This window comes from Hyperoodon ampullatus (assembly GCF_949752795.1).
Source record: "Hyperoodon ampullatus genome assembly, chromosome: 10".
In the NCBI taxonomy this organism is placed as follows: Eukaryota; Metazoa; Chordata; class Mammalia; order Artiodactyla; family Ziphiidae; genus Hyperoodon; species Hyperoodon ampullatus.
The window spans coordinates 99916974-99986023 of record NC_136923.1 but is presented as its reverse complement, the minus strand read 5'-3'; the positions used below and the strand labels follow the sequence as shown (position 1 = coordinate 99986023).

Sequence of the window (69050 nt, the reverse complement as noted above, 5' to 3'; positions counted from 1 at the left end):
CATAAAGATCCCCCTTGGCACCTTTTTGTAACCACACCTACCTTCCTCCCTGCCCTACGCCATCCCCTGGCAACCTATGATGTATCCTCCATTTCTAAATCATTGTCATTTCAAAAACGTCACCTAAATGGAATCATACACAAAGCACTTCTCCTGTTTTAAGAGTAGCTGTTCTCCCCTGCACAGCGCTCTATGCTTGATCCTATTTTTAGAGACTCTCAGTATCAGACACTTCTGAACCATGGAATGGTAAAGGGATTTTGCCAATTATTGTGCTTCTTGAGAGTTAAGGCATCTAAAACATGGAAATAATGCTGATTTAGAAGAAGTAAATTTCTGACTTCAGGGTAAATTATTTGCTAACTCCTTATTGAACCTTATAAAAATTAGAAAATAAAAATAAAATGTGTATTTAATTTCATGCCTCTTGAGAACAAAATTAAAACTCATTTCTTAGTATAAGCCCATCAAGGATAAGCATAGCTGTGGGAGTGGGCTCCTAAATTTATTTTGCTTTTTATCAAATCCACTTCATGAGATTTCCTCTGGATATTTTCTATTGGCGTTCCTGTTTATCCTTTTTTGTCTAACCTAGTTTTGAAGTGGGTTAAAAAATTAAAAATGGAAGAAACTGATGAAAATAAAGGAGGGGAAAAGATTAGACAGTCTTTTGGAGTAAAATACTAAATATTACTGTGTGTTAATCATATGAAGTTTTGGAAATGCCTCTGGCATGCTAAGCCCAGAGGCTGTGCGATATGAAATAACGCGCTGGGTATTGGCATTGGCAGCGACTAGGCAGCGACTTTACAGTCCTGGACTGACCCTTCTTGGACTGAATCCTGCTTGTGCTTCTTAGAGCTGCTTCCAGTGTAGCTCCATCACTTGGAGAACATGCAGTGATTTACCGCGAGAGCTGCTACAGAGAGCAGCTCCTGAGACAGAGCCAACCAATCAGAACTCAGGATGCTCCATCACCAGGCTAGGCCCACCTCCAGAAAACTGGACTTAGCTATGCAAAAAGACAGGAGCAAGAGTTTTTGGATGAGTGCAGCTGCTCTGTGTCTGACTGTTGCCCAAGCTTTGGACAGGTGTAGTATAATGGTTCTCATGGTGGGGTCACCACACCAGACCACTTGAATTAGAAACTCCAGCGGGGACCCAGCAATCTGTGTTTTGAGAAGCCTCAGGTGATTACCACTCATGCTCAAGGCTGAGAACCACTGCTTTCATGTAATGTCTGTCACACATGCCTCAAACTTCTGACAATGACAGTCAACTCTACAGTTCTTTCATCTAAGTCTCAGGGCTCAAGTCAAATGCCGAACAGTCAGGAACTGGTAAGGTCAACCAGAGGGTTAAGCATTTCTAAGGGTTTTTAAGATAAGGGTGTGTGCGTATCTCTCTCTGTGTGTGTGTGTGTGTGTGTGTGTGTGTGTGTGTGTGTGTTGCAGTAGATTGGGAGAACTGGGGCAGTGGAGAAAGGATAACCCACCTTGCATGAACAGACTGGTTCATGGACTGCACCAAAGAAACTTTGGAATTTGTAATCAGATGGCTGGAAGTTTGTGGTCTTGGTCAAAGCAGGCCTGGGGCCTTGCTGTTTAGAGCGATGCTTTGTCAGGTTAGTTGTGTGGCTACTGTATTTCAAGCTTAACTTGGACAGACAGGCCTGCCAGGCACAAATTTCTCAAGCAGATGATGTTCGGGAAGGCATAAATTATCCATGGCAAGACCGCGAGGACAGATGACCCTTAGCAGAAATGGCAAGCCAGGTCCGCAGGACCTCTAATACAGCTGGCTAGCCCTAGGGACCCAGCCTCTCTGAAGAGGAACAGACAGCACAGATGAGCCATCAAATAAACTCGCCAGGCTGGAAGAGATGTGACGCTTTCATTCTCCCCACAAAGAAACGAAAGTTTAAAAGATGAAAATATTCCTAAAGGAATCACGATAATGGAAGAAGAAACCCTTGAGACATAATAGCAAAAATGGCCAACATCTCAAATTCTCCTGACTTCCTGTCTCCCTTCTTTTGGCCTCTCTCGTAAGTGAAAGATGAGTTTTGCTAGATAAGGTAGCCGTTGGAATTAGTTTTATTCATCGGCGGCAGGGAGAATAAAGGAAGAGCCTGCAGGAATATGGGCTCCAGCAACAAGTAATCATGATTACAAAATCAAATTCCCCATCTCATCTCTGATATGCCTGTATGTAACCCTAGAGCTGGGCTTCAGTGTTATAAATCCAGCATACAAGACATGGAGCAGATAGAGCCCCTTGTGTATCGAAAAGCTCTGGCCAGCAAGAGCGATATATGATAGCAAATGTCTCCCCACTGCTTTTTCAATAAAATTCACCCAGAGCTCCAGGAAGAGTTGGGAATGTAATTCAGCTTCAATAAATCAAGACTAAAATTAAGATGGCCAGATATGTAGCAGCCTCCTCAGGTGTATGGAGAATTTCAAATTTAGTGCCCTGGTAATGGGTAGGAGCAGGTTATCTCATTACGGAGAGAAAGAAGAAATATCGCTCTCTGGAGCTAAAAAGCGAAATGCTCAAATCCACAAGACCACCATATCTCTGCCAAAGCTAGATTAATATTAAAGTTTGTGTAACATCTGACTTTCTTTTTTTTTTAAAGGAATGAAGTCTAATGATAGAAAAAACATACCTAAATGAAAAAGCTGTACTTCCCCATCATTCTAATTTGGCTCCTTGTCAAGAGCTGTGTATTTTATCTCTCGGTGTGATGGACGTGTACCTGATTGCAATAGAGTTCTATTCTTTCCTAACAATATCTCTGCTTAAATTTTTATCAACACTTCTTGAAGCGATTCTGGGAGGACTTTTAGCAGGGCTCTCACACGACGCGCCAGCAGTGGGTGACCTGCCCATTCCTTCCACTCCTACCTTCCTGCCTTGGTCCCTGCGGTAAACCTAATGTGCCCGTTACAGACTGTGGTGACTAGAGATTCAGGTTTAACTTGGGGGAGCCAATGGGGGACCTATATGCTTAACAGGGAGTAAAAATGAGCATGCCCACACATCTGTTAAAAACCTCCATGCAGTAATGTTATGCTGAATCTGGATGGGGATGGAGGAGAGTTGAAGTTAGGTCGCTTTTTCTACCATCTTGTGACGGAACTCCACAACTCACTTTATGACATCTTGGATGCTTTGGGTATAAGTGGGCTGAAAGACAAACAGCCTTTTTTTTTTTTTAATATTTATTTATTTGGCTGTGCCAGGTCTTAGTTGCGGAATGCATGCGGGACCTAGTTCCCTGACCAGGGATCGAGCCCACACCCCTTGCACTGGAAGCATGCAGTCTTAACCACTGGGCCACCAGGGAAGTCCCACAAATGGCCTTTTGATATTGCCTCCAGTTCTATTATTTCTATTTGGTTTACTTATTGATTTTTATTTTGGGGGCAGCGCCATGGCTTGTGGGATCTTAGTTCCCCAACCAGGGATTGAACCCAGACCTTCCACCGCAGTGTCCTGACCACTGGACCCTGGGAAATTCCCCTCTATTTGGTTTAAAACCATTATTTATTGTAATTAGTGGAAAATTTGTGGATCCTCGACTGAAGAATGATCCTTCCCTACTTGGAATTTTTGACCTGTTCTTGAAAGTTGCACAGGGCCTAGGGAGACAGGGCCAGTATCTAGTCAAGGCCGTCAACTCAAATCCCAGTGCATAAAATGGTGATGGGTGATGTCCTCCAGTTCTGCAGTTGTACAGTTCCCATTCACTCCAGTCGTGGTCTAACTGGGTGGTCAGCATGTGGGTTAGTCTCTGCCTCTGCCCTACCTCCTAAAGTAACGAGATAATGTGAAGGTTGTAAAGTGTCTGGTACAGAGCGCAGACACAGTAGACACTCAGTAAATGGTATCTGATTATTTTTATTTACTTTCAAAGAATGCTGAGCAGCTGGCTGCCTCCCCAAGGATGCTTTACCTGCTGTTTCAGGAATCTGTTTACAGACCATTGGATTGGAAACTCTATGAGGCCTAGTCGACTGTTGACACACAGTAGGTGCTAAAGAAATATTTGAGGGTTATTTTTTTAAAAATTGAAGTGTAGTTGATTTACCATGTTGTGTTAGATTCCGGTGTACAACAAAGTGATTGTTATACATATATATTTATTCTTTTTCATTATAGGTTATTACAAGATATTGAATGTAGAGGATTAAATTTATTAACTTTTTAAAAATTTATTTTATTTTTGGCTGTATTGGGTCTTCATTGCTGTGTGTGGGCTTTCTCTAGTTGTGGCGAGTGGGTTTCTCACTGCGGTGGCTTCTCTTGTTGCAGAGCACGGGCTCTAGGCACGCAGGCTCCAGTAGTTGTGGCTCGCGGGCTCTAGAGCGCAGGTTCAGTAGTTGTGGCACATGGGCCTAGTTGCTCTGCAGCATGTGGGATATTCCCAGACCAGGGCTCAAACCCGTGTCCCCTGCATTGGCAGGCGGATTCTTAACCACTGCACCACCAGGGAAGCCCTAGAGGGACTGTTGAATGATGAGTGCTCTAGGCTTCTGGGAATTACAGAAAGGAAATGGTGGAAAGGGGCATCTACTTTTCAGAAGGAATGGCATACACCTTATTTTAGAGGAGTTTCGTTGATCTTTTAGGGGAAAAAAAATTAGTATGCTCCCTTTTTTCAATGGCTTGAAAGATGTGAGGACCAGAGATTTTTAAGCTGGTGAGTAACACAGTGGATTCATGTTTTACCAAAATCACAAGATGGGTACTCCCCTGGCGGTCCAGTGGGTAAGACTCTGTGCTCCCAATGCTGGGGGCCCAGGTTCGATCCCTGATCAGGGAACTAGATCCTGCATGCTGCAACTAAGACTGGTGCAGCCAAAGTAAATAAACAAATAAATATTAAAACTACAAGATGCTCTGCCTAGTTATCTTATCTGCCCTTGTTGAGCAGGTGCCTCAGAGATAGCCGGTGGGAAGAGGCTTATGGGTTAGTTAAGAATTTGACTTTATAAAATTGTGGGTTATGATTCTACAATCTTCCATAGCAGTTTGTCCTTCACTGATCACTTTCTGTGTGCCAGGCACTGTGCTAGGTAAGTTTTATACCTTCTTATTGCAAATTAAATGAGATCAGTCATCTTCACCTGTTTCATAAGAGGAATTTAACATGCACTGACTTATCCAAGGTCTTGTAATTAATACACGGTGAGGCTAATGTATTTGACTCAGAAAGAAAGAAAGAGAGAGAGAGAGAGAGAGGGAGGGAGGGAGAGAGAAAGGAAGGAAGGAAGGAAGGAAGCAAGCAAGCAAGCAAGCAAGCAAGCTGCTTTAGGACTTCCTTTGCGGTCCAGTGGTTAAGACTCTGCGCTTCCAATGCAGGGGCGTGGGCTGGATCCCTGGTTGGGGAACTAAGATCCCACATGCCACGTGGTGCAGCCAAGAACAACAACAAAAGCCTGCTTTATTAAGCTATAATTCACATATCACAAAAGTTACCCATTTAAAGTGTACGAGTCAGGCATTTTTAGTATATCCAGAATTGTGGAAACATCTAATTTATTCTCAAAGTTATGTACACTTTTGTTTTATCCAATGCCTAGGGCAGCTTTTTCTAAGGTTGGCAAAAACGAATTTCACAGGTTGGTTAAGCAGAAGTTGCCAGGCACACTGGTGCTTACAGACTGAGTCTGAGCCAGACACTCGACCGAATCCCAACCCCTGGATACTGGCTGTGACCCGGGGAAGTTCCTTAACCAACCTGTGCCTCAGTTTCATTATCTGGCAAAAGGGGATAAGAATTCAAGGAGTGAATTCACTTAAAACACTTAGAGTGGTGTGGAACACATACCGAACGCTCAGTAAGTGTTAGCTGTTAGCGCTGGTATGAAAAGTGCATTAACAGATCCTCCTCACTCAGTATTGCAGGATCCTAAAATAGCTTGTGAACCTTGAAAACTGTGATCAGTGAAAAGTATTTATTCTATGGTATTCGAATTCTTTGCAAACTGATGATCCATGGAATGTCAACAATTTACTCACAAAAATTCTTTTACAACTGGATTCTTTAGCATTCAGAAAGTATTTTCCCATTTAAACACTACTTACCGTGATAGAGATAGCTAGCTGCCTACATAGCTGTATCCCTTTCTTCCTTCTTCCTCATTCACAGCACAGGTTTTGTTCTGGCTGGCACTGTGTGTGCTAAAGGACTACACTTCTGGCCTTTCTCCCAGCTGGGATGGCCAAAGACATGTAAATAGATTTTGCTGAATAGGGCTTCCCGGAAAGGTCCTTCAAGTGGACTGACTCAGTTGGAAGAGGAGTCTTTTTGCCCTTCCTCTTGGCCTCCTTCCTTAGGTCTTAATCATGGACTTGAAGTCTAGAGCCAATAGCCATCTTGGACCATGAGTTGAACCTGAGAAAGAAAACTACTTGTTCAGTATAAAGAAGCAGCTAGATGCCTAATACCAACTGTGGACTGTCTTCTTTCACATAAGAAACAACCCAGTTTAATGTTATTTGGTTTTTCTGCTATACACCTGTACCTAATTGCAATTCACACTTACACTTTTCTTGGTTAGCTCAAAATGGACTTAATACTACATTCTTTCAACACACATCGAGCATTTACTGTTACGTGTCAGTTATTGTTTGGAGAGCTGAGAAAAGACAGTCTCTGCTCCCAAGGAATTAAACATCTGGTGGAAGAGACTAGTGATCAAAAATAGCACAATGACGTCAGTGCCAGATGGGAGGCAGGGGGAGGTGGGTTGGTCAGCATGGACTTGACTTCCAGGACATGACAAAGTTGAATACTGAAGAGGTCATCGAGTGAGAAAGAAAGGGCACTTCAGGTAGAGAAGTACCTGACGGAAATGACCCAGGACACCCCACAGCCCTTCTAAGGGGAAATGAATTGTTTAGATTTAGACGCTGAGAACATCTAACCTTATCTAACCTTTGCCTACGGGAGCCAGGATTTTCTCTTTCTGCCACCTCTGCATCTTCCAAGATCATCCTGGCACGTAGTAGGTGATAACCTATTGAAGCAATGATATGCTCTGCAATGAAGAACTGACTAGCAGATATAAGATTCACAAGGGGGACTTCCCTGGTGGTCCAGTGGTTGGGACATGGCGCTTTCACTGCCGTGGGCCCAGGTTCAATCCCCGGTCAGGGAACTAAGATCCAGCAAGCCACGGGGCGCGGCCAAAAAAAAGACTCACCAGGTGGAAGTGGGAAGAGGATACATCTGGCAAAGAGGTATCCGGTATCCTCTGTGCCCGCTTCCTCACAGCTGACATACACTGAAGGAAAAGAGTGAAATGCTTGGGACGGGAGGACTGGCTAGCCCATCTCTTGCCTATCCTGTCTATCCTGCTTACCTCCCCGGTCCAGGGGAGACCAGAGAAGTGTTAGAGGAAGGAGTAATTTGCAGCAGTGGAATTTAAGGTGGAAGCCTTACAGCAGACCCAGCTGGGGCAGCGGCCTGCATGAGAAGTCAGACTGGGCCTGCCTCTGTGGCACACGTACCAACTCCCAAGGGGAACTTGAGCCCTTTAGTCTCTGAACATGCAAATCCAAGTCCACAGTTTCTAATATAAAGGCTACTTTGTAAAAATTAAAAATGCTCCCAATAGCAATGAATTGTGGAATCCAATCCTGTAAAAATTGTCTTGATCTATTACAATATACTCAATACTCTTGGCCTATTAAATCTCTTGACTCAGTAACGTGAAGAACAGAAGCGGGAGTGGGGGGCCTCTTACAAAGAGAAGCCTTTACTGACAGCCATGGGCTGGATGTTAGGCTTTTTCACGTATGTTTGTCTCCACAAATCCTCAACATTTAGTTATCTTCACTTTTACATTTTATTTTTATGTTTAGAGATTAAGAAAATATGGTTAACTGATTTGCTTTAGGTCATGCATTCAGCTAGTATGTGATCAAAGCAGGACTGGGCCAAAGGGATAGACACTTCCCAAGTCTCTGCTCTTTGCACTTGAGCTTTGAATTGTACTCTACTGAGACTCAGAGTCAGCACCAAAATGTCACATAGCGTTGACAGTGAAGCGCTCAAAGACAATTTTTCCTATTATTTGTAAACATAAGCTCTTTAGCTCTCAATCATTGATTATTTATTAACTCAGCCTCTAACAGTTATAAACTGTATAGGTTTGTTTTAATACAGTATGAGTCTTCATTCTTTACACAGAGTGTCAACAGCAGCCTTTCTATGTTGGTTTTTAGTTTAGAAAAGTCTAGTAGTTACCAAGTCCAAAATTAGTGGGATAGTGGGAATTTCCCATTGCTTTTCAGCTACTGCATATTCCAATGAGCCCAAAGACAACAAAAGAACCATTAATTCGAGGGAACGTATTTTATTCCACTTCCCTCCAGGGCAGTGCAGTAGTTTCACCTCAATGAATACTGACTACAGGAAAGAAACAAACAAAAAATGACTTTTTCAACCACGTTTACTGGCTCACATAAATATTTGAAAACAAATCCATCTGTCTTCCCTTTTTGTCTCCTTGGCACAATTTACCCTAGTTCTTAAAAAACAAACTACTATAAATATTCAGAAGGGGAAAATTAATTTATAAGATGAAAGAGGTCAATAAATAGCCAAATATGTCAACCATCGGAATGACTATTTTTTTTAAGATTAAGCCACTGATTTGCAACTTTTATTAAAATAAATTTCATCTCTAAAAACAAGATAATTGATACCTTGATCTCAACTCAAGTTTTGACAGCACTTGAAGTTTTACATTAAAAAAACTGCAAAATTTCTACGAAAGAACAAATAAAATGTTGGGACACAAGTTTATACTTGAAAAATTCTACCAACTTCAATGAATAAAGAATGGCTGTCTATCAATTCATGTCAGCCCTCTGGTCCAGAATACACTTTCCATTTAAAATATCTTAATCACTCTTCTGTACAGCGCAGATGGCTCCTAGTGGGAATTAGTATATAGTCTGTTCTTGATGAAGACAACACTAGACAGATGTTGCCTGATGCCTGGATAATGCTGAATGTGACAAAACCAGCGAGACACGTTAAGATATTTCTCCTTTTCTTGAACTGTCAGGTCAACCTAAGTAGAGATTAAAAACACACACACAACACAGACATTACATAAGTGCAACTATTAATACCATTTGAGTAGGAGATAGAAATTGGGGAAAAAAAACCCCACAGTTCTCAAAGCCAACATATTCAGATAGGAGTGAACCATTTCAGCCACTTGGACGAGCCCACCATTTGTTTAATGATTTCATGTTCAGTTCAAAACCAGATGTGCTTAGGGGCGAAATCTGAAGTTTTCAACAAATGAAAAATTTACATTAACACAGGATCTGGAGGACTAAAGTTTGTTTTTTTACTTTATTGTAAAGGAAAATAGAAGAAAGCAAGAGAATAGCTTCTGAGAGACTAAGACATGGTTCTTTCTCCAATATTTTTCGCAAACCTAAAATAAGAAAGGTTTATTGGCATCTAACATACTTAAACAAGGGAATACAATATAAACTCAAATACATATATATATATATATATATATATATATATTTTTTTTTTTTTGTAGATGGCTGGTGTATATGTATGTGTAGACAACTGCTTCTTTCTACTAAACTCTGGGGAAAAATTTTACTGAAGACAATGACTCATTTAATGTTAGGGGATTATTGCTTAATACAAGAAGGAAGGGCTATTTCTGGGGTGTATGTCTCAGATGAACAACAGACCTTCTGAATTCTGTTTGCAATAAAGCTGCACTCGATCTTTAGAGGATGTAGCAGTTCACAGAATTTACTGTCAAGCTACAAGGATGCCCAGAGATTTGGTTACGGAAAGATGCAATCAAAACAGAGGGTGCCTATCATTTCACTGGGCTCAGATCCCACAGTAGGTGACTTGAGGCCTTTTCTTTGAGCCAAATCTTGGATTAGAATCATGAAGAGGTGTCAGGTAAGGAGAAGCCAGTAGGACGGCCACGGACCAGGTAAGATTAGTGTAGTTCCTTCCCCTGTTGCTAATTCATTTGTTTAGCATATTGCAAGTCTCCATAAAACTGACAAGGAATGTTCACGCACACCAGAAATCTCAGTCTCCCTCAGGTACTTCAAACCCATTAGCAGTCTGCTTGTTGGAAGGCGCTTTTAGCGATGGATGCCCTATGGCTGTTCAGAATTTAGCATATACTTGTGCCTACAGGCAAACACTCTGCTAAGTCACCAGGTCAACAACACTGAAGGACAAATCACTCTGGTATCTAATAATTATTACAGAACAGAAAATATTATTAGCAATAAAATTAAAAGGTAGACATATAGCATTTTCTCAATAAGTGTTTAATTGAACTTGTATTTTCATTTCACATTTACTAGAATGCAGTCTGAAAAGAGAAAGTGATAGAAGTCATCCTACCTTCCTTTTTTCCTTTATGACATTAGGATACAATTGTATCCACATCTGATCTGTTAACATCTTTGGTGTCAAATGTCTATCTCTGTTGGACCAGTTTACTAGCAGGGGGTCTCACTGCTACTGTCATGTAAAATTTAAGTTTGTGGTCTAAATCCTACACAGCAAGCTGCTACAGCAAATTACAAAAATATACTCATCTTGTTTAAGGGGGTGGAGGGTTGCATCCAGTTATCAGAAACATGTGACTATAACTGTTCACCCATAACATCGTTAGGCCATGGCAAGCAGATTAAAAAATTAACACATTAGTCAAGAAAATTGGTCAAGAAAGTATTTTTTTTAGTGTAAAAGTTACTTTTTATTAAAAGAGAATTCATGGTTTCACATGTAAAGAATTATATTATTCCTAACTATCTTGTGCTGTACATAGAAGGCACTTAAACAACCATTGTGGAATAAACCGAGTATCAGTCCATATTTCAAAAGGTAAAACACATTTTGTAAAAGAGCTAACTTTTTGTTCTTTTTCTAAATCTTTACCATAGGTAAACTTCACCACTGACTTCTAAAGAAAATACAAGATTTTTTAAAAGTTCAACGACTAGTAAACATAGCTGCAACTCTAACAGGAAATGGGGGTGAGTTTCCTTCCTTCCTTCCTCCTTCCTTCATACATAAATACATACATACATATTTACGTACGTAAATAAAATTCAAAACCAACTTCAACAAACCTCTTTACTGACAGTTAAAGCAAAAAGTAGCAAGTATTACTCCAACTTGATTTCATGTCAGCTGTTGAAATACATGATGAATCCAATCTGACTGCTCACAAATTTGACTAATTTCAGAGCTCTTTCATTTTAAAAAGTCTCTACTCAGCTGTTTTGTGAGATGTTATTTTTCAGAATGAATTAAAATGCACCAAGAAAGCATTTCCAAACAATAAAGTACTGATGCTTGTTTGATCTGTGTCAAGTTGTTCACTCAGATTTTGACCCAGGGACAAAGGGCAGTGTCTATTTACTATTTACACTTCAGAACAGCATTTGGTATCACCGGGACTAGCATATGCTGCCACCAGGCCTATCACTGAAGATTATAACAACAGCAACAAACTACAACACATGGCAAAATCGATATTCTCCAACTTAAAAATTTCACTTTTTTGGTCTCTAGTGTAAGGATTACAACAGACCCACAGCACAAAATAACTGTTATTCCAGGAACTTCTAAAGTTTCTTCTAACATTTCCTAATTTATTCCAATAATTTTTAACTAGATGATCTATTTTAGACAATGTAAATTTGTTCATTTTCCCTCAGAACATTTTGCTAGAAATGCAGCACTTTTTCAGAAGGATCAGGTTATGCTTAACCTTCTGGTTTAAACTTTGGAGCTTGCCCCTTGAGTCTGAGAAAATTATGACTGACCTCGCTTTGTCACCGCCACCACTGTTTTGGTAGACATTCTATTTCTGAACGTACTGTAAACAGAAACAAACAAACAGAAAGATTTTACCCTCACCAAACTTACACTTTTTTAGAACTTCTGGGATGGGATCCCCATCAAATATTTTACTTAAAACTAGTTTTCCATCATTCCTTTCTAATTGACTATTTTTTTCTTCTTTTTTTTTTTACAACAGGAAACACAATGCGATTGTTCTAGTTACCATTTCCTGCTTCTTACTGGTCAGAATGCCAGTGAGTCTACAGTGATGCTTGGCTCTTCTACCTAATCATTCCTTCTTATTTATACTGGCACTCTACAACCAGTCTGAACTTTAAAGCCAAACAGATAACATTATTAGTCACTAACTTTCCATGAAGACATGTAAGAAACTCTTTGAGTGACCCATTCCAGACCAGGGTGAAATGTTGGTTTGCTACCTTTCCAACTGGCACCATGCTGCCTCTGGGACATTCTTTATGGCCGGCATTCCTGGACTGTGCTGCAGCTCTTTTTACTTTTCCTTTCTTTCTAAAAGAATGACAGCTCCACTGGTGCTCCGAACTTGGAAACAAATGTATCTCATTGATAACAATCTTATAGTCAAGCAGCACATAACTTTACAAAGGATTTTAATAATCTTGAGTAACAGCCTGTTCATAGGGACTGCTATCTACTGAAGAAATCACTTTAAGAAAGCAATGAGTCACCCGGGTGATAATAAACGGCCACAGTAACTGGCAGTTTAACAAAGGAAGAACAATGTAATATTCCTCAGAGGGAATTAAGATGGACCAGATCTCAGAGTAATCAGCCACCGATGAAGTCGGGCTCACACTGAAACAAAACACAGCAGGACTATCTGATGCCATGAAGGTTCCCTGACTGCTGTTTTGTATACTGCGCTGACTGTGCTGACTACATATTAAGTATTTAATAACGTGAAGAAGTAAATGAAGGAACGTATGAGGGCAAAAATAAATGCACTGCCACGGCAAACAAAGCGCCAGAACTGTCTGAGGAACACAAGCAGGAAGCCGACCTGAACCTCCCATCTACTCTGCCTGAACTTAACACCTAGTAATCACTTTTTTTCTCACTTGGGTATATTTACACCTCACTCAACAGGAATGTCATTTAACACCACATTTCGTCTGTGAGGCCGGTTCCTTGAGAAGGTGTTTACTTCTCTGACATAATCTGCCTGCATGTGGACCAGGGTGGGAGAGCTGCTTTGGTTATGGACTCATTTTATGAACCCAAAGGGACGGTGAACAGTGATTTACGTATCATTTCACTCAATTTTGTTTTGAAAACAATAAGCGTGAGATACTCAATCATAATACTGTAATCACTAAATATAAAAAGGATATACATGTCAAAATAGGGAATAGAAATAGGCAGAGATCATTGAATATTGTTAACAGAAGCCTAGTTTTTTTTAAGTTTTATTTTATTTACTTTTTTTGGCTGAGCTGCGTGGCTTATGGGATCTTAGTTCCCTGACCAGGGATTGAACCCAGGCCACGGCAGTGAAAGCCTGGAATCCTAACCACTAGGCCACCAGGGAACTCCCTGGATGTCTAGTTTTCACACGCAGCATTGAATGAAACTCTTCTAACCTGCTTGAAAACCATACGCCCTTGTGGGCACCTAGACTCACAGTGAAACAGCTTGGCAGCCAGTGCTACAAGTGCTGTGCATTAGGACCCTGTCCACTCTGCTGGCAAAGAAATTCCACATAAGCTCCCTCCTTCTCAGAGTATCTCCTTTCCCTATCGCATGACCTGTATAAGCCAGAGAGGGAAGGAGGTAAATATACACGTTGGTTTGCAAGACTTACACTTCCTTGTCATCTTTTTTTTTTTTTAATTAGAGGGGAGAAATGCTCATCTCCTTAATGACAGCTTGTGTGTGATTTCTCCGATATAGCTCAGCCGGGAGATAGGACTGAAGGCACGTATTTGGACTGACCAAGAGTTGGGGATTTGAGTTACACAAAGGGGATCTAGGCTGGATGGGGAAGAAAGTGTACAAGTTTGGAAAGAGGGAAGGAATTGAGTTACTTCGGGTAACGATGGAACTAGGGAGTAAGATTAAGAGCTAGGGTAAGAGATGGCACAGAAGGTGCAGTACTGAAATCGAGGCGTAGAGCTGGAGCAGAAAGGGGACGGTGGGGTCCAGGTGAGGATGACAAGCGAGTACAAAGGGTGGCAAGAGAAGGAGCCCCAAAGAAAAACAGGAACAAGAACAGGAATCAAGCAGGTCAAGGAACAGGAAGCTCCTATGTGTGATGGATCCATGAAAGGAATATTTGCATAAGGTACCTTGTATAAAAATAATTCCTTTCACTTTCATGTGATAAGTTGAAAATTCAAATTTGATTTAAATTCAAGACAAAACAAATCATTCTGAACATCACAGACAAAAACACCAATAACTATTCAAATACTCACAATAAAGCGATGAAGTCCATAGTATAAGAGAATATCTGCTAATGTGAAGTTATATCCTGTAAGGTAGACTTTATCTTCAAGATATGAATTAAGATCCTAGGGAAAAAAAATTTAAAAATATTAATTTAAAAAACAGTAATAATAAAGTTAACTATACATTTGACTTGAAACATTTAGAAGGCTGTTAGAAAACACAATACTGACATTTAATTTAATAAATTTAATCTTTGACAGTAATAGATTTGAATTCATTCAAAATCACAAATCACATAACAATCAACTCATTTTTAAAAATAAGGTAAATATTATTAGTCTTATTTTAAAGAAATAAGAAAACATTAGAAAATGATATTCACAGCCATCTCTGATCATTTCAAAGGCTCCAATTTTTTTTGGGGGGGAAGCATTTTGTAAATCATGCTCATGTTGCATTTATTTTTTCCATTAAAATATAAAAAGCTCCTCAACAATTCCTATTTTTTAAAAAAATTTATTTATTTTATTTATTTATTCTTGGCTGCTTTGGGTCTTCATTGCTTCGCGCGGGCTTTCTCTAGTTGCAGTGCGCGGGCTTCTCATTGAGGTTGCGGAGCACGGGCTCTAGGTGCGCTGGCTTCAGTAGTTGTGGCACACGGGCTAAGTAGTTGTGGCTCACGGGCTCTAGAGCACAGGATCAGTAGTTGTGGCGCACGGGCTTAGTTGCTCTGTGGCATGTGGGATCTTCCCGGACCAGGGCTCGAACCTGTGTCCCCTGCATTGGCAGGTGGATTCTTAACCACTGTGCCACCAGGGAAGCCCAACAATTCTTATGTTTTAAGAGAATTATAATTTATTATAATTATAATAACTATAATATTATTATAATTATTAATTACAATAAGTATAATTACTATCAATTATATTAATTAACATATAAATACTATTAATTATAATATTGATCATATAGATTATTAATTAATTATTAATTATATTAATGTTATTAATAATTATTATAATTATGGTTGCACTTTAATATATGTATATTTTTAACTTTTAATTGAGGTAAATACATGTAACACGTAAAATTAATCAAATTTTAATTTACCACCATAACCATTTTTAGGTGCATAATGCAGTAAGTGTTAAGGGTATTCACACTGTGGTGCAATCAATTTTCAGAATTTTTTCATCTCAGAAAACTAAAGCTCTGTACTTATTAAACAACTCCCCCTTTCCCTCATCCCCCAGGCCCTGGCAATCACCATTCTGCTTTCTGTTTCTATGAATTTGACTATTTTATATGTTGTATATAAGTAGAATCATATACTATTTGTCCTTTTGTGACTGCCTTATTTCACTGAGCATGATATCCTCAAGGTTCATCCATGTTGTAAAATGTGTCAGAGTTTCCTTAAGGCTGAATAACATTCCACTGTATGTACAGACCACATTTTATTCATCCATTCATCTGTCAGCAGACACTTGGGTTGATTCCACCTAACTGCTACTGTGAATAACACTGGCATGAACATGGGTGTACAAATATCTCTTTGAGACCTAGTGCGAATTCTTTTGGGTATATTTCCATAAGTGGAATTATTGGATCATACGGTAAATATGATAATTTTATTTTAACTCCTTTGATGAATCACCATACTGTTTTTCATAGCAGCTGCACCATTTTACAGTCTCACCAACAGTGTACAAGTTTTCCAATTTCTGCACATCCTCACCAATACTTGCTATTTTGGTGTTTATTTTTGGTAGTAGTCAACCTAATGGATATGAGGTGGTATCTCACTGTGGTTTTGATTTACATTTCCCTAATGATTAGTGATGTTGAGCATCTTTTCATATGCTTGTTAGCTTCGTATAGCTTCTCTGGAGAAATGTCTACCTGAGTCCTTTGTTCATTTTTAACTGGGTTCTTAGTTTTTTGTTGTTGTTGAGTTGTAGTTCTTTATATATTCTGGATATTACCAGATATATGATTTGCAAATATTTTTCTCCCATTCCATGGGTTGCCTTTTCACTCTGTTGATTGTGTCTACTGATGCAAAGAAGCCTCACATTTTGATGAAAGCCAATTTATCTATTTTTACTTTTGATGCCTGTGCTTTTGGTGTTATACCCAAGAAATCGGTGCCAAATCAAATGACCTGAAGCCTTCCCCCTAGGTTTCCTTTTAAGAGTTCTACAGTTTTTGGTCTTATGTTTAGGACTTTGATCTACTTTGAGTTAATTTTTAAATATTGTGTAAGGTAAGAGTCCAGTTTCATTCTTTTGCAGTTGGATATCTAGTTTTTCTAACACCTTAAAGACTCCAATTTTAAACACCATTTAAAGCTACAGAAAGTTCTCTGTCATTTGTTCCTTAGACAATGACCATCAATTTTTAAAAGGTTAAGCACTGAACTACTTAAACAGCTGGGAGGCACTTTTGAAGGAAAGAAAAATTTAAGTACATGTTAAAAAATTAAATAAAAAATTTAAAGGATCCTAATCTAAATCAGAAGTGTTGTCTGATAGACCAGGATAAATAAAATCAATTAGTTTCCTGAGAAAAGAAAAAAATCTAGACAAAAGAAAATATATTATATACATATTTTTGGTCCCTCTTGAAATTAACATGTAGTTTAACAGCACAGGAATTTACATTAAATTACATTCACATGAAAGGAGACAAAAGATTCATCTCACTGTCAGAGAAAGATTTATAAATATCAGATATTCTCGCAGGCTCCTCTAAAGACTAGTTATAAAACACTGCCCCAGAGGTCAACAGCATTCATTCTAGAAAAATTTCTTAAGCTGTAGAGACAGAAGTCTGTTTTGATTCTCAAATCATATGCCAAATGCTTGGCACATAGTGGTTCAGTAATCAGTAAATGTTTGCTGAATTGAATCTGATCTCTTGGAGTTTGCCCACACCTTCACTTAAAGACAGTAATTTTCAAAATGGTATATGAATATGGGACTGTTAGGGGTGGTACAGATGATGACATAAAGGAACACAGACATAAAAAGGGAAGCAAGGGCTTCCCTGGTGGCGCAGTGGTTGAGGGTCCACCTGCCGATACAGGGGACATGGGTTCGTGCCCCGGTCTGGGAAGATCCCACATGCCGTGGAGCGGCTGGGCCCGTGAGCCATGGCCGCTGAGCCTGCGCATCCAGAGCCTGTGCTCCGCAACGGGAGAGGCCACAACAGTGAGAGGCCCGCGTACCGCAAAAAAAAAAAAAAGGGAAGCAAATGCATAAGAATCAAAATAAAATTGGGTAGAGAGGGTAAAATACACTGGTATATTACAGGCTACCACTTAAATTCTATAGTAATCTGCTTAATGGAGATGGTTTTTCTTCAAATGTCTTCAAATGAAACAAGTTTGATAAAGCATAAGAACAAAATAAATATATCTACAATTAATGTTAAGAAGCATTTTTAACAAGGTCTGAAACAATAATTCAACACTGCTTTGTATAGTATATATATTCTTAAAATAGAATCCATATCTATATTTTAGTTATAAAGACTCTTTTAAGGTTATACTCTAGTTATAAAGACTTTGAAATGGAGATTCAAAAACTATGAATAGGTAAGATCTTTCTGATTAGTGATATAAATCAAAAGTTTCAGAAATTAAATTCTGATTTTTCAGAAATTCAGAAATTTTTCAGAAATTGAATTCTGAAATTCAGAACAGAATTTCACACATTCAAAATATTCAGGGAACAGAACTAATATCTGATGTTCATTACATTTTTTTTAAACAAGTCTTTCTGATGCCATTGCCAAACTTTAAAAAATATTTCCCTCTACAGAGTTCCACGTGATTTTTCTTTTTCCTCTTAACTACCTATTATTAAACCTTCTAATAATATTGAAAAAGCAGTATAATAAACAACTATATATCCTCCATCTAGATCCAAATGTTAGTGTATCATAATGCCTGCTTTCTGAAATTACACCTTAATTATGAGCCATTGTGGTTTTAACTCTGAAAAGGAACGTTAGCAAGTAAATGAAATCCTTTCACAATATCCTTAGTAGCAAAATTTTAAAAAATAAGTAATAAAAACAGAAATAGCCCAGTATAAAAACAGGCAAAGAATACATGCAAGCAAATTTTTAAAAATAATGAAGATGCTCATAAGCATTATGAAAAAAATGCCACGGCATTAACAAATGTCAAGGAAAAAAGTGCAAAGTAAACAAAGAGATCACTTTTTGGTTTGCTCTGGTTATGAAATTGGGGTGGTAAAGAAGGAAGAGGGGTAACATCCAGGGCAGCAAGGGTTTTGTGGAAGAAGCCACTGTCAATACACTTTTCTGGAAGGCGGAGGAGCAACATAGCCTTAAAGACATATACAGCTTTGGCCCAACCATTTCCCTTGTAGGGATTTGCCTAAGGAAACCAATGGGAATGCGTGAAAATATTCAGCAACAATCCAACACTACATGAGGACAGACTAAATCCTGGCACAGCTATATGATGGAGTACTAACAGGTTATCAGAGACCGTATAAGCGAGTGTTTACGGACTTGAAAAGATGATGCCAACATACTGTCAGTGAACAAAAAACCAACTTACAGTGTCCAAGAGTGGCCCGTTTTTAAAATACAACACACATATATATGAGAAAAGAAAAAGCATGTGAAGAACACAAAAGGGAGTCAATAATTCAATATCTGAGGACCAATATAAGTGCTGTTAACAGTTCTCGCTTGATGGTGGGACCACAAATGTTTGAAATTTCTCTTATTTGCTTACTTAAATTTCTTAAAGTTCTACAACGGATACTGCCTTTAAAATAAAAACGCTATCATGAAATAGCAAAAAGCAAAGTAAAACAGTAAACAACCCTTTCTCATCTGGCCCCAAATCACACATACATCTGTCTCCCCCACTGGTCTGAGTTCTGTAAGGGCAGGGGCTGTGCCTAGTGGGTCACTGTATCATCAGCCCCTGGGACCGTATCCTGCTCGTCACTGTAGGGACAGATGAGCACACGGTGGCAGAGCAAGGGCGACAACCCAAATCACCCAGTGCCTTGTACATTTCAAAGATGGTCCTATCGCCAGCTGGATTCTCCCAGTTGAGATTTCAGATAATAATACTGATATATCCCAGACACAATGCCTTATACGTCTAAGCTCCTAACACCAAATCTCTGAATACAACTTTTGAACTTACACACCCAATTTCAACGAAATATTTCAGAATTAAATACTTTACTACTCATGCTTTCTTTTGGAAAACTGTAAGAGAGAGTTTTATTTACTTTTTATTTGCCTGAAAGCTCCCATTCACTTAGAGGGAAGACAGGCTTGCTTCCCTTTGGGAATGCTGCCACTCGTGGATATTAAAAAAGAGTAGGTGATCAGGACCGACCTATAAAGGAAAGAGACCTGAAATTTATTTTCTACCAGTTCTATCGATGGTATCTGTCAGGAATACAGTTTAAACCATTTCTCCCAGAATGATAAATGAAAAACTTTCAGTACCATAAGATCTTCTTGTACAACTTATATTACCAATTTATATTATAATTGGAATAAAATTAGGAAACAGAAGGGATTCCTACAATGACATGTGGTTGTCTGGGTGATCTCTAAGGTTCCTTCAAATTTTAAGCTTAAAGAAAAGAAAAGAAAACAAAACAAAAACCTAAAACAACACTTTATTTTTATATAATTAACAAAAATAATTTTATTTATAAAGATATTTTATTCTTAGTGATTCTGGAGCCATATTTGGTTTATATTTTATACCAATAGATTCTTTAATTCTAACTTGACCTCTTTAGAAAGAAAATACAAATCCCAAAACAATCAGTCTCAAAGGCGGGAAATGTGGGCTTTCCCAGATCAAATGGACAGAGTTTTACAAACTACAACTCCCAAAACTTTGATTCCCCCTTGGCTTTAAGAAAGTACTTTACTGCTTAGGGAATCAGGACTGCAGAGTGGGGGAAATGAGTATCAAGCCATCACATTAAAAAATCATACAAAGCTATTATTATTGACTATGATTAGTGCTGCAAAGGAAAAGCACAGGGTGCTGTGTTAGGAAAGAAAAGCATTTAGAACAAGGAAGTGCATCTGTCTGAGAGAGAGTAGCCAAGGACGAGCTGAGGAAGGGGTATCTGAGCTGAGGTCTGAGCTGAGGGGCTGGCAGAAGCTGCTCCAGGCAAAGGTAATAACAGGTACAAACTAACACGAGGCAGGAGGAAACAAGTAAAGAAAGCCAACAACTTCAGTTACTGAATCTCAGGGAACAGACATCCTGTTATTAAGAGTTCACACATTTCAGCCTATAAAGAGACGTGGCGATACCTTCAGAACAGTGCGGATGTCCTCTTTATTGGAGTGTCCATCTACTTGAGTTACCCTGTATTCTAACCACTGTTGAACCACTGCTTTTTCCTCTGCGGTGCTCCCCAGCAAATATTCCTTGTTGGCCTGCTGGACTAGGTGAGCTGCTATGGTAGTCAATCCCGTTAGACTTGGACCATTGTTCGTCTGAAGAACTGGAATCTTAAAAAGAAAAAAAATTCTTCAGATAAATTTTAAAAACAAATACCATCACGAGTGTAAGTTCTAAGTAATTGCTAAATCCCAAACTGTCTTTTCAAATACCCTCAAGATATTAAATTACCTAAAAATGAGTCAGGAAAATAAGAGTTACATAATTTACATTTGATAATAGATGCCTGATGCTATGAAACTGGTAATAACATTGCAAAAATTAGTAATGATGCTTCTGTATAATTTATAACTACATATGTACAAAAAGAGAAAATGGAAATCCTAATAATACCACATTAATTTGATCAAGATTACCCATACCTTATTTAGCAAGGTGAATGAACATGCTTAAATAAACCCAACTTCTGTAACAACAAAAGTAAGAAACAGTTATAGTGAACACTGAATTCATGTTGATACAGCTAGAACCACCAAATGAGTTCTATCCTGGTTTAAGTGATATGTGATCTAATATAAATAGTTATCTCATTAACTAGGTGTGGACTGTGATGGTGATTTCCTTGCCATGGATTGCATATTCATCAATTTTGGAGTCATTTAGAGTGACGTCACTGATTATAAAAGTCTAATAATAAAGTATGGGCTTCAGGTAATCACCTGAAAAACAAGCCTACTTTCTAAGTTTCCCCTACTGTAACAGCAATCCGAAGGCTCAGATTATAAGAAATTGCTAATTAATTTAAATGTTCTTTTTTTTTTTTTTTTTTTTTTTTTTTTTTTTGTGGTACGCGGGCCTCTCACTGTTGTGGCCTCTCCCGTTGCGGAGCACAGGCTCCGGATGCGCAGGCTCAGCAGCCATGGCTCACGGGCCCAGCCGCTCCGCGGCATATGGGATCCTCCCAGACCGGGGCACGAACCCGTATCCCCTGCATCGGCAGGCGGACTCTCAACCACTGCGCCACCAGGGAGGCCCCCAATTTAAATGTTCTTGATGCGCAACTAAGCAAAGCATTTTGAGAAATTTAAAAGAAAATGGAAAGTATCACCAATGGGGAGACTGATCAATTATAAACAACAAGTATACAATCTAAATGACCTCAGGAAACCAAAAGAGAATATTTCCCCTGGAAGACGGCTGCTCTTTTCAGCCATCTGTTCAGTTCAAATAGTATACTGAACTCGGATAGCGATTTTCACTGTTCAGGGCCCTTTCACACTAACATCTAGGTAAATATGACCATGTGATGTATACAGGGAGATTAACATTTTATGGATACAAAGGTTACCTCCTAAATGGTAAAGGAAGCAACCAGAGGTAGTCTCAGCTTTCCACTTCCTCACCGGCTACTTTCCATTCATTACTTAGCTCCTTGAACTCTGACTTTTGCCTTCACCCTCAAATGAAACCATTACTTCTAAGATCACCAATAACCTCCTTTAAAAAAACGCATTAAAAGAAAACAATAGCAACTCACTGGGGATGCTGCCAATGTTCCATTCCCTGACTGTGTTTGTGTGCATTTTATGGCAGGTAACTCACTGAGATGCATGTGCTTTTAGGTAGGGGAAGGGAGGGAGGGAGGGAGGGAGGAAGGAAGGAGGGGAGGAAGGGAGGGAGGGAGGGAAGAAGGGGGAGAGAGAGAGGGTGGGGGGAGGAGGGGAGGGAGGGAAGGAGGGAGGGAGGAGGGAGGGAGGGAGGGAGGAGGGAGGAAGGGAGGAGGGAGGAAGGGAGGAAGGGAGGAGGGAGGAAGGGAGGGAGGGAGGGAAGAAGGGGGAGAGAGAGAGAGAGTGGGGGGGAGGAGGGGAGGGAGGGAGGAGGGAGGGAGGGAGGAAAGAAAGACAGGAAGGAAGGGAGGGAGAAAAAAAGAGAGAGGGAGAGGGAGAAAGGGAGAAAAGAGAGATAGAAAGAGGAAAGAAAAGGACTCACAACTGCTGACTGTGGGGGTAAAATGACAGTTCTAGAAAATGATTTGGAAAAATGAATTATCCACAATTCCATCACAGGAGCTCAAAAAATTTCCGGTTACTTTCTCATCTAATCATTATATCTTCTAAGACAGGTAAGTAATTTCCTCCTCAGTTTACAGATAAAGAACCAAGGTCACCAGGTTTGTAACGGCAGAGTCAGGGTTTCAATAAAGTACATTTGGCTGGAAAGTTCATTCTCTTCCCTTTACACAGCCTAAGTAGACAAACCTCATGCAGCTGCAATCACAGGACACATACCACTTCACATTCATCTTAAGGTTCCATGGTCTTCAAAGTGATCACTTTCAGTGGCTACATAAATAATATTCCAATGTGCTGATGTACATAATTTAATAAGCATTCTCCTAGAGCTGGATTGTTTAAAAATTTTTATTATCGATAATATTGCAGCGGATGCCTTATTGCTGGCTATTGCTGTCAGTTGTCTTCCCCCCAAAATGAATAAATCTTACCATATATCCTCATCACTTTCCCCAAACACATTAATGAAAACCTTCAATAGCTGTCCTCTGCTTAAAAAAAAAAAAAAGAAAGAAAGAAAGAAACAAAAAGGAAAACAAAGGTTTAATTAAAATAAAATAAGAAACCACACTCTGAGCTCCACAGTCCTCACAACTGGGCCTTGAACTACAACTCTGGGTTTACTTTGCATTGCATCATCCACAGTATTGCTCTACTTGTTACTCCCAATTACCCAATCTTTCGTAATTTACTGGTCTTACACACTTTAAACACCAGCTTTTCATGTAGTTTACAAACTCATTTTTAGAGTCAGAATTAACTTTCTCTTGCACACTCCTCAACAACGCTTTCCTCCATTTAGCAGCTCTTCTGTTCTGATTAACATGAGCTGTCGATGACTACTTCTCATACTGGATCATAAGCTCCCTGAAGGCAAGACTCATGTTTGGCAACGTTCCCTAAAAAACAGAAACCAAACCAGGGAGTAGCGGCAGAAGCGGAGGAATCAGCAGGAGTACAGAGGCAAAAGCACAAGCTGGCCACTCGGCCACTCTGGCTCCAATGCCTACTCTGCACCCATCAGTGGGCTGGTCTCAGGCAAGTCACGTTATCCTTTCCAGACTTCAATCTAACTTACGTGTAAAAACTACAATACGACTGCTCTGGAGACAAGATTTTAAGATGGACCAAATGAAGAACAGAAAAAGTCACAACAAAAACCAAGTATCATCTAGAAAAAAATCTCAAAGGGGCAAAAAACGTATATAATCCAAAGTTGTCTTCCTACCTTTTCCTCTGATACATTGATTCCTCCACCGCAACCACCCACCTAATAAAACACAAACGTCCTTCAAAGCCCTCAGAAATCTGAGTCCTTACACCCCACCAGGCAATCTCCAACCGCGGAACTTTCCCCCTTCATCTCTGCACGCTGCACACTGAACTTGACCTCACGAGGCCTCAGAAAAACCGAATCTCCCAGATTGCGCCAGGACCCACTACGTGATCTCTCATACGTCTACGCTGCAATGCAGCACTTTTCAGCACTGTAACTAACACAGCTGCAACGTTTGTCCACCCAGCTAAAAACCAAGGTTCCTGAGGGGAGGGGCACGTCCGCCTCCGTATCCCCCGGCCTAGCACTGTGTACTCGGCACCCCGTTTGCTCTCCGCAGTCGCTGCGTAATTCTGAATGAAAGGTACTGTTACAGCAAAGTCACTGAACGCACACGCGGGGCCTCCAGCTCGGTCTACCCGAGGGCTCTCTGAGGACCCCCTTGCTTTCCCAGAATGGGATAATGATGACAATTTCGCAGGAGGAGAAGTTCAGGCCAAGCCCTAGAGAAGCAGGTGCCCCCTCCTCCCTCCGGGAGTTAGGACCGCAGGAGGAGAGCCGGAGGCGCAGACACTTTGGGGGAGAGACGCGCGGCATCCTCGCTCCGCCGCCTCCGCCCGCCGGCCCGGTCCCACCCCGGCTCAGCAGGCCGCGCTCCCGTCCACCTCTCCCCCTCCGCGCTGCCTCAGCTTCTCACCTGGCGCTCGCCGTGAGCGCTGTACTTGTTCCCTTTACTCAGCCCTAGCCACTTCTCCAGCAGCGTCAACTCAGCGGCCGCCGCCATCTTCCGGCCGAGCTCTCGGCAGAGGCGGGTCAGCAAGGGTTTCCTGCATTGGCTGAGAGGGACGTCCTACTCTCACAAACGTCACCGGCTACTGGCTAAACGGAGGGGGGCGTGGAAGGTGCGCCTGTGCGCAGAGGCGGGGCTAAGTGAGGGGCGGGGCCGAAGGCGGGTCGCGGGTGGTGTGACAGGTGGAGAAGGAACTAGCAAACCTCAGCGCTCCAGCTCAGGGGTAGCAGTAGAATTCTGAATTTAAAGATTATCAAAGAACACTGGGTATGTTAGATAGTGTCAAGTAATTTGTATAGCCCATTCAGCCATTACTAGTTTTAATGATCTTTATTTGCAATACCAAAAGATATAATAGCGATATAATTTATGTGTATATATTTATGTGTTTTATGTATAGTTATGTTTAATTTATGTGTGATAGTGATACAATTTATGTAGCTTTTGGTATATAAATAAACAATGCACAAAACGCTTTCTCCCTAAGATATTCTAACATCTACAAAGTAGAAAATGCGTAGTATATGTTGAACTTAGAATATTTCCAAAAGTTTTATGAAAAATAATTTCCACATTGAAGAGTGAAAAAACAACGTATTAGTCTGAGAGAAATGGAAAGGAAACACAAGGTAGTTCATCACTAAGTCAGAGATATAGTTTAGTGGGGAATGCTGTCACTGTGTGACACCTTCCCTACCCTAAAATACTTAAAGAGTTAATTATGGCAGCAGACATAAATGTAAAGAAAAGAAAATTTGGCCAAGTCGACATAAACAAAAGACAAAGGATATTCCAGTATAAGTGGATTATTGTGCATTAATTATCTGTTTATTTTCCTTATACAGAGAGTTGAATAACTATTTTACTCCTTCCAAAAAGGCCAGTCCTCCGAGAGAATTCACTGATCTATTTACACGTTTTGCTTGCAATAAAATATTTAAAAACATCTGGACAGTTATCTAATTCCAATGGGCATTATATTTAAGATAAGCCTTGACCTAAATCACCTAACCTGAGATTTGATTTGAATTCCAGTATAAAGTATCAGAAAGGACATGCACCCAATGGTAAAAGTGATAACTCTGGGAGAGTAAGATTGGATATGTGGGTGGAATATCACTTTTTAATTTATGCACTTCGATTTGAAATATTATAGATAGATTTTGTAATTTAAAAGAAAGTTGTTTGTTTTAAAGTAGTTATAAGTTTCTTCCCTTCAAGTCCTGAAGGTTTTTACATTGTTATTTATTTTTTGAATGGGTGAGAAGTTCACGCGGTTTGAAATTCAAGGGCACAAAACAGTATACAATGAGAAGACTCTCTCCATCCCTCACCCACAGCCTGGGGGTGGTTGCTTTAGACAGGGCATCAGTGAAGACCTCTGAGGAGGGGAAAACTGAACAGGAACCTAACAGAGAACTCGCCAGCCATGCAAAAACCCCAGGGAAGAGTGTCTCAAGGCAGAAGGAATAGCCAGTGTGAAAGCCTAGAAGCAGGATTGAACTCGGCATTTTCAAGATGAGGCTTGAAATTATGACCATCAGACTCTCCACGATCCCATTCTGTGTCCTACTGGTAACCCCTGCAGTGAGTTTGGAGTGGATTTTTCAAGACCTTTTATTGGGCATGTACACACATGTATATGGTACCTTAGGTGTCTCCTTGACTTCTTTCATACCCTATGTATCGTTGAGCAATTTGTTTCCTTTTACTCAATAATGTGTTGGAGTCTTCTTTCATGCCACTTACACACCTCATTCTTTTTAGCTGCTACTCAGCACTTCAGACAAGAGGTGTGCAATGGTTTCACCATCCATTATCCTCCTGATGGATATTTAGGTTGCTTCCAATTTCTTGCCCTTACATCACTGCTGCCGTAAAGATCCTTGATCAGGCTCCTGTGTACATATGCAAGAGTTTCTCTAGTGCAGGAGTCTTGCTACTGTAGATCAGGGTTCAAGGTCTCCAAGAGTGGGGTGGAGAAGGGGAGAGGATTACTCCATTCTTCAGAGAAGAATTAATGTCAGAGCATGGCCTGTCGAGACAGTTGGTGTGCGGGGGGCAGGCCTTGAAGGTTTTTAACCTTGAATTTCCTTTTCTTCCCTGGTATTCCTCCTTTTGCTGTGGATGTGCATGACTGGGGAATAAAATTGGTTGACCACTGCAGTGCTTCTGAGCTGAAAAGGAAAGCAGGTGGTGCCACATAAAAAGGGGCAAATTTAAACCAGATTTCAGGAGTCAGACATTCTGGTTTCTGATTAGCGTGAGCTAGTTGTGTCATTCTGGGGAGGCAGTTAACCCCCTTGGGACTCAGTTTCCCCAAGTATAAAACAATGGGCTTGGGTTAGATATCCTCTCTGGTTCCTTTTGGTGTTGACATCCAGTTTTTTCAGTACTTCGAGACTTTTGCCTTAAAGTGAATATGTATTTTTGTACCACTAATGTAATTTTGTCACTGTAAATTTGTAATGTAACTGTGCTACTCATGCAGTTTTGTACTGTTGGCTGGAAGGGACTTTTGTTGTGGCCAACTGTGGTGTATAAATAAAATGTTTGCTTGTTTGAACAGACTTTGGGGGTGGCCATAGGGAGGGGGGGTCTAGATGTTCCTGTCATACTCTCTAGTCTTTTTTTTTTTTTTTTGCGGTACGCGGGCCTCTCACTGCCGTGGCCTCTCCCGTTGCGGAGCACAGGCTCCGGACGCGCAAGCTCAGTGGCCATGGCTCACGGGCCCAGCCGCTCTGCGGCATGTGGGATCTTCCCGGACCGGGGCACGAACCCGCGTCCCCTGCATCGGCAGGCGGACCCTCAACCACTGTGCCACCAGAGAAGCCCTCCTTTCCCTGTTTTTATGGTGAGCTGACGCACGCTGTATTTCCTTCACTCAACATTAGGCATAAGAATGAGGAGAAAGGTTGTATTTTACTTACAATAGTCAATATGTGTATTTTTAGATGATCTGCATATTTGACTTGGAAATATCAATGCGAAGACCACCTTGCTCATAATAAAAATAACTTGATGATTTGATTTTGTCAAATGGAACACTTCTCTAATCTACTGTTGTCCTAGTCAAGTTTTAAATCCACAGTACCTGGGGATACAAATTAAATGTCAAAGGAAATTAATTTGTCAAGTGGAACACAAACCAGCTGATTTTCTTTTCTGGAGCAGGCCTGACAGCTTTCTGTATGTCATATCGGCATCTGTTAAAATGAGCTGCATATGCCAGAAACCGTGACTGTATCAGATTGCTCTCAGCAGCGCCTATCTGAAAATGTTCAGTTCTAGGGAACTTTATTTTAGAAGAAGATGTTGGGATTTTAAACCCAGGTTTCATTGCCATCAACCGCGTGCTAAATAAGGTGATACATGTGCAATGCGTGCGTTGATTTCTTTGTTGCAGGTACCTCTCATATCTACGTCTGTCCTGCATTTATCCCAAGGGTTCTTCAAGTCATTATTATGCACCAGGCACTGAATTAAGCGCTAGGGTCACATGGACAGACGATCCCTCAGGTGTAGGGTGTCTGGAGGGAGGAAGCTTGAAAACAGACCATTAGAATCATGTGAGAGGCAAAGAGCAGGAAGTAGAGAGAAGGGCAGGAACAGAGAGACCTAGGGAAGGTCAGGGAAGGTTCTCTGGGGGGTCAAGGTGTCTGAGCTGAGACCAGAGGGAGGAAAAGGGGTTTTTCAGGTGAGGGGTGAGATGGAATGGAAGTGGAGAGTTCTGGGGGTGGGGGTGGGGTGGGGATTGCACATACAGAGGCTGTAAATTGAGGAGAATGCCATTCTTGCAGGAACTGTCCCAGGTCAGTAGGGGAGAGGGAAGCTGGGCAAGCAAGTAGGTGCTGGATCAGAAGGAGTCTTTTTAAATTTTTTTAAATTTATTTATTTTTATTTTTGGCTGCATTGGGTCTTCGTTGCTTTGTGCGGGCTTTCCTCTAGTTGCAGTGCATGGGCTTCTCATTGCGGTGGCTTCTCTTGTTGTGGAGCACTGGCTCTAGGTGCGTGGGCTCAGTAGTTGTGTCCCGCTTTTTGTGGCACAGGTTTAGTTGCTCCGTGGCATGTGGGATCTTCCCGGACCAGGGCTTGAACCCACGTCCCCTGCATTAGCAGGCAGATTCTTAACCACTGCGCCACCAGGGAAGCCCAGAAGGAGTCCTGTCAGCTGCGTCAAGAAGTCTTTGCTCTGAGGGAACCCTCCTACACTGCTGGCGGGAATGTAAATTGGTGCAGCCACCATGGAGAAGGGTATGGAGGTTCCTTAAAAAACTAAAAATAGAGTTGCCATATGATCTAGCAATTCCACTCCTGGGCATATATCCAGAGAAAACTCTAATTTGAAAAGTTACATTCACCCCAATGTTTATAGCAGCACTATTTACAATAGCCAGGACATGGGAGCAACTTAAATGTCCATTGACAGAGGAATGGGTAAAGAAGATGTGGTACATATATACAATGGAATATTACTCAGCCATAAAAATGAATTAAGTAATGCCATTTGCAGCAACAAGGATGGACCTCAAGATTATCCTACTAGGGGAATTCCCTGGAAGTCCAGTGGTTAGGACTCAGTATTTCCACTGACAGGGCCCGGTTTCAATCCCTGGTTGGGGAACTAAGCCTCCTGGAATGGCAAAAAAAAAAAAAAAAAAAAAAAAGATTGTCACATTAAGTGAAGTAAGTTGGACAGAGAAAGACAAATATCATATGATATCACTTATATGTGGAATCTAAAAAAATGATACAAATGAACTTATTTACAAAACAGAAATAGACTCACAGACATAGAAAACAAACTTATGGTTACCAAAGGGGATAGGGCAGGGAGAGGGATAAATTAGGAGTTTGGGCTTAACAGATACACACTACTACACATAAAACAGATAAACAACAAGGTCCTACTGTACAGCACAGGGAACTATATTAAATAATCTTATAATAAGCTATAATGGAAAAGAATATGAAAAAGAATGTATATATATGTATAACTGAATCACTTTGCTCTACACCAGAAACTGACAGAACATTGTAAATCAACTATACTTCACTTTAAAAAAAACTCTTTACTCCAAAGTCTCTGAGGCGCCTCAAACTCAACGTGTCTGCACTGAACTCACTATATTATCTCTTATGCTCCTTCCCCAGACACCCCCCCACCCCAGGTCCTCTCTTGGGGCTGAGCCTGAGCTCTCCCAGCAGACTTGGGAGTGCTCCCAGCACGAGAAGTGCTCCACTGTATTGAAACTGCCTTCTTGTCCCTCTGTGCCCACTGCAAGCTTACTGAGGATGTGGACGGCGTCCTGTTTATTACTGAGTCATCAGCACTTGGCACGAGGGACCGAACAGAGTGGGCCCTTGACCACTTCATTGGTTGAATGAGAAAATGAACATGATGCTGGGCAATGGGTCACTGCAACCAACGTGCACACTGAGAGGATGTGGTAGCGTTCTGCCTTAAAGTAAATGTGAATATCCCCAAAGCAGAGAATCCATACCTGGTGGGTAGGTCTGTGCGAATGAAAATGACTCAGAAAACTACTAGAAGGAAAAATTTACTAACGGAAAAATCACTTCCTTGCCCCAGTCCCCCAATCCCTCGTTCACCGAGTTCCTGAACCACCAGCTTTGGGCTCAGAAAGTGGCTATCTATCATCTCATTGCATCCGCCTCCTCATCCTCCTCATTATTGGAGGATTTATCAGTCATTGCTGCATGTCTTGTGGGATCTTAGCTCCCCGACCAGACCAGGGATAGAACCTGTGCCCCCTGCAGTGGAAGCGCAGAGTCCTAACCAATGGCCAGCCAGGGAATTCCTGAGTTTGGAGTTTTTATACCTTGTTCCCTTCCTTTATTTGGCTGTGCAATAGAATCTAACCCTGTTTTTGATGTATAAAAAAAATTTTTTTAATTGAAGTATAGTTGATTTAAAATGTGTTAATTTCTGCTGTACAGCAAAGGGACTCAGTTATACACATATATAATTCTTTTTTATATTCTTTTCCATTACGGTTTATCCCAGGATATGGAATATAGTTCCCTGTGTTCTACAGTAGGACCTTGTTGTTTATCTGTTCTATATGTAATAGTTTGCATCACCCAAACTCCCAGTCCAGCCCTCCCCCACCCCCTTGGCAACCACAAGTCTGTTCTTTTTTTTTTTTTTTTTTTTTTTTTTTTTGCGGTACACGGGCCTCCCACTGCTGTGGCCTCTCCTGTTGCGGAGCACAGGCTCTGGACGTGCCGGCTCAGTGGCCATGGCTCATGGGCCCAGCCGTTCCGCGGCATGTGGGATCTTCCCGGACCGGGGCACGAACCCGCGTCCCCTGCATCGGCAGGCGGACTCTCAACCGCTGCGCCACCAGGGAAGCCCATGTTCTCTGTTTTTGATGTTAGACAGTTGATACCATTTAGGCTTCCACCGCTGCCGCTCTACACCCCTGAAATCTGGTACTTTACCAAAGAAAACCCCATACACCTCCTGAGGTCTTAAAACCAATAGGAAGTTTGAAACTCGCCATCCCAGCCTGGCCATGGGAACCCTCTTCTAGCCCCCAGGCATGATGAAGACCAAACTCACGCTCTGCTCTTTGCTTTTGCCATTGCAGATGGGCTTGAACCTATTCTTCTCTCCCCAGAGTCCCTTGTGTGCGGGTAACAGACTTTCTTTCAAGTTCTCTTGTTGCCTGAAGAAGTGGCATCAGTTGAGACAGCCAACCTGTTCATTGAGAGGCAGTCCGTCTCGTATTTGTGGGATGATCAGAAGACAGCCTGTGTATCTGAGAGTCCTTGGTAAGCTCGGGGTTGTCATACTTTTCTCTTCTTGCTAGTTCCTGTGTGCCTCAGTAACCCTTTTGGGTTTTCTCAATCCTTTCCATGCCTCTGTAAATAGTCCTTTCATTTAAAGTCTCTTGAATCATCAGAGTTGGATTCTGTTTTCTGCAAGCATCCTGGTTGCTACTGTAAGAAGAGGAAACAAGTTTGATGAGCATCTAGTCAGTTGCTGTCACATTACGGTCAGTGTCATCCTTTGGATTTTTTCCTTGGCTTTTGACAGATATGGGTATATATGCACACCGGCCTAAGTAGATGGGATTTGATTAGGAAATTTAGTAGAGGAATGTCTTCTTCATACACTTGACACTCAAGTGTCTTTTTGCTTTAAGTCTTTTTTGATGGCATTTGGACATGTATCAGAATGAAGATTACTCACCTGAGACTGGACTTTGATTAATATAGGACGAGCATGTTTTATACAAAGCTTCAGTGGAAAGCCAGATGAGGTTCTTCGTGAGGAAGCACTGCTGTAAAAATCAGTCTGCAGACCAGACACATGTTTTCCTCCAGCTCATCCTGTTGAGATGCCCTGTCTTAGAATCAGAGGATACTGGGAATAGGTCCATGCAATTGACATGCTAAAGAAAATCAGAAAGAGAAGAATTGCTCCTCCAGTGCTGCTTAGAATTCCATAGATGAGCTGGCTGCCCATATATTATTCTCAGTTTTTGGTTTAAATGAGGCAACTGAAACTCATGTTCCTACTTCGTTTGATTTCATATCAAGCATCCTCCAAATTGAGGGGCATTTTTTAAACTCCATTAGTTTGTGAACAAGAACCTCCAAGGAGGTTTGCTGTCTTCGCTCCTGATTTGTGGGCTCTCACTAGCTTGAAGCCCTTTCTAGGCTCTCTGGTGTTAAATTAATAACAAATGATGTGGATCTGACAGGTAGGTGAAGATATGGAGTGCCATGATATTAAAAAAAAAGAATCTCAATCTATTATGTAGCGCAGCGTGAAACACTTTGTCAGGTTTTGCCTGTAGGTATCTTAATTTTACTTAAGTATTTTGCTCACATCTTTTTGAACCCAGAGGATGGAAACATAGCCCTTAGCAGCTCTCTAGCAGACTTTGTAGCATATATGACTGTGATACTGAATACCGAACTGTGTCAGTTTGGGGGGGATTATTTGAAACCACACAGAATAAAACAAAAAGGATAAATATACTTTCTTAGTGGAGGAGTTGTCTGATTCTCATTTGAAGTTATAAGGGGTCCTATTTTGGATCAATTTCAACATTATTTCTCACAAGCAGAGCCATCCAACTCTGTCCAAAGTGAGTGTGCTCCTTGTCATGGTAGGTATTCAAGCAATGACAGATCATCTGCCAAGAATTTCTAGGAGATGATTCTTAGCAAGTATGCAGAATATTGACAGAATAATTTGGTGGTGTTTAAACTGCATGCATTCAATTTGTTTCGTATTTTAAATTTCAATGCACTCTTTTTTTTCACATCTTTATTGGAGTATAATTGCTTTACAATGGTGTGTTAGTTTCTGCTTTATAACAAAGCGAATCAGTTATACTTATACATATGTTCCCATATCTCCTCCCTCTTGAGTCTCCCTCCCTCCCACCCTCCCTATCCCACCCCTCTATGTGGTCACAAAGCCCCGAGCTGATCTCCCTGTCAATGCACTCTTTCTTTAAAAGGAGTTCATAAGGAAAATTTCAAACATACACACAGGCAGAGAGAATAATATAATAAATCCCTATTAATGGTCACCCAGTTTCAACAATTATAAAATTTCTTTTGAAGAGAAGTGCTACTGTGAAAAATGGATGTAGAAACGGATGGACTGGATAATGCCTGAGGTCCCACGATTCCATTTTATAGGTAACGTTAAGCCTCCCTGTCTTGAAGGGCCATTCTCTCCTTATAAATTGAAAGAGAAGATTTTGATGTGTGCCCCTCCTGAGCTGTCCTCTTGGCCACTGACCCTCTTCATCTCTTCTGCCAGCTTTGGTGTGGACAACTATTATTCATTTCTTTGCTGGTTACAATTCCTTGATAAGTGTCACTTGCTCTCCTTGTGCCTGTGGAGGGGTCAAGATTTTTTTTTTTACCTGGACAGTGGCATTTGGCTGACCAGCTGCTGGGGACTTTGCAGGTGACTGCTGTGCACAGATAGGAGCTCCCATGGACAACGTCACTCCAGTCCAGGGAGCCGGGAGGGGACACTGCACACTCCCTGAAGACAGCAGCTGCCTCCTGGCACTGAGAGGCTCCACATTCATTTCTGCCCTCTTCCTTTATTTTCTTATACATCTCCTGAAGGGTCAAGGCAACTACAGGGAATTACAAGAGAAAGAAGCCTAAAATTATGTTCCAAATTTGACTGTTTCATTTAGTTCAAGAACTGGTCCCTATCCCAGAAGGGTGCTCAGGATACCCTCAGGGATCTTCCCAGATCTTCATCTCATTTCTTCCATCTGCACATTTATACAATTTCGCAAAGGTGCCCCGCTTTTGTAAACTTCCATGATGTGCCTCTCTGTCGACCTTCCAGAAAACCCCATCCTCTATTCACTGAGATTGGTCCCTCTCTTCTGACCAGTATATTTCCCCAAGTCTGAGTTATTCAGTCTAGAACACCATTCCAGGGGGAAGGGCTCCAGGAAGACAGTACATTTTGGCTTTGCATCCCTAATTCCAGGGAGTAGTTCAAGGGAGATACCAAGGCTCCAAGTTCAATGCTCACCAGGTTGGCCACTACACGTCTTTATTCTCCATTTTTTTTTGATGAGTCGTTCATAAAGCAAATACAATTACCCATTTCCTAAGGCCAAACTTTCATCCTAGTGTAAGCTGTATAGTTGAAACAACAAGGCCACAAATTTGCAGCCAGTGAATCTGCCTCAGTCTATAGATGTGTTTGTTTATCCAGCAGGATGTTGAACCACACAGTTTCAAAAACTTGAATTAGTTGCCGACATTTAAAATCAAGAAATTTTACATACAAATCCAGATTTCTGGCTTTCCTTTAAGAACAGGGAAATCTGGCAACACTCAGCATCCTTTCCTGCTTGGGGACATGTGTCTGGAGTTGAGTAGCTGCTGCTCCCTTTGGAAGGAGGGCATTCTCTCTCTGGTTCAACATAGACTCACCCTCTCTCAAGTATCCCCTAAAACTAAGGCAGCAAAGTAGTGACTATTTATCACCTTGCAACCAGCCCATTTCTCTTCAGGCTTTCAGTCTCTCATATAAGAAGAAGTTTGTCTGCAAGCAGCTAATGGAAGTACACAGCCACCCTACCATGCCTCCAAAAGCCCAGACTCTTTCTGTTTTCCTGTTCTGTTATTCCAACATATTGCCCTTGTCTTCATGGTTGAAAGGTGGCTGCCATATCTCCATTGCATCTGCATTCCAGGTAGGAAGAAGGGCAAAAGGAAATAAATCACTTGCCAACTGAGTCTTTCCCTTTTATCAGGAAACTATGATATCGGTGAGGAGTGTTTGTCAAAAGCAGAATTCACTTTGGAAATTCCACTGCATGCCATTTCGCTTCTACAATGCTCAGGATTAGACGCTGAAACTCCATCACCTCTGCTCCTAGAAGATCCAGATCCTTTACTCCTGCACTTGCCAGAAGACTGGGTGCCCAGCACAGCTGCCCGCTCATGTTGCTTGCTCTGAACCCAAGGCTTAGGTAGCTGATAAGTGGAATCCAGGTTGTAGAGCTCCAGGGCGGTCTGGGTTGAGAGTTTCTAGCTTCCACCTTGAGAATGTAGAACTCAAAATTAGGGAAATTACCGAAATTCAGGGAGGGTGTTCAGAGATGCCAGTTGGCCACGTGTGATGGACATCTACCCCACCTGGACTACCTCTGTTTGCTGTGTTTTAGGTTGAGAGCCATCACCTCACTGCTGCCAGAGTTATCTTCCTAAAACAATGCTCTAATCATGCCATTTATCTGCTTAACCATCTCCATGTGACTCCTTAATGTGTAGAGAACATTCAAAAATTCCCTAACTTGTCCAGGGGCTCAGCATCGAGTGGTCCTCACCTATCTGCCCGCGTACTTTTTCACTTTCTCACTATATACACTCTCTATGCTCTTAAGATGCTGAATTTCTCCCAGCTCCTTCCATGGGTCATACACTTTAATGCCTCCACAACTGTGGCAGGGACTCCTAGTATCCTCCAATATTTGTTCCTCTCTTCTTCCTTAGTAATAGAACCTTTGATTGTTACACAGGCTCATGACTGTCCAGAATAAAGACTACATTTCCCAGTCTCTCATGCATCTAGGTGAGGCCAAGTTCTGGTTAGCAGGATTGAAGTTAAAGTGTCATATGAAGGAGCTCACCCTTCTCTGACCTTTCTCCTTCTGCAGCTGGAATGTGGATGTGATGGCTTGGGCTGCAACAACTATCTTGTACCATGAGGAGGAAGCCACACATCGAGGATGGCAGGTAAACAAGACAGAAGAAGACTGACTCACTGATGATTACAGAGTTGCTGTACCAGCTCTGGATGCCTCTGTGTGAGAGAGAAATAAAAATCTGTTTTGTTAAGCTAGTTACACACGTAGTGAAACCTAGACCTAATTGTGTTTTTGTGTCACACACATAGCGAAACCTAGACCTAATTATTTTAATGTCTTTATTTGAATGACTTTTGCCTACCTGGGAAATTCCTACCCATCCTTCAACACAATTCAAATATAATCTCTCTGGAACTAATTTTTATCTTCTCCACAAATGAATTATTTGCATTCCAATTTCAGATCTAAAGAATTTTATGCAGCCATCTTTTATAGTTCTTCTTCCACTGTGTTCTACAGAAGGCGGACATTCTGTGCTCCCCACCCCACCATCAGACAAACTGCCTGAGGACAGAGATTGCTCCTCATTTATCTGTGCACACCCTGTCTTATCCAGTGCCAGATAAATGATGGATATCTAGTTCTGAATTGGACTTTTAGTTCTTTATTTTTGTCTTTTTCCCATTTCAAGTGATGGTCATAGATTATTATGGTTGTTTTAATTTTTTCACTTTTCCGCTGGGGATTAGTGGGGAAATAAAGCTTTATGAATCAGAAGAGAGTTGCAGCTTTCATACAGATCATTGATATTTTGAAAAATTTCCTTCTAAAATTACCAAGGCTTGGAAGTCTCGCAGTATCACTTTCATCACATTCTATTGATCAAGGCTGCCCCAATTCAAGGGCAGGGGAAATAGACTCTACCTCTTGAAGAGTAGTTGCAAGGTTCTGAAGACCATGTGGGGCTAAAACTATTGCTGCAGTTATTTTTGGAAAATGCAATCTGCTGGAGTCTCCACAGATTGCATTCTGGTCACAGCAATGCAAGTCCTTCCTACATGGAAACTATACTTGCCCGGAAGCATCATCCTATTATGACACTAGGCTCCAAGTCAATGTCCAGTATCCCGTCATTTAAACCTGGTCCAGGTGAAGATGAGGATTTTTGAACATTATTCTTCTGGAACAACTCATTGAGAACTGTTCCTTTTGACACAAAGACCTGTCAGCTAAGTTATCTGGACCCCACTTAGCCAACGTCCAACGATGGGATAGGCATGGGATAACCATTATAGACATTTCTGTTCAAAAAAGGTGAAGGCACACAGCAGTTACAGGTTTGTAACAATTCCGAAGTCCAGGTGGGCATGTGTTGGCAGTTCCATGATTAGGGCTCAATTCGAACGCCTGGGAAAGATTCACTGCGGCTCTTTGGCTCCACCCTCTGAAATAGCCTTCCTTTTCCCTAAAATGTGGCCCGTGTTTGAATAATTTCTCTATCTGGTTTCTAACCATAGAAATTTGAGCATTCGAAGGCACCATTTCATGTTGTACCATCTATGCTCTCAATTCAATCTAATGTAACTTTAAAAATTCACAGGTTTTTCGGTGAATTGATTTGAAATCCATTCCATTAGCTAAAAGAAACACTTGAAATCTCTTGAATAAACCCTTCTGCAGCTTAGATTCCCTGTAAAGCATCCAAGGAACAGTGGCTTTAAGACCCTTAGACTTCTTTTTTTTCTTTTTGAAATGGGTGCTGCTTTCTGAGATCTTAACAAAAGCTTTTACAATCACACCTTTGGGTTCATTTTTAGACCATATTTTCCTGACATACTTTGGATTTGATGTTTGTCTGAAAGGTATTTCTTAATCTTAGCACTGTTTGCTACCTGGAAAGGCTGGGAATGAGAAAGAGTTTTATTTTTGAGCCTAGCAAGTCCTGGTTCCTTTATATCTAGCAGTTCTTTAGTTTATTGAGTTTATTTCTCTACTCACCTTTCCTGTAGCCGCAAATAGAGGCCGGCAGCACCTTCCATACTATGCTTGGAAGTCTCCTTAGCTAGATTATCCCTTTCAGAAGTACATTTTCTATTTCCACATTCCCACAACAGGAGTGTCACTACATTTTCGGCTATGGCATCACAATGGTCCCTTTTCCTCTAGTTTCCTAGAACATTTTTCTTTTCCTTTAAGCTCACCAACAGCTTACCTGGGGGCCATCATCAAGGTTCTGCTCACCTGGGGGCCATCATTAAGGTTCTGCCAACAGTCTCTCGAAGGCCCTCAGGCCTTCTACCAACACTCTGTCCTGAAAACTGGCATATGTTCTAGGACTTAGTTAGGGCAGCACCCCACTTTCTCGTACCCAAATCAGGTCTTTATTTATCTATGTAGTTTGTAGCAAAGCACGGGGTAGAGTGGCTGTTTGATGCGGAATTGGATTTTCAGTTCGTTCTTTTTGTCTTCTTTTTTTCACATTTTAAATAGTGATCATAAGTGGTTATGGTTATTTTCATTTTTCTTTTATTAGATGGAGCCTAGTGGGGAATCTTAAAGTTTTATGCATGAGAAGAGAGTAATAGTTTTTACCATAGATCAATGGCGTTTTGAAAATTTGTCTTTTAAAATTACTTAAACACACAATTTGAGACACTTGGATTCGTTTTTTATCCATAGGGACATTCATGGGGACCAGGTAGTAGCTTATAAAATAAACACAAAGATCAAAGTCATTTGAAACTCAGACTGAGTTTTCTCTCTTTTTTGGGGGGCAGAGGGTTGTTGAAACTTCAATTCATTTTTATTTAAGACCATGCTTGCCAGCAAGGGAAATATAATCCACTTCAACCATCCAACCATTGACAGCACATTATATTTATTCATTAAAGTAATCAGTCAATGGGAATAAGGTTTTCTTTTTTAAAAAAATATATTAAATAGTGAAAAAGATGGGTTCATAAAAATGTCTAAGAATTTTCATTTCTTATCTTCGCTCAGCTGTCTGCAATCGTGTTACCCCATCGGTGGGGCTTTGGCATAGCTGGCTTGCTCTTGGGTACATGTGAGCCCCTTGTGTGTATACGTGGCATCTCCCTGCATCCCTGCCTAAGAAGACAATGAAGGTAAGAGTAATTAGAATTAGGGACACAAAAGAGAGCAGAAGCATCAGCACTGGCACATTTTTGGGGACAGGCACTGGTCTCGTGGTGACTGTGTTGACACTTGCCCCCATTGTCCCTGTGACTGCTCCCTCCCAGGGTCTACAGTCTACGAGTCTCTAGTCTCTGTGGTCTATCCTCAGTCATGGAGACTTGCAGGACAAAAATCCACTCACAGCCCTCGAATTTCCAAAGGAGGTGATAAATAAGGCAATCACATAACTATTATTTTTCTGTCATAAATTGTTTATGAGGATGGCTTTCTTTAATACTGTTAAGATGATCAGTATGTATTTTAAAAATAGTGGCGCATTGAAAAACTTTTTATTGCAATGTAACTTGCCTACAGAAAAGCTCATCTGGCATAAACATACATCTCAGTGAAATTTCACCAATAGAACACACCTGTGTAACTCTGACTTGCATCCAGCTCGAGGGCAACATCACCTGAATCCTTTGTAATCTTTCCAGTCAGGACCTAGCCCAGGAGTAACCACCAGAGATTGCTTTTGCCTGTTGTTGAACTTCATATAAATCATGAGGTGAGCACGCTTTAAAAATAATTTATTTATTTTATTTACTTATTTTTGGCTACATTGGGTCTTTGTTGCTGTGCGCGGGCTCTCTCTAGTTGTGGCGAGCGGGGGCTAATCTTCGTTGCAGTGCGGGCTTCTCATTGCGGTGGCTTCTCTTGTTGTGGAGTAACGGGCTCTAGGGTGCATGGGCTTCAGTAGTAGCAGCACGCGGGCTCCGTAGCTGTGGCTCACAGACTCTAGAGCGCAGGCTCAGTAGTTGTGGCACACGAGCTCAGTTGCTCTGCGGCATGTGGGATCTTCCCAGACCAGGGCTCGAACCCGTGTCCCCTGCATTGGCAGGCAGATTCTTAACCACCGCACCACCAGGGAAGCCCGGTAAGCACGCTTTAAAAAGTACTTTCTATGCTTTATTGAGGCATAATTGACATACAATAGATTGCATGTATTTGGAGTGTACAATTTGATGGGTTTTGACAGATGAATACACCCATGAAACCATCACCACAATCAAGATAATTAACATGTTCATTGCCTTCAAAGTTCCCTTATCTACACTCTCCCCCAACCCTACCTCTCCTCTCCCTAAGCCACCACTTTCTGTCACCGTGGATTAGTTTGCATTTCCTAGAATTTTATATAAATGGAATCATACAGAGTGTACTCTTTTCTTTTGTCTTTCATTCCCCATAATTATTTTGAGACTCACCCATGCTGTTGTGTGTATCAATAGGTCATTCCTTTTTAGTGCTGGTAGTAGTCCTCTGGTTGGATGCACCACAATTTCTTTATCTATCCACCTGTTAGTATTTTTTGGCATCTGGCTTTTTTGACTCAACATGATGTTGGTGAGATTCATGCTTAGTAGGATATTTATGGTAGCAAAGTGGAAGCCACTGTGTTAACACTCCAAGGAAAAAAACTCTGCACCAGAAAAGATGAACTGATCTACATTTAGTGTGAATTCATGGTCAACATTGTCATTTCACAAACTATTTTAAGCATTTATTGAGCATCTACTTTGTACAAGACATTGTGCTAGTCACTGGGAGTTTAGTGGACTGGTCGATTGTATTATTGTCTCTGGTTGTTTTCTGCCCTCTCTATAAGAGCATTATTCAGCCCTGTCTGTAGCCATGTGGCTTGCAGTGCCTCCCTACATGAGGATTATACTTCTCTATCCCACTGATGTCAGGGGTGGACGTTTGACTTATTTTGGTCAATGAAATGTGAGCAGAAGCTTCAAGAGCCATTGAATTGTTTGGTCTTAGCTCTTTTCTTTGCCACAGGATTACTGTGCCCCAGACACGGGGCATTTCTTCAGCCTGAATCTGAATGAACAAGGCACATAGAACAACTGCTGACCTACAGCTGACATGGATAATGAGCAAGAAATCTTTGTTATTGTGGGCAGTAGTTACACATAAGAGCTTCTCTACATGAGAAAATCAACTTGAAATACTGAGTAATTGGTTGTGTTTTTATGATAATGCATTCCAACAGCCAATATCTAATTCTAATATCTAAATTTTTAAGGCTTCTTCAGTTTTTTGGGGTTTTTTGCGTTACACGGGCCTCTCACTGTTGTGGCCTCTCCCGTTGTGGAGCACAGGCTCCCGACGTGTAGGCTCAGCTGCCATGGCTCACGGGCCCAGCCGCTCCGCGGCATGTGGCATCTTCCCGGACCGGGGCACGAACCCGTGTCCCCTGCATCGGCAGGCGGACTCTCAACCACTGCGCCACCAGGGAAGCCCGCTTTTTCAGTTTTAATCAACCTTCTTATTCTTTCTTTACCAATATATTAATATTTCCTTTACCTTTAAAATGAGTTCACCTTGAATTAAGAAAGAAATCATTTCCCGAGTGCCTAGATTATCTCGTTTAATATTTGGTCCTCCGATTTCTCCTCTTCAGAACACCATTAGGTTAGAGACAGTTGCTTTCAAACTGTGCTCTGTGGGTCCCGAGAAGACTCCTTCATCTCTGGTCTGCTCCCCACTGTGAGTTAGAGGCAGGATGCTCAGAGCCTTCTTCACCCCTTCTCACTCTCCTATACCTGCATTCTTGTGTGCCTTCAACCACAGAATCTCCTGTATTGTTTTAAAGAAGCGCCAACCACAGGGTTAAGGAACTATCAGCACCATGCCAAAATTCCCACCCAAAGCCCTCCTTCTGGTAACCCAGTAAAAGAGGTCTAACTGCGATAGACTTGACTATAGTTTCTTACGTCCACTCTCCTGAAGTGTTAATTTTCTTGTACCTCATGCTGGGCCCGGGCTAATTGGCATAGCTGTAACTCTCCAAAAAAAAGTCACTTTATGTCTTAATATTGTCTGAGGATCCATCTCAAACTGTGTTTGGTTTCGACCTTATATTTCAAAATTAAAATCCATTCATGATCTACAAAATTCATATACTTTATTTGGGTTGATTATCGTACTTGTGGCCACTGGAAGGTTTTAAACTCCCATTTTTGAAAGCTTACTTCTAAATTTGTACTTACCATCAGCTATCGATATTACATATTTGGAAGAATCATTGTAAAAGACACTTTGAAAATCTAGCTATTGTTCAGCTGCTGAAAAAATACATTTACCCAGTGATTCTTGGCTGTAGATGACTGTTTTCGAGCCTCTTCCTCCCTGGCTAGGCTGTTGTTTGGGAACTGACCAGCTGATGTCACTATGGGACCGTGAATGCAAGCATATTTCCAAATCCTTGGTTCAGAGGGACTTTGGATTAGCGTCCTGGCAGCCTGGGGAAAGACAACCTCCCTCAGACCCAGCGCCAGCCTCCGCCCAGCCTCCTCTCTCCCCCTGCCTGCGTAGTTTATAAAATTGAGAACTAGCTGACAGATTTAATTTTGATGGAGAATTACCTGTAGGCAAGAGGGCAATCAAACCCACACTGTTAAGGATGGGGGCGGGGCGGGACTCGAGATAATGAATCTATTATCTCTGTTTCGCAAATGGTGAGTGTCAGGCTAATAATCCGTCAGTTTCTTTTTCCAGTGCTATAAGCTTTCACTTCCATTTTCTTAGGTACAACTAAGAACTACAGTATCTATAAATGGGATTAATTGGGTGGTGTAGCTTCTAGACCTCTTATTCCCTGTATCCTTTTCTGTGTCTACTCTTTTTTTTTTTTTTTTTTGCCGTACGCGGGCCTGTCACTGTTGTGGCCTCTCCCGTTGCGGAACACAGACTCCAGACGCGCATGCTCAGCGGCCATGGCCCACAGGCCCAGCCGCTCCGCGGCATGTGGGATCCTCCCGGACCGGGGCACGAACCCGTGTCCCCTGCATCGGCAGGCGGACTCCCAACCACTGCGCTACCAGGGAAGCCCTCTGTGTCCACTCTTGACCTGTTTGGGCCATCGCAGAGTCCCAGCTGGACTTGAGATTTCAAATCAGTCTCTTGGTCACAAAGATTTAGCAAATCCTGGAGGTGTGGTATGGGGCGGAAGGGTAAGAGTAAGAGCTAAAAAAGAACCTTGGAACCATCTGTAGGTCGAAGGCACTTATGCTACCACTTGCTATCATGCACAGGCTCTCAGAGGCCACAGATGAAACTTCCTGAGCTTAAGGTTGTATTAACAAGAAACATTGCAAATCAACTATACTTCAATTAAAAAACATATGTACATACAAAGCAGTTTATTTGGAGTCATAAAAGTGCTAAAAACAAACAAAAAAATGAAGTGTTGAAAGAAGAGTCCTGCTGACACGGGGTCGCTAACCGTACCCCCTGCATTGATCTGCTCCAGCTGCCATAACAGAATATCAGACTGGGTTCCTTAAGCAACAGAAATTTATTTTCTCACAGTTCTGGAGGCTGGAAGTTCAAGATCAAGGTGTCGGAAGGTGTCGGCAGGATTGCTTCCTTCTGAGACTTCTCTCCTCCTCAGCTTGTAGACAGTTGTCTTCTCCCTGTGTCCTCACACGGCCATCCCTCTGTGCATGTGTGCATCCCTGGTGTCTGCCTTTATGTCTAAATTTCCTTTTCTTATAAGGACACTAGTCAGATTGGATTAGGACCCACCCTAAAGGCCTCATTTTAATTTAATCACCTTTAAATATCCTACCTTCAAATGCAGTCACATTCGGAGGCTTTGGGGGTTAGGACTTCGACATGTGATTTGGAGGGGGACATGATTCAGCCCATAACATACCTTCCATCCCCTCCCTGGTCTAGATTGAAGTTGAGCAGTCTGGGATGCTGATTTATTTGACTGAAATATATCCCCCAATTTCCTTAGCTTCCTTATGCCTTTTTGAATAGCATGGGATAGACTCACTGATGGCCTGTAGTTCCCCTCTTCAGAACCATGAGATGATAGAGAATTAGGGGATGTCCAGGGAGCCTCCCTGAAGACCACAGAGCCTGGGAGAACAAAGTCTGCCCAAGCACAAGAGCCAGGGCCCAGGCCTCGGCTGCAGAGAGAGATTTTGGTGGATCCCAAATTACCTTAACGTGGTCTCCTTCCATGAATCCTCAGGCTGTAGATAGCATTTTTAAGAAACCTTATATCAAGACATTTTAAAACTTAAATTATTGAAAATAGGGTTAATGCAAAAATAATTGAATTATTTGGCTTTTCCTCTGCAGTATGGATAGCTTTAGCCTTTGACTACATAAAAGTAAAGCAAATGTGCAGATATTATACTTTTATTATAAAATTAATGACATAATAATGTCATGTTAAAAATTTAGAAAGTACAGATAAATAAAGGGAAGAAAAATCAGTTCACTGTAACTCTTCTTTTTTTTCTGTTTTGTTTTCGTTTTTGTTTTGGCTGTGTTGGGTCTTCATTGCCGCACGCAGGGTTTCTCTCGTTGTGGTGAGCGGGGGCTACTCTTCATTGCGGTGTGCAGGCTTCTCACGGCGGTGGCTTCTCTTGTTGCGGAGCACGGGCTCTAGGTGCACGGGGTTCAGTAGTTGTGGCACGTGGGCTTCAGTAGTTGTGGCTCATGGGCTCTAGAGCGCAGGCTCAGCAGTTGTGGTGCACGGGCTTAGTTGCTCTGCGCCATGTGGGACATTCCCGGACCAGGGCTCGAACCCGTGTCCCCTGCATCAGCAGGCGGACTCTCAACCACTGCGCCACCAGGGAAGCCCTTAAAATTAATTTTTATTGGAGTTGCATTACATGTATAGTTGCATTGCGATGTCGTGTTAGTTTCTACTTTACAGCAAAGTGAAACAGCTATATGTATACATATATATCCCCTCTTTTTTGGATTTCCTTTCCATTTAGGTCACCACAGAGCATTGAGTAGAGTTCCCTGTGCTATACAGTAGGTTCTCATTAGTTACCTATTTTATACATAGTAACATGCTATGTTGTTTTGTCTCTAGAATGCTGATGGAATAGCTACTGAAGGAAGTAGCAGCTAAAGAAATGGGCTTTGATCATGTGATATGGGTGTAGTTCCTATGATAGCAGTAATTGTAAGTTTATAAAGCAAGGTCTGCACAACTGGTACTTTGATCAGAAAAATAGAGAAGGCAGACACAAAAGAGGCCAAAACATTTGATGCTGAAAGAATCAGAAAAGAGGATTTTGGATCATGATTCTTTATGCTAAGGAGAAAGGTTTAGTTGTCTTTCCTGCAAACATCACTAGTCCCAGTAAGTAAACAAGTAAATTAGAGGAATGATATTTACTGCTACATGTTACTTATAATTACCTAGATTTATAAGGGAAATTGAATGGTTTCTTTAAGTTCTTTAGAGGGAGGTTTATAGTTAAGTATGAAAAGGAAACATAGCCCCCAAAGAATCATCTTTCCCATATCATAGAGAAACATGTTTTCCCCTAGAGAGCTTGCTTTCCACTTTCCAAATTTTTAAATATTTAATTTATTTGTTTATTTATTTATTATTGCCAATCTATTTGAAGCAGTTTATGAATACTGGGTCTATACATAAAAAAAAATTAAAAAATGAAAACCCTGCACGGTGATGGCATATGAATTATAAGTGAGGGTCCAAACTTTCTAGCTTCTTGCTGAACTCAATCAGCTTTAGCCACTCAATGTATGCACAGAAGGTACATTAATATCATTTCAAACATTAATGGAATTTGCCTAGGGTTCTCATCCATAGATGAATACAGCCAACTGCTACCTTCAAAAGGCAGAATATCTTGCAATCAATTCATCAGATTCCCCATTGGAGTGGCTTATGACATTTTGTATTCTCCACGTGACACAGCGTGGAAGTCAGAGCACTGGGCACTGACTGGAGTAAAATGCCCATGAAAAGGTATTGGTTTATGTAGAAGCACAAGCTCATGTTACTTTTGTGTCTTGCAGCTGCAGGGGGTTTCCAGGCAGTCTTTCTGTGCTGAAGAAAAAATGCAATTACTTCATGTCAGTTTATGTTTTTTAATGTCCTTTTCTTGAGATAACTGTCAGATTGTCAACCAAATGCTCCAGTGGGATCTGAGACCTGACCATATTCAACTGGGAAGCAATCTCGTCATGCCAGCCACAGTGAACACACAGCCCCGTGCAAGTGTTACCCAACCTGGATTTGGGTCCATTTGCTGGACACACAGCAAAGCCAATCTACTGACACCAGGTTGTGATAAAGGAGAGTACAGCATTTACTGCAGGGAGCCATGCAAGGAGAATGGGCAGCTCATGCTCAAAAGACCCAAACTCCCTCACGGCTTTGAGGGAAGGTTTGGGGGTTTTTTTGTTACTACTTTGCACCTGCTAACCCAAACTCCCAATCCTTCCCTTCCTCACCCCCACTGCCCCGTGGCAATCACAAGTCTGTTCTCTAAAACAAGATCCAAATTAAGGTTCTCCTTGCCCTCATTTCCCTTTGCTAACACCCTTCTGGGGAGTGTTTTCTTTCTGTCTGTTTCTCTTTCGTAGATATGTTCATTTGTGTCTTGTTTTAGATTCCACATATAAGTGATATCATGTGGTATTTGTCTTTCTCTGTCTGACTTACTTCACTTAGTATGATAATCTCTAGGTCCATCCATGTTGCTGCAAATGGCATTATTTCATTCTTTTTTATGGCTTAGTAATATTCCATTGAATATGTATACCACATCTTTATCCATTTATCCGTCAATGGACATTTAGGTTGTTTCCATGTCTTGGCTATTGTAAATATTGCTGCAATGAACATTGGGGTGCATGTATCTTTTTGATTATAGTTTTGTCTGGTTATATGCCCAGGACTGGGATTGCTGGGTCATATGGTAATTCTGTTTTTAGTTTTCTGAGGAAACTGCATATTGTTTTCCATAGTGACTGCACCAATTTACATTCCCACCAACAGTGTAGGAGGGTTCAGGGAAGGTTTGTTTTTTTGTTTGTTTTTAACTTTTTATTTTATATTGGAATATAGTTGATTAACAATATTGTGTTAGTTTCAGGTGAACAGCAAATTGATTCAGTTATATATATATACAGGGAAGGTTTTTAAAGGCAGTGTGAGGGAGGGGACTGCAGGGTGTGTGATCAGCTGGTACTCAATTCTCAGGTTGGTTGGCATCAAGGTGAAGTTTTGAAACTTTTTTAGAAGATGTTCTACCTTACTCCAGTTGAACAACTTTCCTATTTTTTCTCACACTTTGGTACGGGGAAAAGCTTATGCAATTTGGAGTTTGAATAGGCATAGGGGAAAGTCCCTACTTTTTTGAGCCCCAGTTCCTCAATTGAGATAATATTAGCTGCCTCTCAGTATTTTTTGTGAGTGCTGAATGAGATACTGTGTGGAAAAAAATTAGCACCCACCAAACATATGGTAAGTCCCTCACTAAATATCCATTCTCTTTCACTTTTTTTCTCTGACATACTCAAGGAAAATCTTACATTAGCCTCATAGTAAATGCAATAGAGTGAATGAAGAATGGAAAAAAGGAAGGGAGAAAGAAGGAGAATAAAAAAGAGTAAAGGAATGGTATCAATATAATAAGAAAATTAGTTTAAAAGCACAACTTTAGTTAATTGTTAATTTAACTAATTGCCAGGTACTAGGATAGGCACTAGGATTATACAGTGAGCAAACTGGTTCCAACCCTCTTGGACCTCAAATTCATGTGTTGGCACTGGTACAAAAATAATTATCTTGAACAAGATATGCTAAATTCCATAATAAAGAGAAGTCTGCACATTGGTGAATGGACGGGTAATCTCTTTACACTAAAAGATTACTTTGATTGACCTCTTTGAGCTCCCGTAGTCTCTAACACATTACAGAGGTGTTTTTTTTTTGTTTTTTTTTTTGTGGTACGAGGGTCTCTCACTGTTGTGGCCTCTCCCATTGTGGAGCACAGGCTCCGGACGCGCAGGCTCAGTGGCCATGGCTCACAGGCCCAACCGCTCTGCGGCATGTGGGATCCTCCCAGACCGGGGCATGAACCCGTGTCCCCTGCATCGGCAGGCGGACTCTCAACCACTGCGCCACCAGGGAAGCCCCATTACAGAGATTTTTATGCAATGCTTCCTTCCATGAAAATTCCTTGCCATTAGATGGACAGTTAGGGTAACGCATTGCTTAGACTCAGAATAAATTATTTTGTCTTCTGTAGAAATTATCTGAGTAGTGAGGCAAAAATGTTCAAGTATTAGGGAAGGCCACAGAAAATTTCCTCAAGAGTTGAGAAGTTCTATCATTTATGTTTCATTTTGTAGCAAAACAAATGAATGCATAGGAGACCAAGACTCAAGTGAAGCCTCTCACCACTTAGCCCTCTAAAGTAAGTTGGCATCTCCAATGAGAAGGTATAGGCTGGAAAGTGGTCCCTGTCACTCATGGTTTTAAGCGGATCTGACAGTTTCCTATTTAGAGAGGATGTGTTCTACAGTTGACATGAAAAGTTTTGATGACACACTGCTCTCATTATCTCCTGCTCTCTGGAAGAATGGAATCCACAACCCAATTCAGGGTGACATATTTTTGCCCTTCTTGGGATTATCAGTCTCCACTAACTGGTCATCACATCAAGTCAACCTGCAAATACAAACTCCTGAGCCATTTAACAAGGCCCTTATCTACGGCCAACTTTGAGGTCTCGGTTGAACTCTCGCATCTCTGCTTCTAATGAACAACATCAAATAATGCTTCCATGGAAATAAACGCATCTTTGTTAGAGATGTCAGGTTAGGGGTGTCTGGCCTCTGAAGCTGGCTGAGACATGATTCCTTTCTTAGGACAAGGTAAAGGACTCACTGAAGCAATTAGAGCAATTATTCAGAGCTGCCTGTCATGGCTAATCAGCTCTGGCCAGCCTGATGGGAAGAGGTAGCCCAGCCCTGCCTTCTCAGGCCAAGAGCATTGTTGTCGGACGGTGTCTTCAGCATCTCTGCAGATACACTCAAGTTTCAAACACTTACTGGCAAAACCTAACTTTCTTACATTTATGTCTCTGTTCTATTTTAACAGTCCTTCTACTCAGAGGAGGTCATCTGAGGCTTGTTACAGTTTATCTTTCTTCTGCAATATCTCCTTTACCCCACCTGAAGTTTGATTGTCAAACTTCCTTGTGATAATGCAGGAGTTTTTCTGAGCTATGGAAAACTTCTCCTTTTCTTTCATCCCAAATCATCCTGAAGGGCCAGTTAAAGCCTTTTAGAGAAACTTGGTGTCACTGAGGAGGAAAGACATTTGAAGTCCATAGAAAAATGGCTTGTGGAAGACGTTGGAGAGGAAGAATTGATCATTCATCACCATGAACCGTGTCAGCATTCTCATCCTCACCATCCTCATCATCATTATCTTCATCATCATCTTCATCATCTTCATCAACATCATCTTCATTCTCCCTGTTTCCACTGCCATTAGGTACCTGTGTGTATGTGGAGTGGCATGAGAATACCTTAAAAATGGAATTAAATGTACACAGTCTTGCCTCTCTAAGTCATTCAACTTAAGGCAACTAAGATTCACACATATGTTAAACTAAAATATGAAATTTTGGGTGAAGAATAAATAAGAGCTTGGATTGAAAAAATAATTGAAACAACGCTATTACATATAACACTTCGTAAAAATATATGAGAAGTGAAGGAAAGCTACAAATGCTATGTACTTCTTCCAGAGCAGGTCAGAAGAATGTTTTTACCCCCTTCTCCAGTTTGTCAGAGAGAGAATTAGGGAAGAGTTGGGACACTATATTAGGAATTACTTTAGAAAAGGAAAACAGATGTCTTGCTCGTTAGGGTGTTTCAGCTGTACTAACCCCTGTATTAAAATTATCTTAGTAATTTTTATGAAAGTAGGATTATTTTGTTTGGCTGATTCCTGGACAACAGTCCTGAGAAGACTGGGCCAGTCATTTCTTTGGTGATCAAAAGTAGCCCTGGATACATGACAAGGTATTTGACTTGATCGGGGTAAGTGAAAATTTTTTCTTCTCCTGATGATTTCTGTCTATCATAAGTACCACCACACTGTAGAACTCAGTGGGCACATCTCTTATTTGTGGCCCAGCAATAGCATTTCATTGTTACCTTTTACCTAAACAACAAGGTCCTATTGTATAGCACAGGGAACTAGAGTCAATGCCTTTAATAACCTATAATGGAAAAGAATCTGAAAAAGAAAATCTATATGTATATATAAATGAATCCCTTTGCTGTACACCAGAAACTAACACAACATTGTCAATCAACTCTGCTTCAATGAAAAAAAAAAGATTTGAGGAAAACTGAGATACAAATTGGAATTGGATTATTTATTATTATTATTATTGTCATTGTTCTTATTTTTCTTTCCTGAAAAGAAAATAGTTACCTCTTACCTTTCTGAAGTCAGCGTTTTCCAGTAGAATTGAAAGCCAGGTCCTGTGCCACGTAGAGACCTAGGAAGATGATAATCACTTGCGAGATCTTTGCTCATGCTGCTTTCCTTGCTACAGATGGCTTTGGGGATCACCATCATTCACTAAAACCTGCATTTTCGTTCTGGTCTGACCCACATTGCCCCTCCATGGGGAGGTATTTTTTTTCTAGCTAAAGTTGTCCCAGGTTGGGGTTTGGGAGGGTGGGACGGTTCTTCTGAATCCCCATAGTACTGCCTTACAAAACACTTATTACTTTTCTTAAAATCATTTTTTCCTTTCTTGCATGAATTCCACCCACATATTAAGTCCCTTCAGAGACAGAGGACCTGGTGGAAATAATTTACTCTCACAGCCTTAGGGTTCCCCTCTGTGATATGGGCAATAGGAAAGGTACCTTCCTGACCTACCCCACAGGCTGTTTTGAAGCTAAAGTTGAGATAATATATGTTGAATGAGTGAATGAAAGTGTGTTGAAAAGTATAAAATACTATGCAAATTTAAGTCCATGGGCACACAGAAATGGCAAATCTCTTAGGTACCATCCAATCCAGTGCTGATGTTTTAGAGGAAACTGACATCCTTTAGGGAAACTTGCAGAGCTGGTATGCGTGGCTGAACCCGTGTGCAGGTTTCTGGACTCAGCCTGGTGGGCTCTGTTCTCCCCCCTGCTTTTCTTATTAGGTGGGGCTATGCACTTACTGGGCAATGAAAACTGTTTGGTCATGAGAGACAACACAACTTGGTGTCACATTGGGGGGTGAAGAATTGATACTACATCCTTTCTTGAAAGCAAAAGCAGATAGAAAGTTGAAGGATCAGTGGAAAGGCGGTGCGAGTTTGGTTCCTGCAAGAGGGATGGGGAGAGGCAGGGCTTTGGGGGAGAAAGGGGAGCACAGAAGGGGGAGGCTGGGCCCATAGAGATGAGCTTTGCTGACTCTGTACATTTTCAGGTTGGTCTGACTGCTTAAATGGGTGGGGAAACCTCGTGTGGATTTATGCTTGGGTGGGAAGCTCACTTTCCTCCTTCCGAGAGTCCACTGCCTTCCACTGTGTGACCACTCACATCTACTGTCCGAGGGGTGATTCACTTCTAAAAGGAGCTACCGGGCTTCCCTGGTGGCGCAGTGGTGAGAGTCCGCCTGCCGATGCAGGGGACATGGGTTCGTGCCCCGGTCTGGGAAGATCCCACATGCCGCGGAGCGGCTGGGCCCGTGAGCCATGGCCGCTGAGCCTGCGCGTCCGGAGCCTGTGCTCCGCAGCGGGAGAGGCCACAGCAGTGAGAGGCCCGCGTACCGCAAAAAAAAAAAAAATTAATCATCAGAGACATCAGCTAACAGAGTGCTTAAACTGGGAGTGCGGAGGTCTGTGAGATTAGATTTTTTTTTCCCACAGGTCTGATGAAGCAAATTCCTCTAACACCCTATGGTCACTTAACTCTTCGTATCCCTGCCCACGTGGGCAGGTGAGCCGCAGGTCATTCAGCTGATGGCTAATTGCTTAGCTTGCTAATATCCTCATAGCGGGGAGGCTTACATTCCCTGCCTGCCTGGCCTTTAGAAATTCCTTGAGGATCACGTGATGACCAGAAATTGGGTGCCCTGGCTTTTAGTTTGGGTTTGGCCACCAATTTCGTATTTGTCTATGCGAATTATTCGAGCCTCTTTTTTCTCGTTTGTACACTAACTGAATTGGGTATAATCCACATGATGTCCAAGGTCCCATCCAAACCTCAAATCTTATCACTAGTAGATGACTTGGAAAGTAATTAGTAGATGTCTTGGACACTACTATTTTTATTATATTGGTGTCTTAAATGTGAAGGATATTTGAGTTCTTTTAGTTTCTTGATATCTGGAAATAACAAGCTTCTCACTTCCACTTTGGGGATAAATTTTCTTCTAGGTAACTGCTTCAAACCTCTATTATTTTGCTTTTGTCCTCTGTCTAAAACATATCATAAAGATTTTTGAAAAGGAGACTATTTCTTTCCACAGTAATTAAAGGACATTCTGTGGGAACACCTGACACCCTATGAGATAGTAAGTGTTAGCTCATGACTCGTAAGTTCTCGATTTCAAAGCTCAAGGCCCCAAACCAAGCTCGTTCTCTCCTCAGTCAGCTTTGAAGTCAATGACAGTAGATCCCAAGAAGACATTCAAGAATGTCAGTTCACATCTGAGCACTTTCCTATTAAATAAAACTTCGGCATTTGTTATGATGGGCTTTACAGCCCATGGCAGAGAAGACATACATCCTATTGCTGTTTTGCTTTTGTAGGGCAGGCACATTACCTACTGCTTCAGTGATAAGACTGCTAACCTCCTAACTTTGCACTTGAAACCGTCTGCAGCTCTTTTCCTGCCATGAGTGTCAATGACAGAGACAAGGCTATTGATCGAGATCCTCATGGGATCACCCACACGTTCTTCATAGAATCATGGCTGACAAAGTGACATGCTATCTGTTTTCACAGTCACACAGAGGTTGAAAATGGGAAAGTTAAATATAAATCTTCGTGGAAGTTTCAGTAATTTTTAATAATTTGTTCTTTTGTCACATGCATGTGTGAATGATATATTTGTCCTAGAGCAATGTGAATTCATTTCCCCACATCTGTAATATCTGCAGTAAGCTAAATTAAAAATGCATTTGTACTTGTACAGTTAAATGATCATATTTAATGAAATGTCAGAGATGAATCTTAGCAAATAGTCAGGAAATTATTTTACAGAGTGCAGCATTTCATTGCTAGCAGTTAGGAAAAAGCAAAGTGATTAAACAAATGGTTTATTGCTCAAAGGTGGTGGCTGTCCAGGAAGAATGGAAAGCAAGGGTGTGGGGTTGATGGACCGATGTTGAATTTCTAAGTCTTAACCCTCTCTCTTTGCCTGCTCCCCACATCCCTCGTGGAATCTTGAGTCTGATGGTAGCTCGCATTAGGAGTTTTGGAAATTTTCCCCATGGAAGTAGGAAAATAAGCCATCAGAAGATGGATATAAGGCATGAGAATCTCACATGAGGTTTCCACAACCCAACTTTAGCAAAGTTTAGGCAGATGAGTTGAGTAGGAGGCTCAGATTAACTGAATGAGAACAGGATGGAGCTGGTCAAAGAATGATGGGCTATTGAGGCCACAGGCTCTTCATCCACGGGGCAGATGGATATGGAGGGGAACTGAGAAGAGGCAGGGGGTTAGGAAGCTGTGCTGGAGGTAAGAACAGAGTGAGAGGGGACAGGTGTTAACAGGCAACAGGTAAGAGCAGAGGAGGAGTGGGTGAGTAGGAGGGCCCTGAAGGGAAGATATTGAGTGATTGAGAGAGCAGGGTGGGGTCATCAGGTGGCTAGAGAGACCTTTCTTTGTCACAACACATGGCCATACCCCACACCAATCCCATGCAAGCAGCTTGATATGCTGGCAGGCCAACTCTTCCAAGAAGAGTTATCACCTGTTTTGGTTGGTATTAGGAGTTGAATTACATCCTCCAGAAAGATGTGTTGAAGGCTTAAGCCCCACTGGCTCAGTGAGATGAGGTCATACTGGGGAAGGGTAGGACCTTGATAGGCCTTGTGTCCTTCTAAGAAGATGTCGGGAAGACACAAAGGGAGAAGCCACGTGATGATAGAGGCAGAAAGTGAAATGATGCAGCTGCAGGCCCAGAAATGCCCAAGATTGCCGGCCCCACTAGAAGCCAGGAAAAGACAAGGAAGGACTTGCTCTACAGTGCTTTCAGAGAGAGTGTGGTGATGACGACACCTTGATTCCAGACTCCCGGCCTCCAGATTTCTGTTGTTTTTAAGCCACTTAACTTGGTAATACTTTGTAATGGCAGCCTTAGGAAATGAATACAGTTGGCAAAACACAATTCTGAATGGCAGAATCAATAAGTTATATTTTTCAGTCTTGTGAATTTTTTCGTAAGTTGGTTCTATTACTTTCCATTTAAATTTTTTGTACTGGGACCAGGTTGAGGTGAGTGAAGCATTCTCCTCAGCTGCAAATGTAAGGAGCTGCCAAAACACTCAGTAATTAAGATAAATAATGTTCTAAGGCAATATTTTAAAAAATTTGAATTAATGCAAAACAATCCATGATGAACAAAATATCAAAATTTTAAACAGGATCAGTGTTATTAATTTTTCCTTTTGCCTCATATGGTCTGGCATGGCACTGATGTCAACATGTGAATAACACAAGTAAGTTTAAAAATGTATGTAATAAAGGATAGCTGTAAACAGGTTCACATAAAAAATACTGTATTTCAATTTATCTCAGACAGACACCAAAAGAGATGACAAGGTCACAGTAAGACATCTTGGGTTGAATTCACTTTTTTTCATGTGAGGACTCAGACAGTGGGGATACCAGATCGGTGACACCAGGTAACAATGAGAGCCTGCTTAAGCATCTTTCAAAGATGAAATCTGCATAAAAAAGACAAGCTGCTACAATCCCAGTAGCAAAGGGAATTAGATTCTTTGGGCTTTACCACACGACAGTAAATGAGAGCATAATAAATAAAGCTGGAATGATTTCTGACTTATACTTTTCACATCATAACCTGGAGATGCTTTGCTATTGTTACAGGTATATTAAATGTAGGTCTGATTATAACCTAGGGAGAGCTGACGAGAGGCATATTCTGGAAGAGAGAGATGCTTGCCTTTGTCTGGTGGTTAATGTTTATTGGGTGCTCACTTCTCTGAAAACTTGGAAGAGATCAGTAGTGGGACCAGGAGAGACCAAGAGTGGAATGTCGTTATCACGTGCTTAATTTAGAGGAACGTTCTTTCAGTTGCTTAAAGATGTTGTTCAGTGTTTGTTTAACACTTGAAGATGGATATTAGCTATTTTTCTCATCCTCTAAAAGTACAAGTATCAGGGCTTCCCTGGTGGCGCAGTGGTTGAGAGTCCGCCTGCCGATGCAGGGGACACGGGTTTGTGCCCCAGTCCGGGAAGATCCCACATGCCGCGGAGCAGCTGGGCCCGTGAGCCATGGCCGCTGAGCCTGCGTGTCCGGAGCCTGTGCTCCACAACGGGAGAGGCCACAACAGTGAGAGGCCCGCGTACCGCAAAAAAAAAAACAAAAAAAAAAACCCAAGTATCACTCTAGTGGCCAGTGGAGAGCCTAGGATGTGAATTCTAAAACTGAGAGAAAATGAACAAAGACAGAAATAATTAAATGAAACATGGGCTCTGTGCTGCTGAAAAAAAAAATTTACTGATTCCTTTTCGGTGATTGTTCTATGAATTTTAACATATCAATAAATTCATGTAACCACCGCCACAATCACATGAAAAACATATCCACAGTGCTCCGAGCTCCCATGTCACATTCTTTAAAACTTGATTCTGGCTTTTCTTTGTAGAATGGTCTGTTCATTTTGATTCTTATAGTGCTTACTTTCCTTAATTCCCGTGATTCCACTTACTAAAAATTCTGCAAATTCATTCTTTTTTTTTTTTTGTCCACACTGTGAGGCTTGTGGGAATCTTAGTTCCCTGACCAGGGATTGAATCCGTGCCTGCCCTGCAGTGGAAGCACGGAGTCCTAACCACTGGACCGCCAGGAAAGTCCCAGAAAAAGTATTATTATTACTTTTCTTTCTTTCTTTTTTTTTAACATCTTTATTGGAATATAATTGTTTTACAATGGTATGTTAGTTTCTGCTTTATAACAAAGTGAATCAGCTATAAATATACATATATCTCCATACCTCCTTTGTGACCACCTAGAGAGGTGGGATAGGGAGGGTGGGAGGGAGACGCAAAAGTATTATTTTTGATTCACAACTTTGATATAGTCACATTTATTCATTTTTTAAATGTAAAAGATTTTTAAAAAATTATAAACCCCCCCAAAATTTAAAGAAATCATAGAGATAAATTTTCAGAAAACTGGATATTTAGTTGTGTTTGAAGTGTTGTTTATGTGACCCCTGAACACATTAGAAGAGAAAAATTCATTCAATTCACTAGTGTTTGCAAAGACAGGTGATATTTTGACATTTCTACTGTTGAATTAATGAAATAACTGATTGCTTTGATTTCTCTTACACAAAGCCCCAAAGCTGTCAAACGCTGGAAAGTTGCACAATTAAGTTCATTTGCTGTTTTACAGGAAATGAGAGTTCGTAAAATATTGGGAATATTCAAGGCAGGCATTGGGAACCTTCTTAAACTTGCTTGTAAACACATGCAATTCTTTTAATTACACACACAAAGAAAGTGGAAGGCAGAATCTTTGCTTCCATGAAGATAGTTCATCCCAATTTCTCATTTATCAATTAAGCATAGATATTTCATATAAATTTTTCTTTCAATGCACATAATTTTTTATTGATTCATTCATTCAACAAATAGTTTTCGAGCACTTGAGGTGTGCCCAGGAAGAAGATGCTGATGATACTTTGCCCTTAGAGACTGGGGTGATTGAACTGAGAGCAATGATTGTTCATACAATGTGAAGGTTTTCAAGAAGGCGAAAGGCCACCGTCCAGGAAGCTCAGAGGGGAGGTGATTATTTCTTCTGGGTAGAGGCAAGGCTTTGTGGGAAAGATGGTGTTTAACTTGAGTTTTGAAGAACGGGCAGGATGTGGATATTTAGGCATGGAAAAGGGTACTCCAGGCAGAACGCCTCCTGCAAGCAAAGCCAAGGAGAGGTGACGAGAGGCTGAAGCGGAGCCCTCAGTCTGAGTGGACAGTGGGATGGAAGGCGGGTGATGCGGAGCGAAGCTGGAACAGAGCGAAAGCATGAAAGTTCATCCAGTGCCTGCTTTGGACCAGGTGTTGATAGTTCCTTTTGAGGATGTCCTAGGTTTTAATCCCTAAAACAGCTGTCCCCAAATAAGTGTTATTTTCCCTTTTTGTAAAGTATTATTGTTCCTTTTCTACAGATGGGGAAACTGAGGCAGAGAGAACTTAAGGAACTTGCTAGAGATGGCCTCTTTCTAAGTGGCAGGACTGACATTTAAGCCGAGGGACACCTTCTTCAGCCTGCCATGTTGTCTTGAATGAAATTCTAATGCAATGAGGAGGGGGAGGGTGAAGGAGGGTAGGGGTGAGGGACTCTGAGAATGTTTTGTTTTGTTTTGTGGTACGTGGGCCTCTCACTATTGTGGCCCCTCCCGTTGTGGAGCACAGGCTCGGGACGCGCAGGCTCAGCGGCCATGGCTCACGGGCCCAGCAGCTCCGCGGCATGTGGGATCTTCCCGGACCGGGGCACGAACCCGTGTCCCCTGCATCGGCAGGTGGACTCTCAACCACTGTGCCACCAGGGAAGCCCTGAGCTGGAGGAAATATGGTTTAGCCACTTTATCCTCACTGAAGAAATGTGCTGATTTGTGTCCAGATAAAACTTAATAATACAACTTTTCCTAGATGCCACTAGGAGAGACTGAACCCAGGACAGTTCAGCTAAGGACAGGGTTGCATTTAAAACGCTTCGTCAAGTGCAGTGTCAATGACTGTGCTAAGCATATTACAGACATTAGCTCAATGAATAATAACAACCTGAAGCTCGGTGGTCTTAAGTTCACTGAGGCTTAGAGAAATTAATTCACCTGTTCAAGGTTAGAGTTCATCTTCAATCTTCGAATCCAGGGTACAATCTTCAAATTCAGGGCTGTCTGTTCCTGTAACTTTGCACTGTTCTATCTCCTGCTATTTGTCTAAAAAGTCAAAAGAGTAGTAATTTAAAAAATGGTTACACTCGGGTTTCCCTGGTGGCGCAGTGGTTGAGAGTCCGCCTGCCGATTCAGGGGACACGGGTTCGTGCCCCGGTCTGGGAAGATCCCACATGCCGCGGAGCTGCTGGGCCCGTGAGCCATGGCCGCTGAGCCTGCGCATCCGGAGCCTGTGCTCCGCAACAGGAGAGGCCACAACAGTGAGAGGCCCGCATACCGCAAAAAAAAAAAAAAAGAATGGTTACACTCATATCTGCCATCTGGGAAGGTGGCTTCCTCCTGGACTAGAGTGACTGTCCCTTGCCCCCCTACTAACTCCTTGGCTCTTACCAGCCCCCTCTCCTCCTCTTTGTCTTAGTTCACTCCTAAGGGTTTCCCATGTCATCGTTACAGCCATCCTAATGTACACAGATTACTTTTACAGACAGTGTCATGAGTATGAAGAGAACAAGCCATCAGTGGTGACAGTTCCTTGATGGAGGGTGGTTTGTCTCTCTGAGGCCTGAGAGTCTTAGTGAGTTTCAATCTGCCATGGCTTGCTGGGGATGGAGGGATTATGGTCAGTGAGAGGCTTTGAAGTTCAACCAACGTATTATTAAGGGAGGCCTAGGATGGTTTGAAAATCTTGTTTATCTCAATTTTTCTCTCAGATATAAGGGGAAAAGAGCACGCTAGCCAGAAATGCAGTGAGCTGGTTGATGGTTTTGCCATAATTAATCTTATATCCCCTTCTATTTTTCCCCCACTTGATAATTATCCCTAATATTTAGTGTGTACTATCATCTCAGAATATATAATTCAGTTGGGTTTGATATGTTTATGGAGTGACTACTGTGTACAGAGTGTTATGCTAGGTGTCCTAACTAGTGCAAAGAACCATTAACAGGGTGATGGAAAGATAGGGATGACCGAGTGAACGAATGACATTTGGATGTCTTGCCTCCTGTGTCTTTCACGTAGGTGTTGGTTCCTCGCAACGACGTGCACTGCAGTCCTCATGTAGATCTGGGAAAGAGCCAAAGAAAGCCAGGAACTTACAACTATAGTAGGTCCTTGGCAATTCACAGCGCTAATTACTGCTGATACAAATGGTAAGATGGATTCATCATAAACACTTATAATTCCATTTTATCATGCTCCAATTAAAGTATGTACCATATAGCTTGGATATCTTAGAGTTGCTCAGGGCCCATGGGTGAGATCAGCAGTGGATAGCATGCCCTATGGTGATTGATATCCAGACATTCCTAGAAATAACCCTTCTTTGGGCCAATCTTGGAAACAGTATGGGGGGGTAAGAATTATATTGTTATTAAAGGAGCCATCTTTCCTCATCCTTGACAAATTCCGGTTTTGGCTGGCTCTAGTGACTAGGGAGAGGAAAATTGTGATTTTCTAATACATTCTTTAAGTTTGAAAATGCATAGCTATTATTATAAATTTATATTAGGAAAATTAAACAAAACACCTACTGTACAGAAAGTTAAGCTTGATACAATTTCCTTGTCTGAAACAGGCAGGCTGATGGTTGTCTTTATTTGGCTTTGGTGACTGAGATTGTATACGGTTCTTTTTCCCACCCTTGGGCTAGATCAGATGGTGGGGCCTTGAATTCTTATGTTTCTCATAAAGGGCCATGGCTTAAAAAAAAAATATTGGTGAGTTTTGGGTAACCAAAGAATGAACTTAATTCTCTGGGTAACTTTGGGGTTTCTGTGTAGACTGGGATGGGACAGGGCTGGCTCTAGAGTTGTTGAAAAAACCCAGGGCTTTGCATCTTTTAAATCAATGGCTGTATTAGTTTCCTGTGGCCTGCTGTACCAACTTACCACCAACTGTAAATTAACAGAAAGTATTAAATTAATTTAATAATTATTAAATTATCAAATTAATTAATTATTAAATTATTAAATTGATTTCTGTTATTAAAATAACAGAAATTATTCTATCCCAGTTCTGGAGGCCGGAAGTCTGAAATCGATGTGTCGGCTGGGCCCTGCTCCCTGCAGAGTCTCCAGGGAGAATCCATTCCTTCCCCTTCTAGCGGCTCCCGGTGTTCACTAACTTGTGGCCACATCACTCCAGTCTCTGCCTCCGTGGTCACACTGACTCCGCCTCTTGCTTCTGTCTCAAATCTCCTTTGGCCTTTCTCTTATAAGGACACTTGTCATTGGATTTTGGGTCCACAAGTATGATCCAGAATGATGTCCGCATGTTGAGATCCTCACCTTGATTATCTCTGCAAAGACCCTTTCTCCAAATAACGTAGCATTCACAGGTTCTAGGGATTAGGATGTGGACTAATCTTTTCGGGTGCTTCCATTCAACTTACAACAGTGGCTTTCAACTTGTTTTGAACCACAGGAAGAAATACTTGTACAACATAACCTAGCTCCATTGTATCCAGGGAATCAGAGTTTTACAAACCAGTACTCTCTCTTACCAGAGTGAGATGCAATCTGTTCCATTCTGTTCTACGCTATCGCATTCCATGCCAACAAAATCCTGTTTGCTGAGCTACTAAATTGATCTCATGACCCATTAATGGTGCTGCTGTCCCCAGTTCTAGGTCTCAGATGATCCTGGGCTGTAGCAGAAGGTCTGGACCCTCTTGATTGGAGAACTCTAGCTTGTCTGGATTTGTCAGGCTGACTGAACGGAATTGTCTTTGAAGGAGTGGGTGTGAAGGTTAAGGGTGTGATCAGAATACTACTTTATTTAATGACCACTTAATTATATTACATGCAAATTATCAATATTTACTGACATCTTTCCATGCATCAGGCATTGTGTTAGATATGAGAACCACAAAAATGAATTATTCAAACCACACCAGGCATTCCTTAAATTCTCTTCTATGTAGTACCATACAAATTATATTAAACACACATTCTTAATCACCAATTTCTTTGCCAAGGCAAATAGCTGTTTATAAGTGGACCTTTAGGCCCACTTAGTAACTTTTCTCATGCCTTCTTAAATACTGAAAATATGGTGTCCCATAGAAGCACCTAAATGCATGCCTTATAAATTGTTTTAAGAGGATTTGCAAGTAATTAGAGGAAAGCTTTCTCAGAAATGATGCTAATCCAAATTTCTCATAATCGTGTGGACATTTTAAGCACTTTGCAAGAGAGACTACAAAGGTAAAAGCAGTGACCAAAAAAAAATCTGCTTCCATTTCAAGTGGGTGACGTAAGAGAACTAAAACCCATGATTAAGAAAAATGAAATTGTATAAATTATAGCAGAAATGCCTGTCATCACCCGTATTAGCTGCTAAAATGCCTCCAGGGGGTTAGATTAGAAAAAGAAAATTACTTATCTGTAATTCTTATTCTCTTTAGGTAGCAATTATAATAGATATACACTCTTGGGTGTAAGTCATTGGTGTGAGAATCAGGAGTAGACTAGAAGTCAGCTAAAGAATTAAAACCCTCAAGGAAGATGCACCCTGGGACGTCAAGGGCATGATGTATATGGAATGTCATTGCCCTCGAACATCATTCCTATCTGACCATTGAAAAGAACTGACGAATTTAGTCCCTTGGAAGAAAAGAACGACTGAGTGGATCTATTATTATTATGATCATATATTAAATGTATAAAGGTCTAGCCCTAGGCAAAATTTGTGAATTGGGTCTACTCATTTTCTCTCTGTGATTCTCTACCTATTTCAGGAATCCAATACCCACTTACTTGCCATCTCCCTCACTCTGCTCTTAGGAAATAGCTCATTAAATTTATTTACATCGAAGCCAAGACGTTCACAGTAGAAAAAGCCGCGGGAGGGAATCAGGAGCCTGATGCTGGGTTGGTTATCAGTTTGTCCTGGGGTAGGTGTCAGGGAAACCCTGTCACCTCTTTGGGCTTCAACATCCTCGTTTATACAATAAAAGGGTTGAACTAGGAAGTGTAACCTCTAGGAACGCTTTCATCTCCATGATTCTTGGTGAGAAATACAGGCTAAACGTTTGGCTAATTTTCGGCTAAAATGTTAGGCTAAAAATGTTACTCTCGACTATGGCATTAAACTTGAGCAGAATTGACCAAACCTTCAGCTGGAGAAATGACGTCTAGTTTGAGGCATCTGCTAGACTCAGAGAGATATTTGAGGGTGTGTGTCTGTTTGACCACAACCTCTGAGAGCCTATCATGTAAGTAGCTGCTACCCAAAAACCCTATACATATTAGTGTAACTTGAGTTGGGGCATACTTCCCATAAGAGCCCTAGTTAGGTGAGAGAATTTTGGAAGCTGCACTTTTGCAGGCTGTGAAGGCAACATTAGTGCAGAGAAGCAATCATTCAGGAAGGGTTACTCCAGTGTCTGAGAGAGTTAGGACCATTTCTAGAAATGGCTGCTCCCCAGCTAAGCAGTAACTTACATCAGGGTGTTTTACAGGGACCAGCTGCGTGTGCCTCTTTGGACACAGAGAAAGCAAGAGGCACTTATTTCTCTTCTCTTTTCCTTGCACAATCCCTGCTTCCCTTTTCCTTTGAGGCCATTCCAGTCCAGACTGAAGGGAGGAGTGCTGGATTTTGGTGTATAAGCGACAGTTTCTTTTCTTTTCTCTCTCTCTCTCTTTCTTTCCTTCTTTTCCTTTCTCGCTGCTCTTCCGTGTCATCTCTATCATAAATCAAGTGTCCACAAATACATGGGGACATCATTCATGCTTCAGATTCCATTCTGAACTTCCTTACTCTTCCTTGGAAAGAAAGAGTTTTCCCTGGGAAGATTTTTGATAAAAGTCCACTACAGGATGGCAGGAACTGTGTCTTGTCCATTTCTGCTTTTCTAGTGCCATGCACCGTGCTCGATCAGTGTTTATTTATTGAAGACATCGTAGCTCATACCTTCCTGGTAAGGTGGAATTAGATGAGATGCTCAAACTTTATCCCAATTCAAGAAAGCTTGCAAAAAACAAAACAAAACACAACTCTCAGCAATGATTAGTCTATCCCTCTTACAGTTTCTTTAGCTAAAAAACAAAAGTCTGACAGTGGTTCTCAACTTTGGCTGAGGTTTGTGGTCCCATGGGAAGTTTTAAAAACACAGAAGCCTGGATCCCACCTCTAAGGATTCTCTGTTTTATTGGTCTGGCATCAAGATTTTCCAAATTTCTTGAGGTGCTTCTAATGGGTGGCCAAGGCTGAGAATTGCCAGGAAAAGAAATAGCAAGAACTCACTGTTACTATCGTGATGGTCCAGATAAAATGCAGACAAATAAATTTTTAGTATACGTCTGTTCCAAATATGGCTTGGAGCACACTCAAGCTAAATATTTACACGTTTATCAAAAATGCAAATTTCGGGACTTCTCTGGTGGTCCAATGGCTAAGACTCCGTGCTCCTAATGCAGGAGGCCCGGGTTCGAACCCTGGTCAGGGAAGTAGATCCCACATGCCGCAACTAAAGATCCCATACATGGCAATGAAGATCCTGTGTGTCCGATGCAGCCAAATAAATAAATAAATATTAAAAAAAAAAAGAAATTCAAATTCCACTGGGTGCCCTGTATTTTTATTTGCTGAATCTGGCAAGCCTAGTCACTATAAAATTATTCTTCACACACTAACCTTGTTAGAATCTCTGTCTGCAAGTTACCTTTATCCCTCCCTGAGACATCCTGGTCCCGTGCAATGTCATCCTTGCTGTGCTGAGCTCTGCTGGTCCCTCCAGCTGCCAGTGCAGCTCTGACTGTTCCATGAAAACAACTTTCTCAGAACTGGAACGTCTGGTGCCATTACAGAAAAACCCACACAACATGACAGGGGGTCAGCCATCAGCAGGCAAACCTAGGGACAAGCAATTGACACAGCCTTTGGAGAACTGCACAGAGAACGAAAGATGGAGAGATTGATTTCACAATATCAACAATTTATACGTGATGCAATTGAAACCCAAAGAGAGAAGCCTGAGCACCGTGTTTTACATTTTCTCCAACCAGACTAAGTGAAATAATTAACTGTGTGATTCACAGTTAGCACTGTGTCTAAGATGACCAGTTTGTGGAAAGAGAACACAGAAAGGACCTCTCCCCTTTCTCTCATGTCTGCAGGTGCACAGATGCTGCACTTTCCACCATGGCAGAGTTGGTCCTTCACTTCTCAGCTTGGCAGGTGTTGCTCATGAGGCCCCGGGAAGGTTCTAGAAGGGTGGGACCTCTCACTGGCCTTCTTCAGCTGTCCCTGTTCTGTGTTAATGAAACTTACAACCCCACACATGGCTCCTGGGTTGCCTACTGGGAAACCATTCCATTTGCAAGTTTTGGGGGGGATTCCCAACTGTATTGCTAGGCACTGAAATGCCCATTTAGTCTCAGCTTGGAGAGATTTTGCTGTCTTGGAGCCAGAGGAAGGTGTATTTCTGAATAAGCTCGAATGATTAGGGTTGAGGCACTTTTCCAGCACGTTATCACTTTTTTCATAGCTTCGCATCTGATCCTAACAATGACCCTGCCAGTTGGTCTTTTTAAAAACATGTAGATTCCTAAATCCTTCTCTTGTCAATTCTAATGCAGTGAGGCTGGAACGGAACCCAGGACTCTGTAGTTTTAAGACCAGCCTTAGAAAATTGGTAGGGACTATCGGATTTGAAAATTATTTTGGAATTAAAAAAAATTGAAGTATAATTGACTTACAATATTATACTAGCTTCAGGTGTACAACACAGTGATTCAATATTTTTATACATTACAAAATAATCACCGTGATAAGTCTAGTTACCATCTGTCACCATACAAAGTTACTACAATATTATTGACAGTATTTCTTATGCTGTACATTACATCCCTGTGACTTATTTGTTTTATAACTGGAAGTTTGTACCTCTTACTCTCCTTCACTTATTTCACCCATCTTCCTACCCTGGGATTCTTGATTTAAGTTCTAGGAATCTCAGCTGCTTTGGGGAGCTGCACAAATAAATTTAAGTGAAAAAAATCTGCTACTTCTTTTGCAAAAGTTGTTGCTATTTGTAGTTTACTTTTAAAAATTACGTTGGGAGTCTTTAATAAGTATTACAAAAGATATAAAGTGGAAATATAAAGGTGGATTAATTATTGGCCTCTTCAGTCCTATCACTTTTGGCGTCAGTGGGGACCGACTGAGGAAGAGGCTTTCTCTTTTAGAATTTGTTGGATTTAATTCATTTATACACCGGACATTTACTGAATATCTGTAACATATCAGGCACTGTACTAAACTCTAGAGGTAAAACACTGAACGAGGCATACTCCTTGCTTTAGAGAGGCTCACAGTCTATTGGGCAGACAGATATGCAAATCTACAGATTATAATAAACGTGATCTATGATATAATTGGGGTATGGATTACAGGGTATGGGAACACAGAAGAGGGAAGATTCAACTCTACTGGGTCAAGGCAGACTTCAAAAGGCGATGCAGGGTCTTGCCTAGGGTTTCTGGAGGTTAGTGAGTCTCCAGCTTCGCTCGGCGTTGCCTTGGCAACTTCCGGGTCACTCTTCCTGCAGGGTCCACTCAAAAGACAAGTGTCGCTCAGAATCCAAGTGAAACGGTTTGCTGTCTCCGCCTCCCAAGCCTCCCACATGTATCCCTTCCTGGGGAGCATCTGAAGATGAAGTCAGCTTAACCTGAGCCAAATGGGTGGGCTCTAAGCTTGAGTCTGCACGCACCCCTCTTCCGGGAAGAGTGGGAGGAAGGCAGTGCTCAGGATGGAAGCGGATAGATTTCACAGTGCACTTCTTCAGTGTTTTTTTTTTTTTTTTTTTTGCGGTACGTGGGCCTCGCGCTGTTGTGGCCTCTCCTGTTGCGGAGCACAGGCTCCGGACGCGCAGGCTCAGCGGCCATGGCTCACGGACCCAGCCGCTCCGGGCATGTGGGATCTTCCCGGACCGGGGCACGAACTCGTGTCCCCTGAATCGGCAGGCGGGCTCTCAACCACTGCGCCACCAGGGAAGCCCCTTCCATGTTTTAAGTAGGCTGCTCGCATGTTTGCAGCTCTGCTCCCAGGTGTGCAAATGTCAGAGAGACTGATGCCAGCGTTCACTGACCTGTCATCACACCTCCTTCGAGGCCTCGGTCTTTCTGCCTTGCTGAGCTAATTCCATGGACAATAACCTCAAACACAGAATTTGGAAAGGCTGCCAGATGAACTTCGCCTGCTCAGACTCACTTCAAGCTTCTCTTTGGAGCCCTCATGGCCTCACTTAAATGGTTTTCTAGTAGAGCTCCCCCTTCTCTGATGTAATGGAATTTTAATTCCTTTTCTCTCCACTGTTACTCTCTCTCCACTCTCTTCTGCTTCCTCACCCGTTCCCTTCCCACCCCCCAAACTGCCTAAACCATTTTTCATTCTTTGCTTTGCTGGCAGCCACTGTAAATAAAGCCGGGAGGCGGCAGGTCCTCCAGGAGAGGGGCAAGGTCAGAGAAGCTGTTCTTTGAGCCTCTGGGCTCTCTTCTCTGGAAATCACACGAACAGCCTATTTCATGCCCTGACAGCCCTTGGCTGTTATCCTCACCTCGGGCAATATTTTTGCTTTTACTGTCCTTTAGCCCCCTGGAATGCTGAGCTCTTTCGGAGGCTGGTATCTGTCCAGCTGTGTCTGGGTCGCCTTTGTCCTGACAGGGAGAGAGAAGCCCGGGAGGAAGGAAGGAAGTGGGGGCGACACATCAAGTCCACAGGGAGAAGTGGGTTTCTAAGACTACAGCCCTGAGCAAGCTTTCCTCTTGGAGATCAGGTAGCCTCACCTCATCCTCGGAGATGGGTTTGCCTAAAAATGTAACTTCCTGTTTTGGAGGTGTTGATCAAAAATATCTAAGCTTTTAAGCTTTGAGCTCCTCTAGAGGAAAAATGATCATTAATTTGTGTGACTGGGTGCCTGCAGCAAGGCAGGACCTGCACAACCAGGGCTACTGAATTCTGATCTTGGATGCCTAAATAAAATGAGAAAATCAGAGTGGAGAAATAAATGAACATATATCGACTGCCCTTTACATGCCAGAGTTTTACCTACCTGTTTCATTTAATCATACACTAATGGCCCTCTGAGTGGGTGTCTTGTTCTCATGTGACCACAGATGCCAAAGTGAGGGTTCAGGGAGTTCAGAAGCCGAGCACAAGGTGGAGTCGGGTTTCAAACCAAATACATCTGACCGTCTACTGTGCTGATAAAAAGGGTTGCTCTCCTACTGATTTTGGGGAAGTAGGCACATTTGTTTCAGTATGAGCAATTGATACACACTGTAATCTGACTGCAGCGCTATTAGGTATGTGTGAACAGAAAGGGCACCTGAAAGAGAGGAGGGTTTATATAGAAAATAGAACTGATACAAAGTCTTTCTTCCTTCCCTCCTTCCCTCCTTTCTTTTTCTCTTTTTCCCTCCCTCCTTCTTCCTTCCTCTCTCTCTCCCTCTTTTTCCTTCCTTCTTTTTACCCTTTTTCTCTTTTTGTTCCTCCCTCCCTCTCTCCCTGCCTTTGTATATTTTACTCCATTTTGGTGTCTGACGCACGTGGTACCATGACTGCCCTTGAGGTGCTTCAGTCCATTTGAGGAGATGGCCCTGTAAGCAAATTGCTATGATGTCCTAAGGCAAGTTCTGCTCTAGAGGCTCTGGCCCTGAATGTTGGGTAAACGTCGACTTCATTCTAGGAGAGATGAACACGCCCTTTATATTTGGGACACAGGAGGACTAGGATGGCTGGATTTCGAGGGTGGTGTGAGGGTTGAGACTGGGAGGGCAGTCCCAGCATTCAGCTTTCTTTCAAGAAGGGCTTTGGGAAGATTTTTTGGACGAAATAGAGCAGACTGGAGTCCGGGTAGACTTTTGCCTAGTCACACTCGGCTAAGAGTCCCTGGGCACCAGGGCTATAATATCTGTATATTTTTTCCCCTCTCTTGACCCATCCATGTTTCTCACAGGGCAGTGTAACGAGTCACTCAGCTCACAGACACCTCCGAGAACATCCCCAATATATTTGGATGTCATTTGTTTCTACTTGCAGTGGATGCACGTACATCTTCCCATAAGCCGGGTCTATTTACTTCATAGACTTGCCCTTAAGAATTGCCTGAAGTCACTGGGAGAGAACTTCTTCTGTCCTGCGGAGGTAGATGAAGACCCAGGAGAGTGAGCGAAAGCTATTTATTATTCACAACTTGCTGTAGCAGAGGAGTCAAGCACTATCGCTTGCTTTGAGACTCAAAGGCTGAGAGAGGGGTGGGAAGGTTTTAGAGTGGAGAAAGGGGGGGTCTTCAGGTGTGCTCTGGTTGGAGGCTGTGGGTCCAGGGAAGTTGGAGAAGGCTTACAAGAAGTGGGGCGTCCCATATGATTGGGTAGGCGTGCATATTTGACTTCTTCTGCTTGGTCCTAAGTTGGACGTGGGGACACACATTAGGGAAGCTGTCAGTTATTAATTAAGTCCTGACCATTTGGGGGTGATTGTCACAGGGGTTACTGTTTGGCTTCCTGGATTGTTACTAGAGATAGTAGTCTGACTTTTTTTTTTTTTTTTGCGGTACGCGGGCCTCTCACTGTTGTGGCCTCTCCCGTTGCGGAGCACAGGCTCCGGACGCGCAGGCTCAGCGGCCATGGCTCACAGGCCCAGCCGTTCCGTGGCGTGTGGGATCTTCCCGGACGGGGGCACGAACCCGTGTCCCCTGCATCGGCAGGCGGACTCCCAACCACTGCGCCACCAGGGAAGCCCCCAGTCTGACTTCTTATGAGTCTGTCTTCCAGATGGCAGGCTGGTGTCCTGGGCTGGTTAGCGTAGACAATGGATTGGTTTCCTGGGCTGGTTGCTGCAGCTCTATTTTTATATATGGTCTGGATATTGTCCACTTGTATATACTGGCTCTCAGTCCATATACATGAAATAAGAACTGGCTTCTGGA

General features: G+C 41.8%; 1 protein-coding gene across 2 annotated transcripts; it reads right to left on the bottom strand.

The window, feature by feature from the left end:
- Positions 1-8356: 8356 nt before the first annotated feature.
- On the bottom strand, positions 8357-24877 carry EEF1E1 (eukaryotic translation elongation factor 1 epsilon 1). 2 transcript variants are annotated; one of them, XM_079713310.1, is made up of 4 exons: positions 24784-24877; positions 20648-20848; positions 14335-14430; positions 8357-9095 (listed from the first exon to the last, which is right to left on the bottom strand). In XM_079713310.1, the coding sequence occupies exons 1-4, from the start codon at positions 24868-24870 to the stop codon at positions 8955-8957; spliced, it is 525 nt and encodes a 174-aa protein (XP_079569436.1). In that variant the 5' UTR covers positions 24871-24877; the 3' UTR covers positions 8357-8954. The 2 variants fall into 2 exon arrangements, with proteins under 2 accessions (XP_079569436.1, XP_079569437.1); XM_079713311.1 differs by lacking the exon at positions 8357-9095 and adding an exon at positions 9360-9470.
- Positions 24878-69050: the final 44173 nt, after the last annotated feature.

What these genes read in the sequence shown, in the direction of transcription:
- EEF1E1 (XM_079713310.1), bottom strand. Translation starts at nt 24,870, where the DNA reads ATGGCGGCGGCCGCTGAGTTGACGCTGCTGGAGAAGTGGCTAGGGCTG. An exon ending in ACATCCGCACTGTTCTGAAG is followed by an intron (nt 14,431 to 20,647) that starts GTATCGCCACGT and finishes TTTTTTCCCTAG; the next exon opens with GATCTTAATTCATATCTTGA. An exon ending in ATGGACTTCATCGCTTTATT is followed by an intron (nt 9,096 to 14,334) that starts GTGAGTATTTGA and finishes ATCTCTACTTAG; the next exon opens with GTTGACCTGACAGTTCAAGA.